This window comes from Adiantum capillus-veneris, chromosome 19 (assembly GCF_014529385.1).
Source record: "Adiantum capillus-veneris isolate H3 chromosome 19, ASM1452938v2, whole genome shotgun sequence".
NCBI lineage: Eukaryota > Viridiplantae > Streptophyta > Polypodiopsida > Polypodiales > Pteridaceae > Adiantum > Adiantum capillus-veneris.
This window is the reverse complement of record NC_140949.1, coordinates 57,438,052-57,510,140: the sequence shown is the minus strand read 5'-3', so window position 1 is coordinate 57,510,140 and position 72,089 is coordinate 57,438,052. Positions and strand designations below refer to the sequence as shown.

The window sequence follows — 72,089 nt, the reverse complement described above, 5'->3', positions numbered from 1 at the left end:
TGCCAAGGGTGAAGTGTGGCGCTCCATCGATGTGCTATTTCAGATGTGTGACAAAGATGAGTGGACACAAAATGATCTATACAAGTTTAAGGAGAACCTTCAGCTACAAAATGATCTATACAAGTTTAAGGAGAACCTTCAGCTACTAAAAAAAGCATTTAGGACAACATGGACTGAAACTCAGATTACTCATTACATGGTATTGTTAATGCACCCTTTTAAATGATAAGGGCTAAAAGGTTGTTTAAAACTCCTAACAACTTGTTTTATTTGCAGCACATCATTTTCAATTACTTACTCAAAAAGTATGGAAACCCAGGCATATGGAACACCCAAGGCTTGGAAAAGTCTTATTACATGGCCAGGAATGCATATTTTAAACACACACAACATGGTGGCTCTTGAGATAAGACAAACAATTTCAAAGAGTTGTTTCAATGATTTTATCACAAAATCCTTTATCGACTGCAGCAAAAACATGTATTGTTCTGTTTGGCAACAGAACAAGAAATTAGGCATTTGCAACAAAGGAAACAGAAACGAGTATAGGCATTCAACAACTCCAGTGCTCGTGAAGGCCAGAGAAAGTGGGGAGAGACAATGCAATATGTTAACCATAGGTGGATCAAGAGATTTTGATTTTAGGTCACAACATGTACAAGAGATGCCTAATGATATAATAGATACAGTACAAGTCACAAGTTACTCAACTTGATGACAGATAGTGGATATCTTTTGGCACATTATCCTTGTATCGGATCATTAAATGTTTTCCATAATCTAATAGTTCATTTGGGTTTTTTTTCCCCAAAGTGAGTGCCATTGCTGTGTATTTGTAATAATAAGCTACACGACCACCAATGTACCCAGGACAATATCCAAAACATTCTGTAGCACTGAAGACTTTGTAGATGAGGATAACTTTTTTTGCATTTTGTGGTAGCATCGGTCCACTTAGGAAGTGTGAGAGCGTCTTGAGGACGAATGTTGCAGTACTTCCCTCTTGGGACATTCCATTGTAAAAGACTAGTATGGGTGCCTCACTGAGTCTGGCAAGGTATTGTCCTAGTGCTGCATCCCTTCCAAGACACTCTCTTGTCCGACGGCGAAGGAAGTCATCTTTTCAGCAATCCATGACTGTACACAAAAGGATGAGTTAGAGAAAGACAGTGACAACTAGAGTTTATTATTAATTTTTTTGTTGGGGGGGGGGGGGGGCTTACCATGTAGCTCTCATCTTGCATATCTAAGTCATCCTTCCATAGGTCCACTCACCTCGTGGACCCTTGTGTGGGATGCATAAACCAATCCACTACTTCCTAAGTACTGATTGATGGCCTAAGGTTGTTTCTGATAGCTTGGAAGGTGGCCTCATTTGGGAGTGACTCTCTATACTTTTCTGCCTTGTGAAAGCAGAGTTTGATGCACTCCATTGGGTTACTACTAGAGGTTTCCATCGCCTCGTCGTCACTGCTGTCATCAGATAGAAATCCACTCCTCCCCTCTTGAAATTTCGAGAGCGTGGCAAGTGCAAAGCCCTCTATTAAAGAAAATATACTTTGAATGTCATGGAGGAAAATGTATGATTTCTCACCCAATTTGAAGTCTGGCAGTCCAAGAAGCATCAATGTGGCTTGCTTCTCATTAAAGCCAGAGACATCTAAAGGTAGTTTGATGTCGGATGTTTTAATTGTAAGTATTTTGCTTCATTGCACCTCTTTAGCGTCTGCCTCAAGATTAGTATCCTCCTCAATCTCAGGAACCTCATTGGACTCCATGTCCTCATCATCTTGTTCATTGGGTGGTATATCCTCCTCATCCATTACCTATGAAGGATCTTTCAATAGACTAGAAAATAGAGAATTTAAGAATAGAAGGAACCCAAAGGATCCTTTAATTAGCTTGCAATCTTGTTTGTGCATAGAATGCTATGAGGGTCTATAGATGATAGGCAGCTGATGGTACTTCTTGTATGACCATCTTGTGGAATCACAATCTTCTGAGTGCACCACCACCATGTCAGCAAGAAACACATTGCCCCTGTGAACCTCAAGCTCAAACTTGTCTCTTTCAAACTTGAGGAAATCGTTGTGCTGAGCTATAAGGTCATCCAGAATGATTGAGGCATTGAAGATAGAAGAGATCTTGTCAAACATTTCAGCAACTCCTGCAGATACTACAAAATCAAACAGTCTTTTATACACACATGCAAGATTTTCAACCCCATCCACCCCTTTCTTACATTTTGTAGATGGCTCACTGGCAGAAGAAAGATCAATGTTTCTCTTTTTGGTGCTAGTCACTTGAAGCTTTTGGCTTACAGGCACTTCTTCTTGTTCTGAAGCGTCTGAGTCCTTGGGGGGTTCCTCTGTCCCCATAGCATCGTCTCCAAGAAATGTATCTTTGGCCTGAGCAAAGTTCACATCTCTCTTTAAAGAGCCTCTCAGCAACTTAGGTAGTCTCTCTTCTGCTTCCTGTTCACCTAAGCCAATTTTTTGGATCGACCCTTTGCCTCTTCATTCTGTGGGATCTTAATCCTAAGAAAAACTTAATACAGGCAAAAATAGGTAAGTATTGGGACATACCAGTATTTAAGTTTTTTATTAAATATTATAACACATTTCTCCTAAACTTCAAGGTGTTGGTCTCTCTCTCTCTCTCTCACTCTCTCACTCTCTCTCTAAATTATACGGTGCAATAAATGACCACTAGTTATTTTTAGCCGTTTGACACGTGTAAAGCATGTAGTTATTTTTTGTGAATGCCGATAACGGTACTATGAAAAATTAGATTATGAGAGAGAGAGAGAGAGAGAGAGAGAGAGAGAGAGAGAGAGAGAGAGAGGTCTGCAGAAACAACATCTCTTGAAGGTTGCCATGCCAAGCCCAGGAAAAGGTAACCCCTACTCTTGTTCATTTTTTATAGGTGCAATTTATGTACATTTTGAGAGAGAGAGAGAGAGAGAGAGATACACACAACATATTTACTTGTCTTACGGCGCGCGGATGCGTGTTGTTGGTCATCCGATTGTCTTCCACACACCTTAGAGCACTAAATGGGTGTGTAGGGACTCAAATAAGACCGACACGGAGTGAAAGAGAAAAGAAACCTCTATTTGAAGTCCTATGGCGCGCATATACATAGTATCGATCTACCGATCATTCTTCGCGCATCGTGGAGCATATAAGGGGTAGCAAAACAAGGAGAGAGAGGAGTTGGAACTCAAATAAAATGAGCTGCTCTAAGTAACCTCTCTAAAATGCAAACATGACCTACGAGACCAATCATGCCACCCCACTCTTCTGCCCTTGCTTGCCTCCATGGCTATCATGCGGACTATGTATTGTCTTTAACACTTTTAACTTTTGCCTTTTGAGTCGAACCAAGCACAAACCAAGCACCTTCCAAGATTCGTATTAAAGAAATACCGTATAGTTTTTTGATATTTTAGTATGTAAATGGAATCTGTGTCAGCGTCATTCTATTTTAGAATGCCACTGTGATCGTTCACCTTGTTTCATACTCACATCCTATGAGTATGTTTATTGTAGGTCAACTATTTTTCTATCTAGAAATGCATGCGAAACGGAAATCAATACTAAATCTTTTCATGATAGTTACAAATAAGTTATGAATGGCCTTTTTCTATAAAATAGCATAGGCGACATGTGGTCACTGGTTATAGTTCTTGACCACCGACTCCCGAATTGTGAGTGACTAGTAGTCATGCTCCACTAATTTAAAGGTACCAATCAACACCTTTTCTTCTTCCAATCCAAAAAGTCAACCTATCTTGAAGAGAGTTGCACAATGCATACCGTATGGTCCATTTTTACAACTCTCCTACTTAGCCTTCATATTCATGTGTTGTGTGTGGTTAGGTTAGAAGGGTCATTTAACTAGTCAGACCTTGGGTTCCTACAAACGGATCCAAACATTGTAATTTTCATTTTGAGATAATTTGACTTAATGCAGTAGTAGCCAACTTCTTTCTCTAGATTGCTTACTGGTGCATTACCAGCATGATGATCGGTAGAACCATAATACCATGCCACAAACTGTCAAGACTTCTTTGCTGCAAAGAAAGTGGGTGTTGAAAAGTGTTTGGGTGAAGCTCTTAGCGATGGCTGACGATTGATGGTGGAGGTTCTTAGGTGCTTGCATATGAGTAGGGGGATAATTGGCTTGTGAGCTCTTTTCCTGCCACTCGCAACTGTGGGCACCAAGGCGATCTTCTATTTCCAGAGTTTCTTCAACAACACTTCCAGCTGTGTCGGGCTCCACTTGCGTGCTTCGCTCGGCCCTCACCACCAAGGTTTGCCTAGGGTACGTTAGCGTGTGTACCTTCAACAGTGATAGTGCATGCTATGCTACCTACTTGCCCCCTTGGGGTGGTCACTACGATAAAAAATGCCAATCACGTGGGTTCAACAATAGGGTTTACGTTTTCCTAGATTCTTTCACATTTTCACATACATAAGGGTGTCAAACAAATAATCTTGGAAAAAAATTTACACATTGAATAGAAATGGGATCCCTTTTATTAGTGAAAATTTAAGAGGTAAGGGGTTCTATAAATAGTCCTTGAATGCACTCGATATATAGGTTTTAGACATAGCGATCCCCTCAAGCTTGCTTGCTTTAGCTATCTGAAGCACGCTTGTTTTCTCCTCATAAGCTGCAATTATTACTAGTCCCATAGCATTACATTTTTCACAGTTATTATCCTACTTTTTAAGTGCACTTACTGCTTAAACCTAAAGCACTCTTTTTGTTGGCCTTAGGAGCCATTCCCACCGGGCATTTCAATCGAGGGTCTCCGGCCCCTTGAAGCTTTTTGATTGGGGTATCTAGGATTGATGGAGAATTCACCCAAACCTTCCTACGCAGAGGTGGTGATGGGGGGTCAATGGTCGACCAAGGACCCATAGTCTGTTCAAAGTGGAGAAGATCTAGTTTTAGGCAGAGAACAATTAAGCAATACGGTCGAAAAGGGGTGCGATCAAAATGGCTTGGTCGGGTTGAGCAAAGGCGAACTAAGATGACATAAAGCATAGGTTGAGAGGGAACTCACTTAGATCTTAAGTGCTCTCTTGTTGAACAAAAGATCGTTGAAGGATTTAGAAACGTGTGCCGATCTCCAAGACGCTACCAAGGGGGACAAGGCCTATCAAGCTCTCAAGAAAACGCTCTTGCAAAGGGTGGAAATTGAGGATGCCCTCAACGTTTCTATCCCTCCTACTCTGACCAAGAAATAACTTGCCAAGCGTACTAAATTAGCACTAGTCTTTGAGTTCATGAGTAGGGTTCCTTCCAAAGTCGAATTAATGAACTGGCTCTGGAGGTCCAACACCTGAAGAGGGTTCTACTTGGGAGAACATTAGTGTGATCAAGAAGTGTTTTCCCGCGTTTTCCTTCCAATGATAAGAACGCTTCTCCAAGGGGGAGTAGTGTCTGGACAAGAGTCATCAGAAAAGGGCAGGCCGTAAGTGTAGCCACATGGGTAGAGGCATTAAGGCAAGGCCTTTCCATGTGGATGACACACATGCTACGAGGGCGCGCTATAAAGGTGCATGCTTGGAAGGCAAGAGGTATGCCACTCTCCCCTTAGTCTCATAGTTTGGTAGCATTTTGTTTATATTTTGATCAAATTTTTCAAAACTCCATCTTCTACCATCTCTTTTGAAACCCTCGCAAGAGGATTAGAACAATCAAAAATCTATAATGTAAATGTATAAAAATTGAAACACAATTTCGTATACCTCTAAGATGGTTAGCAAATCTCTATTTGGTGTATATGTAATATTACTACATACCAAGACAATTTGATGGTCTTTTATTAGTAATATACTTTTCTTGGAAATTTTCAAATCGTGATCATATTGCAAGAATTTATCATGAGCAATACGGTAATGAAGTCAATTTTTTTTTTTAATAGTATTGCATATGCTCAATTTTTTATATCTATTGTTAGTATCTTACTAATATTTCATGTATATCCAGGAGTTGTACTAGGATCATACATCTATCTATATATCTACCCATGTAGTAGTATCTATGTTCTATCCAAAGAGTAGATATAAATTATTATTGTATGGTTCTTTTTTGAGAGGATAATATTTTTTGCTTTTTTTAATAGATTAATTAGACACAATAGAACACCATGTTCAAAAGACATTTGGCTCTAAACAATAAGAAAGCATATAAATTATTATTATATGGTTCTTTTTTGAGGGGATAAGATTTTTTGCTTTTTTAATAATTTAAATAGACACAATAGAACACCGTGTTCAAAAGACAACTGGCTCTAAACAATAAGAAAGTCCATGCACAAAAACATTTCTACATTTGAAGCATTTTAGTACATTCTAATTAGAATGAATACTCATTTTGATTATGATATACATTAAGACAAGAAGTATGTTTATGGTTAAAAAAACAATAGATTTTGCTAGCGTTGGATATGTTTTATAGGTCTGAAAGAGCCTATCAGTTGTTATTGATGCCAAAACTTAAGAATTTGTACTCCAGTAGGAGTTTCAAGGCTTTGTGAGTCAGTATTAGACAGAGTGTTTGTGATTATTATACTGAGTAGGCTACCTATTTAAATGCAGTCTCTCCTTAAAAGAAGTCATCAAGTTTAGAAAACTAGAAATAAAGAGAAAGAGTGAATTTGGTAGTTCCCATCTTGTGAAACCTATCAAATCAAAGGAAGAGTGAAATTGATAGTTCATATCTTGTGAAACCAATCAAGTCAAAAGACTATAATAATCGTGAATAGGAACTCCGTTTAGGGTCTTTGTCCAAGTCACCTAATTGAAATAGGAATTATTGATAGTGGGTTTGTCCAAAGACCATAGACATATTGTACTCAAGAGCTAATATCCTGACCCACCTAGTTTCCTAGGAGGACCTTTGTGTTTAGACTGTGAGTATTTTCGTTTTAAATAGATTAATTAGACACAAACTACGTTGCCTGACATGTTATTTGCAAAACATTTTAGACATGAATAATTTTCATATAATATGTTTAGCCATACTATTTGAACATATTATAAGGTGACTTGTCACTGCTTTTTAAAGTAACTTATATGTTCTTATTTATCGATCCATAGTCTTTAGTGTGGCATGGAAAATTCCTTGCCTACTAATAATTAAAGCATTAGGGTCATGTATTAAGAATAGAGGTTATCACATTATGTTGATTTAGCATGTTATATACTAGGATAGTAAATTTTAGTTACCTTTATGGATTAGGGTAGAAAGTTAGTTAGCCCCTTGAGAATTAGTTATGGACAAAAATGTAGTAATTTCTCTCTTGGTTGTTTGAGCACGTGCTTTTACCCCTAAGTTTGGCTTGGTGTGAGGAGTTTTCTTGGTTGTCAGAATCCTCCTTCTTTCTTCCAAGTGGACAAGAGCAACACCATAAACAAACCTCTTGATTGTTATGAGATGATACTCTTACGTCCAAGTAGTGTCTATTTGTAGTTAGGGTATATGATAGGGTTTTCTTAATTGCTTTGAAGTAAACACTCCTACTTCTAAGTGAGCATAGATGGTCTCTTTTTTTTGCAAGTAAATTATCCTTCCATTAGTTAATAAATCTACCCAATGGGCTACAAACTACCCCTACTAGAGAGGGTTACATCAAAATGTGGGAAAGTCGCCAAATAAAAAAACAAGACATGTACAATGATGGGTAAATAAAGATATGGGGGAATAAAACAAGCATATTGGTGTGGTGGATGGTACTACCATCTAGGCACCCCATGAACCATGATGAAGAAGGGGCTTGGTTGCCAAAGTTGCAACAAGGCCTTGTGATGCTCTTGCATGTGGTAGGAGCTTCCATGAAGCCTATTGAGTTGTCTCCTGAGTGTGTGGATCATCTCTAGCCAGATTTCACATACACTCTCCATTGGGTGTTGGGATGGATCAAGCCTCAAAATGTGGAAGCACTGCGCTCTGCAGATGAGCCAAAGTGTTAAGATGCAGATTAGATCCTAAAAACTCTCTTTGTCATTGCTCCACTCCTGAGGTGCAACCATTGTGGTAGGTTGGAGTCTTGCCCCCCCGACCCTCTTGTATCCAAATCATCCTGATAATTGAAGCCATCTTAGTGTAAAGTGATAGGTTCATGACTGTGGACCAAGCCGCAACAACCAAGTGTTCTGGTTAGCTATCAAAAGTGCAACAAAAATCTAAATCTTGACGTGCTGATCCATGGAATATTCAGTGCCGATGTGTCTCAAGTGGATGGTCATAGGTGGAGGGGATGGGAATTGAGAGATATTTTTTAGGAATCTTTTTAGGGAGCTTTTCCCCCGATTTTTACTTGCAAAAGAAGAAATATAAAAAAGCTTCCTAGAAAGCTCCCTCGTGGAGAGAGCTTCAAGAGAAAGCTCTCTCTCTCTCTCTCTCTCTCTCTCTATATATATATATATATATATATATATATATATATATATACATACACACACACATATATATACATATATTGTTGTGACTGCGGCTAGGGCGGGTGATGCCGGAGGCAATCCATGGCGTGGTGCAGCAGAAAAGAACGAGAGAGAGAGAGAGAGAGAGGGTAGGCGTCGACACAGTAGAAAAATAACGCTATATTGTTTAATTTATTACATCTTGTGTAAGAGCCTTACATTGTATATATAGAAAAAGTGTGTCATGCAAACTGGGCTTATAACTAAACTTTACTGCATGCCTATAAGAGGCCTTTCCCACGGCTGACCGAAAAGGGCTTGGACCCAACAATCCCCCCTCAAGCCTGAACTAGACAGGCCGTCTCATGATACCTCGAGTTTTTGGTGTACTCGTCAACCGTGAGTTTTAGGTTTTCTCACAACCAAGGATTTCTGGTGTATCCATAACCTGGTGCTAGATCAGTAACCCCCCCTTGAACAAATAGGGTGTAGGTTAGAAAAAGTTAGCTACCAAAAATGGAGTTTTTGGTTCACTGCCAAACCTTGGGTTTATGGTGTACCCAGTAACCTCATGAGAAGTGCAACAATGGGTTGAGAACTGACAAAACATTGGGAGGTCTTACCACTTATCTTTGTGGCAGTGTCTATAACCCGTACAAAATTTGGCATGACAATGAAATAGCATGACAATAACCGACTACGAGGTTTTTGACTGGAAATATATGATTCTTTTTTACAATAGACTGTAGAAAAACTGACATAAAATAGGACAAAACAAATAATGATGATGATAATCGGTTTCGAAAAACCAAACAAGTCGATGTAAATTCATCTCGAAGGAAATCCGTCTTGGTTGTTGTGAGCATCGATGTCTCGTAATTCTTGAACAATGAAAATTTGCATATATACCAATATGTGTAAGCATAATACCAACATAGCTCCAAAATCTCTGCTTCTTCATGATCTCTTGCTTCAATGCAGGTCGACAAGCTTGCTTTCTTCTCTGCAGGCAGCGGTTCCCGCCAAGCTTCTCGAGCACAAGCCTAAAGGCTCTGATACCAGTTGTTGTGACTACGGCTAGGGCAGGTGATGACAGAGGCAATCCATGGCGTGGTGCAACAGAAAAGAACGAGAGTGAGAGAGAGGGCAGGCGTCAACACAGTAGAAAAATAACGCTATATTGTTTATTACATCTTGTGTAAGAGCCTTACATTGTATATATAGAAAAAGTGTGTCATGCAAACTGAGCTTATAACTGAACTTTATTGCATGCCTATAAGAGGCCTTTCCCACGGCTGACCGAAAAGGGCTTGGACCCAACATATTATATATATATATATATATATATAATCCTTAAAAGGGGTTGTAGTCCGACGGCGCACGGAGCCACTGTAACTTCTTGTATAATTTCCTTTACGCACTGTTCGACTACAACCCCCTTTAAGGGATATATATATATATAATCCTTAAAAAGGGTTGTAGTCCAACGGCGCGCGGAGGCACTGTAACTTCTTGTATAATTTCCTTTACGCACTGTTCGGCTACAACTCCCTTTAAGGGATATATATATACATATATATAAGCAACATATATATATATATATATATATATATATATATATATATATATACACACACACACATATATATATTCTAGCTCTCTCTCTCTCTCTCTCTCTCTCTCTCTCTCTCATGCTGTTCAAGATCATGCTCACTTGATCATGATCTTGAGCAGCATGAGCATGAGAGAGAGAGAGAGAGAGAGAGAGAGACAAAGTAGAGATTTATATATATATATATATACCTTTGTGTATATATATATATATATTTATATACATAGGTTAAAATAGCACATGAGACTTCATCATAAACTCAAGAGCCATAGACCACAACATCCATTTCAAGTAGATATATCTATTTAGTTATTCACACTAAAAGATACATCTCTACTATGTAGGTCATATCTTAGTTATTATGGGGTCCTGTTGGAGAAAAAGTGTGTGTGTGTGTGTGTGTGTGTGTGTGTGTGTGTGTGAGAGAGAGAGAGAGAGAGAGAGAGAGAGAGAGAGAGAGAGAGAGAGAGACTCAAGAATAGTAGCATTATTGTCAATTGTCCTAATGGCACACGAAAATGTCTTAGAAAAACTCAAAAATATGCCAATGCGCCATACAGCCACATCCTTAAAAATTTTGAAATTTATGTAGAAAGAAAGAGAGAGAGAGAGAGAGAGAGAGAGAGAGAGAGAAGTGTAGTTGCATCATTGCCGATTGTCCAAATGGCATGCAGGAGAGTCTTACAAAAAATCAAAGATACACCATTGTGCCATATAGACACATCTTGAAAATTACTTATATACATAGTCGAAAGTAGCACATGAGTTCCCATCAATAATTCAAGAACCCTAGACCACAACAACTATTTCAAGTAGACATATCTATTTAGTCATTCATTCTAAAAGATAAATCTATCAAATTTGCAGGCCAGATCTTAGTTACTCTAGGGTCCTGCTAGAGAAAAGGAAAAAGTGACAACACATCCTTCCTTTAGAAAAGCTAGAGAGAGCACCCTTACCTACATCCACAATAAGAAAAAAATCACTAGATTAGTTTCCAAACAACATTACAGGTAACTAGGGTGACTCTAGTGCATCCATGTCACTCTAACCTATACTAAAAGAGAAGAATAAAAAGGTGGAAGAATCTAACAAGGATGAGTCTATTAATCCTTCTAAGACAGGTTAATCTTTGCCAAATTTCCTTGATAACTACATTCATCCTAGCTAAACTATGCATCTAACATGGTGTTCTTGTACTAATAGTTACCATGTATGCCCATTTTCTGCGTTTAGTCATCACTCCATACCTTAGAGAAGAAGTTAAGCATAAACTAATTGTTCTGGTAACTCAAATGGTCCAATCACTTTGTTCAATGCCATGGTAGAGTGGTTTGAAACTTCAAACTTCCATGTTTAGTGCAGGTATATCCTACTTACCAACTCACTCAGAGAAGAAGTAGGTGTGAAGCTAATGTTTTACTCTTACTTCATATCTTACTTAGCAATGCTTTAACACAAAGGCAACCCTTGCTATGCTCACATACTATGCATTTGTTGTTAGGAAATATTGAAATTGAAACTAAGTGAGCTCCAAATGATGAGCTCACTATCAATGCGTCCAGAACGCCCAAATATCCTAGAAATGAATATCCAATTGCCTCACTCCGACATCCAAAGAGGCAAAAAATGTCAAAAACCCCTAAAAGAACATTTTACTAATGGCGCGCGAGGGGGCATTCCAAAATTTTAGAATGCCTCCTCGCGCGTCGGTAGTAAAAAGCCCTTTTTTTCCTCTTTTTAGGGAGCTTTTTGAGAGGAAAATGTCAAAAAACCTCTAAAAAGGGGCTTTCTTGAAAGATAAGTGTCCAAAAACCACTAAAAGGAGCTTTGTACTAACGGTGCGCAGAGGGGGCATTCTAGAATTTTAGAATGCCTCCTCACGTGCCTTAAGTAAAAAGCCCATTTTTTGGGATTTTTTGACATTTTTTGCCTCTCCGGATGTCGGAATGAGACAATTAGACATTCGTTTTTAGGGTATTTTGGCGTTTCGGGCGTATTGGTGGTGTCAAAAGCCTCAAAATCTATCACTATTTCACAGTTTGTGACTTTTCAAGTTCCAGTGATGACGTAAGCTGCATTGAATGCGCCACACCTGCCTCCTGAAAAAGACGCTCGCATTAAATAAAAAAGTGACCGTTTTCAAGGACGATTGGGAATATAAATCTACTTTTCAGAGTGTCTGGTTGTCCTTTTGGACGTACTCACAAGGTGCAAGTGCATTTTAAAAAAAGTTTCTAAAGAGAGAAATACAATTTCTTACAAGGCCCTCCAAATGACCTCCGAAATTTTCTAATGCATGCTAAGATGGTGGAATGCTTTTCAAACCTCAGAAAATTTGAGGCGTCTGTCATTGATTTTAGCCATATTAAAGATGTTATAACTATGCCGTTGGGCCTATCTTTAACTGCTTAGGTCTTCATGCCTGCAAAAGGATTCTTCCTTCAAGTCGGTTTAGGGTATAGGCCCTTAGGTTTATTACATCCCAAGTCCCCAAGTCAAAAGACATTAAGGCTTAGTTCATTCCATGTTTAGGGTATAGGCATATCCTAACCTAGTTAGGTTTCCTTTGTGATCTATTTAAGCTATGAGTTAATTAGGTCTCATCCAGGTAGTGGTAATAAGCCCACTAGCTTAATCAATTATTCAAGTTAGCCTAACTAGCATAACAAACTTGACTAACAATCAATTCTAATTTCACTGTAAGGGTCATGTGCCCATACCATAGTGTATTTTTTCAAGAAAAACTGGATTCAAGCATTTATAGGCATGGAGTGTCTATCTCAATGAATGTGGAGAGAGAGAGAGAGAGAGAGAGAGAGAGAGAGAGAGAGAGAGAGAGAGAGAGAGAGAGAGAGAAGTATAGTTACATTATTTCCATTTGTCCGAATGACGTGCGGAGAGTTTTTGAAGAAACTTAGAAATACATCATCGTACCATACAGCCACATCTTGATAATTTGTGACAGTTGAGAGAGAGAGAGAGAGAGAGAGAGATAGAGGGACAGAGAGATAAATAAATGGAGAGGGTAGAAGTAATGAGTGTCTTCATTGTGATGGTATAGATAGAAGCAAAATTTCTTCTTTACCAATTGCCCAAATGGTGCACGGGGAAGTCTCAAAGACACTAAAAAATACATCATCGTGCCATATAGCCACATCCTAAAAGCTATGAAAGTTATGAAAGAAAGAGGGAGGAGAGAGAGAGAGAGAGAGAGAGAGAGAGAGAGACCCACCTTGTCCCAGGGAGGGTCAACCACTTGGTGGGGTGGGGGGGGGCGGGAGGCACCACCAAGTGGTGACCCACCCCTACACCAAGTTGCTAGAGGTTTAATAGTTGATAGTGTCAGTGTTTGCCATAGCTCCATGCCAATCCTTCTTCCCAAGAAAGTGTGTAATTGTAGCCACAAGCTCATTTTACAAGAATCCATTAGACCTGTATTTATTCATTAAGTGACAGATCGCCTTGAAGGCAGTAAATGAGTAAGATGAAGAGTACATGATGAGGTACACCATCCCCAAACAAGACTTCAAAGCACATTTGTGAGGTCTATTGCTTTTTTCCTTTAGAAATTCTCTACGGACGAGGTTGAGTTTATCTTGTTTCCACAACAATTCGGCCTGAAAGAGCCCTGTGAAAGGAATGAAGAGAGAAAGTTGTCTTTGCTACTTTCAAATATCGTAAGAATGCCATACTTTCCAACATGGTAGGCTCAATTCTGAGTTTTGAAGGATAGACCTGTGGGAGACAATCAACAAAGTGAGGGTTATTCATACTTAAGACATCATGCATGGACTTGTGGGTGTTTTTGAGTAATGATAGATCAACCGCCGTATCATCAGATTCCAATTTCTTCACGATCCAAGTGTATTCAAGAAAAGCGAGGTAAAGGTTACACATCACAGGAGAACATGAAAATCCCATTGGAATTCCATAAACCTGCCTATAGCAATTCTTTCCCAATTGGACAAAACAGTTCCAAAGGAGCCATTCAATCAAATCCATAACCTCCGACAATCCATAATGTGTAGGAGGTCCTTTCAAGGAACCTCTAACCCATCTTGGATTCCTGACTAGAGATATTTGTTGAAATCCTAGTCCGTGGCGATGTTTGAAGACCATTTTCCCTATCCTTTAGAGTATAAAACACAGACCAGAGGGGTCAAACAGTGAGATGTTCTCATAACACTGTGTAATGTCGGCTGAGAACATGGAAAAGTGTTCTTAGGCAGGTTCAAAAAGACTCTAGTTGCATTTTGAACCAACCAAAAAGTATTAACTTAATGGTTTGTAAAGGTTTTGACTGTTAAGAATTTTTCTTCATAGATAGTACAAAAATCCTCAAGAGAGAAATTCAAGCAAATTGTGATGATAGATGTAGCTTGCATCATGATATAGTTAGATGCATCAAAATTCCATCTAAACTTGTGCTTGTGACTTTTGTAAGTTGGAAAGAGGATAGGAATTGTGTTACCATATGCCTCTAGTCCAAAGCTCTGTATTGCTCCTTGAAGAAATTCAATTACTTCATTGGTAGTCCTGTCTATCTCAATAAATTTTGGTCCATCAAGTCATCCCAGAGCATCAATTTTTGCAATGTGCTTGCAAATGATAGTAGGGATGTGTGGTGCTCTGTCTGATTCGACAATGAACCAGTCTTGTTTTAAGTTAAAAATCCTTTGTGAAATAGAGGGTGAGAGCCATGAAGTCTCATTACTCAACCAAGCTGGTGGAATCGTTCCAATGCACGTCTGAAAATGTGAAAACAAGACCATCAGACAATTTGTTAAAGGTTAGAATGTTCAAAGTTAGGACATTGGATTCAATGGTTGGATGAGGATATGGTTCAACCCACAACTGAACAATTCTTTCACCTCCTTATCAAAGAGAATATTCAAATCATTAGTGCATACATGCCATCCAAAATGATCAAATTCCTTACAAACTTGCTTGAACTTAAAGAACTTACATTTAGGGGTAAGCTCAAAAGTGAGGAATTCAGTAGAGTAGACAAAGTTCTTCAGTGGTGGATCATGCTTTCATCCAATCGTGATGTACTACAACATACTGTCACTTCCAAAGATGTAAAAACATGTTTGAAGATTGATTTGGGAGGAAAGAAATCCAAAATTTTGTTAACAAAAAGGCAGTGAACAAGCCTTGATACATTCTTGTCCACTTTTAGCAAAACACGCTTTCCAGTAGGTGTAGCACTCGTTTGAAAATTACAAAGGATCAAAAGTTAAACATTTGGCAAAATGGGAGGATTTTTCCTCTCCCTATTACGAAGCTTCTAGATTTCTCTAAGAAGTCCAGAAGAGGAGAGGGAATCAAAAAGGAAGTGACAAATTAAGATCCTACACTAGACAATAGTGGTCTCTTCAGAGAGGGGGAGTCTTCAAGGTCTAAGGAGGGCTTGAGAAGTGAAAGTATTTGTTTTATCCCTTTAGGTGTGCTGAGATTTGAGAGAAAGAGCCGAGGCTCATCATTTTTTAGCTCATTCAAAGCGTTATACATACAAGTCCTGAAGTTTAAATATGTTATCTGTGCCCTGACAGTCTCTTGGGCCTGCGCACCTAGCCAAGAGCAGATCAAAGGGAGGTAGTATTCCTCTGCCTAAGTTGGAAAGAGGTCAGAGAGGTGGTTCAAGATGTACCACATTGAGTGGTCAAATCAAAGAATGTTTCTTTCACAGTTTGCCTTGGGATCCAGTGCCTTTTGCAAGCGCACTTGATGTATGGCCTGTAAATGTTCCAAATTGCTCCACAATAGAAAATTCACTATTCTGTTTGTCAAAGGTCATGGTACCTTTTGTACGAACATAAATGACCGTCATTATTGCACATTTTTTAGAGTTCAAAAAATTCATACTGAAAGAGGACAAGGTTCAAGAAACAAACCACTCGATTATAGTGCTTGGGCAATCGGACCAATGTGGATGGCGCACCACTTATCTTTAAGGTCTAGGAATGAGGGGGCACTCCTCATTATCTCAATGATTAGGTGGAGGTCTAATGACCTATCCTTGGTAGGTACGCCCAAAGTGGTGTTATCATATTCTCACATTGGTGTTAGAGCTTGGTTTCATATGGGGATAGCTCGAGCATGTGAAGCGGCCCCTGAAGTAGGCCCGACATACCTTAGAACCACATTCTTGAATTATCATGTTGGTTTTTTGAGGATAAGGTTGTGGATAAGCTTGTAGTACATATAAAAATCACTATAAAAGATCACCTAAATACCAACGTCAATTACCGACGTCAGTGGCGGGCATCGGTATATGTGCAGCTAATTCTGGAGGGAGAACCAATTTAAAAAAGTGAAAATTTTGAATTTTTTACGGCTATTTCAACACAAATTTTGACGACTATTTGGGCGCATATTTTGACAACTATTGAACACGCATTCTGATAGTTCTATCAGGACCTTTACAAATGGATTCTACAAAAACAAAACCTGCGGGTTCTTCCTGCACATTTTTCTCTCATTTTTAATTTCCTCCCTTGCTCTCCTCCTCCTCACTTGTTGCTGCAGATCTGGTGCTATAGGGCTTGCTGGACTCGAGATCTCCACTCACACGCTCCCCCCATCAACAAGGTAAGGTTCTTTTCAAGCTTTGAATAGGTTTCTTCACTTGTGTGTGTGTGTGTGTGTGTGTGTGTGTGTGTGTGTGTGTGTGTGTGTGTGTGTGTGTGTGTGTGTGTGTGTGTGTTTGCAGGTTTGGCAACATTTCTTCAAGTTCTTCTTGCTCAAATGGGCCGCATGTGAGTGCTCTATCATTCTCTTCTCTTGCATACACACACACACACACATGCACATAAACATGTATGAAAATAAATAAAAATGCACATTAGTTTGGCAACAATCTGAACACACTATGTGCGGCACACACACACACACACACACACACACACACACACACATTTTTCAAACAAAGAAACAATTGAAAAAAATTTAATATTTTCTCATTTTATAAATTTTACTAATTAAAAATTATCATTAACAAATAAAGATAATGACATTTAATTATAGAAAAATGGGAAGTACGGTGTGCTATCCCTGGAGATGAAGGCCATGTACTTGCTTGGTAGGTTGAGTATGTGTCCCGGTTTGTGTCTCCCTAGGGGACAAGCCTTTGAAAGATGACCCATCTATATGCATATGAAGCACTAGTTTGGGGGTCTTAGATACTACACACCCTGGCAAAACCATCCACCACTGACCCTAGGGATAAATTTGGGAGAGTGTGGGTGTCTCGAACCACAACATGTACTATAGGTATACTTGTTTCCTTGGCAATGACTGAAGCTGTCGTGTGCAGTGGCTCCAAGATGGTCCCAATGTTAGAACCTATCCTAGGTAGAAGCAAGAAATACTCTTTTATCAAGCCAAGGAAGCAGACCAAGATGGTTAGATCTGTTTGATCTACACAAGAACATCAAAATTTGGATTGAAGCCATGGTGCAATTGTAAAAATGAGCCCTCGCATAGATGATATCTTCCTTAGAGTTCACTACTTATGTTTAAGCCAATGGCTCTTACCTTTTACTTCAGGAAAGGTCATTGGTGAATTTAAGCATATGACTTGGCTGTGTTTGAGATTTGGTTCTTACCTTTATGCTTATTTAGAATTATGTTTTTATAGTCTCTAGGTGTTCTAAACTTCCACTCTTACTTCCAACAGATGTAGATAGTGGATTGTTGACTACTTTTACTTAATTGTTCATGAGTTAGCTCTTTTTACCTCCAAGTAGGCTAGAAGCCTCATATGTCAATGTCCAATTGTGAACATTTTTTAGACTCTAAATTCCAATATCCCATTGTAGTTTTACTGTATCAACATGTCCTTGGTTACTTATAGCACTTTTATGGATGGAAAAACTAACTCTCTATAGTCCATGAACATTGTAGGAAGCAGTAGAAAAGCTCAAAGCAGTAGTAAAGCTTAAAAAATATGGTGTGAGGAAAGGAATGGGGAAAAATGTATCCAAGATCCAATGCAACGCCTATGGCCATGTTTTGAATTGCAATGCAAATCAAGGAGCACTTGTTTGGTGTTGACACAAATGAGTCGGATTGTGGAGCACCACCTATCGCTAGGCCTCACTTTGTAAGCTACATAAAGCAGTGTTGAGAGAGAAGGATTACTTCCTAAACGGCACAAGGTTGGGTCAAATATACAGCTAGACCCTCTAACCAATCTTCATTAAAACATGTGAGGATGTTGAAGAAGACATCATAACTATGCCACGAAAAAGAGGGCAGTGTTCGAAGGTTCATTTGTCAAGTGTCATAGGATCAACACAAGTGAGTCAGTACAGGGAGTAGGCCCACCACCCCGAAAACATCGCAGTCAGCGTTCCAAAAGGACGACTTGTACACATTGCACCTAAAGTGGATGAAGTTTTTCATCGTGTGTGAGATTTCATTCAACGTCATTAGAAATCCCCTTTTTTAGGGATGCTACCATGTCCACAAAAAAAGGTTTATCTTACCCAACTATAACAAAATACATACTAAATATGTTGATAAGGTTAAGGGCGCCAGAGGACATAGTCAAGGGACTAGTGCTTGATTTTGTGCCAATGTTTGGTTGCACCATTATGTCCAATTCTTGGAAGATTGAACTTATCAAATTGTTTCCCAAGGTCCTTGGTCCATGCAACTTTAAATAGTGGTGGCTTATTTCTTTGATGGGAGTCATTAATAAGATCTTCAAAAACGTCATCATTGCTAATCACTTGTATTGAATGCTTTCGCAAGTCATTCACCCTATGCAATAGAAATTTATAAAAGGGTGCAATATGTTGCATAAATTCTTAATTTTAGCTAGGTACTGATTATGGAAAATCCACCAATAAACGTCCTAATGATTCTGTTAGATTTGGAGAGATCCTTTGATAAACTTTGCTGGTCTTTCATTGTAGAATTGATGAATGTAATGGGTTTTGGCCCTCATTTGTTCAAAGTTATACACACAATCAGTGCAAATGCTACCACTTGCACTGAATGTAATGGGTTTTGGCCCTCATATGTCTTATATTATACACACAATCAGTGCAAGTGCTACACTTTTGTCATGATAGTGTTGCTTCCTTTTGTTTGGTAATATGTTCTTTGATGCCAAATTATTACAAAAACAAATCTTCAAAGCATTAAAAATGTGCTTCAGCATATTATTGATAGGTGATGTGAATATTCAGCAAACACATTGAGGGTAGTGTTTCAGAGAGGTTCTCCAAAGCACATGGAGAGACAATTCAAAACTAACCATGTGTATTAGTACAATCAAAAAAGTATGGTCACCAAGTACTAGTCTACTTTGAGCTTTTGTTCTAGTGTAATTAGTACAATGAGCAGTGACAATGTTTTCTAAGATAAATCATATGTCAAAAAAAAATTCTTTCCTTTGACGTATAATTAGGATAATGACCAATGTATGCTCGAAGGGACTAGTCCAACATAATGGAGCCATTCATTATTGGGGGCATATATACTGGGTCTATCTTGCATTCTATTAATTAATTACATTGGAAGATTCTCTCTCCCACTCATGACAATGCAAATTCTGCCGTCTTCGCTCCAGTTCCCACGTCTACCAAACCCCACATCCTCCTTCTGCACCCTGCTCTGCATTAGCCCATGCTGATCTCTTGCCATTGTCTATACACCGTCGTAGGCAGTTGCACGTGCCTCCTCATGGTAAATATGTGCAACCGTACCTGGACGAGACAGTGCTGCCCACACCGGAGACAAAAAAGAGAGGGACATGGCGGCCTATATCTGCTCAGCTCTGAGACGAAGAGAATACGAAAGAGAGAGAGAGACCTGCCCGACGAAGACGGCCTCTCTGTTGTGCACTCTGCACCTTGCCCACCTGCCTATGCTTGACCATAGTCTGGGCCCTAGCCTTGCTTTGCCCCCGCCATTGTTGAAAAAAAGGGAACGCCTTGGCCTGCAAAAGTGCCAATAAATCCATGCTTGAGATTCCGCACGACTCTCTCTCCTGAACGCCATCACACAAACCCCCATCCCTCTGCTCTACTCCCTACACCTTCACCATCCGTGTGCTTTGTGCGCGTCTATCGCACGTGTCAATGCAAGGAACTTGCCAATACACTGTGTGTGAGCCACAAATGGCTCCAAGCACACAACAAGCCTAAACTAGTAAGTTCAAAGATGGCGATGGTGTGTCACTCACCGCTCCACGCTTGCTATCGTGGAGGATTCCTCGCCGAGAAGAAGAAGGAGCCGCCGCTACGCCGCGCTCAACCGCTTCACCGTCGCCGTGCCATCGTCGCAATGCTCGATCGCACTCTCTCTCTCTCTCTCTCTCTCTCTCTCTCTCTCTCTCACGCATACACACACACACAAGGAGATGAAGAAGAAGAAGATGGAGATGGAGCAAGAGCACTCTTCTATTGCACAAATGAGAGAATGAATGAATTTTAGGTTTAATTGACTTTTATATGAGCTCGTCCCATTTACACTTGGGCGCCCATGCTTAGCCAACTAACCCTTGAATGTTCCTGTTAGAGTGCGCCTCTCATCGGCGATCACCCTACCCTTTTCCTATTGGACCGACAAACCCGGTACCTGACTCTACTAAATAAATAATACGACGTTTGTCGTAGGCGATAGGGTGTCCATGAGCCGCGAGGGTTAACATGCCCTCCTTCCTGATGTAGATTCCGTCCTCGGAAGCTAATTGAGTTGAAGCTCGTTCGTCGAGGTGGAAGAGCATTTGAGATGAATGTCCTTAGCCTTCTTCAGTCACTGCAAGATCAAACAACATTGGCACAGTAATGGCATTCTCATATACAGTTAAAAAGAATATGCAGTTATAGATAGAGAAATTAATTGGTAACAAAATTTAAACCATTTGTTAGCAATAAACATTAAATTGTAATATAATCAAATGCATAAACAATTGTAAAGGTCAAAAACTAAACCAGTCTAGGGTCGCTAATTTAACGGTCGAAAGACACTAGAGGTAACTATTAATACCATGGGCAAGCTTCTCAATTTTCTCTGGTCAATTAGGTTGTTTAATCGCGAGAGCTAAGTATTTCATGTCCGAGGGTTGACTAGAGGCTATACCTAGAAGACCTTGTAGTTAAGCTACGATAAAAGGAATTGCTCATGAAATCATCGCCTGACTTATTTTCTTTTCTTTGACCCCCCAAAATCTTTTCATATTGTTTCAATTTTGATGTGTGTGTTTATTTTGTATGCCTTGGGTTTTTTGCTTTTTAAGGAAAAGCGTCCACACTGGGAACCTCTAGGGCTCTAGTACCATAGGCGATACATGTGAGTGGAGTACCAAATCAAACTAAGGTTCTCTTCCAACTTAAGATTTTACATTGTGACACTTTGATTTTTTTGTTTGTTCGTTTTCAACATTTTAATTTTGTAACTTTGGGGGATCATATAACATTGTTACCCTCCCCAAGCTCATCACACTAGTAAACTCCTTTTATAATACTTAAGCTAAAGGTTAATAGGGACTAATCCCACTAGAAATCCCTAGTACATTGCACACAATGCTGCCTAAATCGGATTAAAAACCTAAGTAACCATTGATTATTAGGAAGGCATTCCCCATGGTATTAAGAGAAGATCTCTAACACTTAGCTTGGTCAAACTAGCTTAGTCACACTGCTTGATTTTTAAACCTAGACAAGTGATTATGACAAAAAATTACATTGAATTTAATGTTTGGTACTAAGCAAATGCGTTGAATATTATGCTACTAATCACAATTAAAGCAGACAAACATGGATGCAAAAAGATAAGGGACATGCTAATGGACAAGAAATACCTGTTTGTGTTGATAATCGTGCTTGATTTGAAAAGTGGATGAGAAAAAGATTCCATGAAGGTACAAATCCTAACCACAGCAACACGTTCCTGTACACACGAGGAAACACAAAGAATACCTCTAAGAGACATATCAGTGGGAAGAAAGAACTTTGCTAATCACTAAACTCTAAAACAGAAACACTCCTATCCTACTAATCCTACCTACCCTCCATCACTCGAGTGATGAGGATCAAAGGTGTTTTATGACATAGGTTTCTGTTTCAGTGTACCGGATGTGAATGTGTAGGTCTGGTCAATGTTTTGACTTTTTTTATGCACACTCGTTTGTTAATTGCTCTTGCTCTTTATTATTTATTTTTTTTGTGAGTATAAGTCTTTATATGTACATTACCTAAGATTGGGAGATTGAGAGGTTAGGGAGGAAGGTTGAGAGGGAAGCAAGTGAATGATGGATGTCAGCAAACACTCCCCCCTTCCTTGGGTAGATCATACCGTTTGAAATGTGCTCGTCACCCTTTGAAACCAATTGTTCCAGTTGGTAATAGGTGAGGATTTTTGCCAGTAGTTTTCTATTATCTTAGGTGCCTCGTCGAGTTGCAAGGGTGGTAAGGTACTCTCCCAGGATCAAACTTGAAGTGGTTCATCAGGTGATTGTTGAACACTAGTAGATGTGGATTCCTTTGTAGCTTTATCGAGGTCCACTATTGTAGGTGGAGGCTGTGGAGCAGCTTTTACCTCTATGGATGCATTACATGAGGAGCTAGAAGCTTCATGGGACTCCCACCTTCGTGAGCTAGGTGGAACAAATCGTTCTTTCTTTGGTACCCAAACTAGCTCTGGAGCAGGTGTGTAGCATTCCGTGATTTTTTTCTTTCCGCGATCTTTAATTTGTTTTGGAACTACAGGATTGAGCTCACATGGGCCCGGTGACAAGTAAGAGCACAATTTATGTTTTGACACCCAGATTTGATCATTTCCTTCATAGTAGCCTTGGGCTTCCAATAGTTTTTTTAAGAATCCAACGCAACGTTTCGTTACATTTCTTGGGGCGAATGGGACATCTCTTACCAGGCTTCTGTCTTTTAGCACTGGCTATGGTCGCTAAAGAAGTTTTAAGGACCCACTTGTATGTTTTCTTTGTTATATTGAGATGGGTCTTGTGTGTCTTTAGCTTTATTTCAAGTACATCAATTGAAGCTCTAGAGAGTTGGGCTATGGGGACATATGGTTCAACCTCTTGGACATGCAATGTTTTGGGTTTTATTTCCTTAAGAGGCAATATCTCAGGGACTATGGCTTGAGTGGCACGGCTAAGTGTTGGTTTCTGTGTTGTGACACCCCCTGTCCCCCAATCAATAGTGCATTTGGTGGCTATCATCCACGTGCGTCCTAGGTTTATATTACCCTCCATAGTTCCAACAGGCATGACCAAAAAGTCTTGAGCTACAACCCCATTGTCATAATTGACAAAAGTGTGCCAGATTCCAAAAACCGAAGTTTTTTTCTCGTTGACACCCAGGGTGACTTGGATAATACTCTCAGATAGAGGTGGCTTCCCTAACTGACACCACACCCCATATGATAGCAGATTATATTTAGCACCCGTGTCCAATAAGGCATTATATAGCACTTTTTCATAGGTGTTGTTTAGCTTAATAGGGTATCGTAGAGGTGTGTCAGAGTCCAACGAATCCTCGTCGGTTTCAATGTGGAATTCATGTGTGACTCCAAGGTTAACCTCTCATTTCCGTCTTACGCGTTGTTGTCGCTCCTTAGCCTCAGCTTAAGCTTGTATCTTCTTCAATTCTATTTGGGCCTTGGCTGCCTTTTTTGTATGGATGGCACGTAGCTCCTCTTAGCTTAAAGGATCATAGTATCTTTTAAATTTGCTCCCATTGAGGAATCCAATGGTTTTAACTTCATCAAGAGTATCCACATGAATGGTTCCTTGTGGGGTGATCTCATATACTCTATATGGTCCTTTTCCCGCATATTTCAACTTTTTCTTTTCGTTACGCACTCCATACATAAGGACTTTATCACCAACATTGATATTTTTATTCTTTAGATGACGGTCAAACCATTTCTTCCTCCTATCTTTCTTCACAAGTGTATTCTGCACAGCTAATTGTCTCTCTTCATCTAGCCTTTCAAGAATATATAATCGCTCAACTAAGGGGTTACCATCCCAACCTTCTTGAGAAGCTACTCGAAGACTAGGAACGACAAAATCCCATGGCATAACCGTTTCTTGGCCATACACCATCTTAAATGGTGTGCAGTTAATGACAACTTTGTACGCAGTGCCCATAGAGCTGATGTAAGCTTTAAATCCCAATCTGTGCGATGAGCTTCCACCGTTTTGGTTAAGATAAAGATTAAGGTCTTGTTGATGCTTTCAGCTTGGCCATTTGCTTGTGGATAATAAGGTGTGGACTTATGGTGAGCTATCATAAAGTTGGTAGTGAATTCTTTTATTACTACATTTATAAAATGAGTACCATTGTCACTCACAATCTCAAAGGGACAACCAAATCTTGTAATATGTTCTCAAAGATAAACTTGGCAGTTGACCTCGCATCAGCCTTACGTGTCGCCCTGGCTTCCGCTCACTTTGTCACATAGTCAATGGCAACGATAATATATCGAGATTGAGTGCTACGAGCTGCCGGACTAATTGGGCCTACAAAGTCCAAACCCCATTTTTCAAATGGTTGAGTCACTTTAACAGGATGTAAGGGTATCCTATCCTTTCATTGTGTGATCTTGTAACGTTGGCATTTTTGGCTTATAAAAGGAGGCCTCTTCTGCACACAAAAACGTATTGTCAGTGAAGCATTGTGGTGCATTGTGAATCTGATGTGAGATGGTGAGAGTGAAGCAAAGCGAGAGCTCCAAAAGGTTATACTCCCTTTGTAACTTACTTCTTGTTTGAAGTACTCAAGCCATTGAGTGACTACTTTTCCGTGGACGTAGTCCACATTGGATGAACCACATATATCGTGTGTGATCTCTCTCTCTCTCTCTCTCTCTCTCTCTCTCTCTCTCTCTCTCTCTCGTGTGTAAAAATTATCTCTCTCCATTAAGTAATCTACTCAATTATCTACTTAACTACGTCTTATTTTCCAATACTTATCCCTTTCAAATATTAGCCATGTTACATGATCGGACAAGGGCCACGTACCATTGGGCAAGAGCCACGCGTAGGCAACACCATGGCCACCTAATTGATGCACCACGTGTTGGGAACGATGGAGAGAACTCGTAGCAACAAGCTAGGAACCTCCACCTTGGGTGACCCACCCCAGGAGCAAGATGCCCTTATATGTCCAATATTATACAACACATTTTTCCCGACCCATGTTACGAGGTAGATCCATAAAGCATGAACCTAATTTCAATATTAGTTTTGAGCGAGGTTTGGAGTGTGTTTTGTACAATATGTATGTGACCAAGATTATGTGCTCACAGTCTAGAGACAAGCTCTGTAAAGTCTTGTTAAACTACTCCTAAAGTTGATGATTATGATCGATTTAAAAGAGTTCTATCTCACAACGATATAATTATTCGCTTCTCTCTCTCTCTCTCTCTCTCTCTCTCTCTCTCTCTCACACACACACACACACACACACACACATTCATGCATGTTTTCCACACAAAAAAATGGGTATCCATTTAGTGTTTAGAGGCGAGCAAACAACTTTAGCATGTGGATGAAGAAGATGCAATGTTACATTGCAGTTATGCATGCATGTGGGTTATTCAATGTTGTCATTTTGGGGGGGAGATGGGAAAGGTAACAAGCTCAAAAGGCGGAGACATGTGAGGTCTCTGAGCGGGGGGTACCTGTGTGTGGGTACATGTATGCGCGTGTGTGTGTGTGTGTGTGTGTGAGAGAGAGAGAGAGAGAGGGAGGGGTACCTGTATGTGTATACTTTGGCGAGTACTGCCTTTTAACGTACAAAGGTGGCAGCTACCAACTCATCATAGAGGCATGGCGCTCTCGAGCAGCTGCACGTCTCTCTCCCCCCCCCCCCCCCCCCCCCCCTTCCCCCCCCCTTTCTCTCTCTCTCTCTCTCTCTCTCTCTCTCAAACACGAGTTGGGTTTTCTCGCCACACACACAAATACAACTATTCCCGAATCAACAATACGCATACTCTCTCTCTCTCTCTCTCTCTCTCTCTCTCTGCGCAGCGTACCCTCCAGGCTCATCTGCCCCACACGGTAGTTGTTAGCATCCTTAGACTTCCTTTCCTTTTTGCTTCTGTCTGGGAATCTATTACAAGCTTCATTTTTGGCAGTAAGCTAATGAATCGAGGCCCCTTTTCACTCTCTGATCATCTCTCTCTCTCTCTCTCTCTCTCTCTCTCTCTCACACACACACACACGCACACAAGGTAATGCACTGTCCACCCAGTAGTTAGCACATGTCTGCATGTGCTCTCTCTCTCTCTCTCTCTCTCTCTCTCTCTCAACAAAGCAGGGAGGCCACATAAAAGATCAAACGCTGCATGCGAGAATCGATCTCCTGACCTCTTCTCTCAACCCCGCCTGCGTTGTTTATAAATATTGGTGAATCATAACCCATTTTTACACAATTAACTTAGCCGCTTTTCCAATTTCCACGACTTTCGGGTTGCTATTTTACGCAAAAATAACATTAAATTAACCTAAGAAACATAAAGCATATGGTGTCTTCTAAGGGTAAAGTTTGAGTTGGTGAACAGAGACTGTAGTATTTAAAAAGGGAAAAATATCAAAATATTTTTGAAATTTTGTGGAAATTCCCACAATACTGCTCAAATTTCAAAATTTCCCAAAATACCCTTTCACCAATTCTAGATGGATTGCCCCAATTTTTGCATGGTTTATTCCTTTTAAAAATAGCATCTATCTTTATGCACCTTAAACTAGATTCAACACCGACGAGCTCACAAATAGAGGCATTGGTGTCTACAAATACTGAACTATTTCGTCTAGAGAGCCCATAATACCTACTAGTATGGCCGGCCACCTTCGGCGGCCTCTCTCTCTCTCTCTCTCTCTCTCTCTCTCTCTCTCTCTCTCTCTTTGCATGCGCTATCCGCTTGTCGCCTAGGCTATAGGGAACACAACTGGATCAAACTATTTGAGGCATTTGACCAAATTAAGTTGTTTCCGGTACGTGGTCGAGGGAGGGACTGGAATTCCTCCCCACTTTATATATAGTATAGATAGTGTGTTATTTTTAAGCAATCCACTATCGTAAATATCAACATGTATCATATTGCCTTGGTACAAATCCTTCTTCTTAGCACAGTCTTGGAGCATATGTCTGCCTCGTATCGTCATGGCGTGCCTTGGAGCCTAAGCTACGGAGGTCTTGTCCAAGATCTCCCCCTTCGCTTTTCCATGTTTGCTTTCAAGATGCCACAGACTGTTATTGCATTTGGATAGACACCCTCTCTTTGCATCTGCCAAAAACAACACAGAGCTTATTGGCCATGCCCAAGCTGGACATATCCCGTAATTAGTGCATTCCAAGAGACGACCTCGCAGGTAGGAAGCTCCTCGTGCACTTTTTGTGCTTTATAAAGTGCTCCACATTTGGGATACATGTCGACCAACGTAGTGCTAAGCACGATGTTTTCTTTTAACAACCCCAGTCTTACATATCATCATGAATTCTTTTGCCCATATCAGCATCTTGTGTGATGCCACATACCTTCAAGATTCATGCATTTGGAGATATGTCCTCTCTTTGCATTTGTTGAAAACAACCCGAGAGCTTTGTGACCCTGACCCTTGCCCTCAAGATACAAGCGTATGTGATTGCATCTGAAGAGACACCCTCGCTTCGCATCTGCCGAAAACAACCCAAAGCTTCTTTGCATCTGTGAGTTCAACACTTGTTAAAACCTGTCTTCTTATTCTCTCTTCTCTCTATAGGTCTACAGCATCTATGACGTAGCACTCGTACATGTACCATGGCCATCTGTGCGAGAGTAGCACCCAACATCGAGATGGAGTTATGTCTGATGAACCTTTGATGATGTTTTGAAGAGGGGCATGAGGAGGCGACCAAGGCAAACTCGACCGGCAACTCGACGACACCGAAGCTCCGAAGGCTTCCGTTGACACCGTTGGTTGCGCGCGTAGGAAGGCCCGTTTAACCTTTGCATGAAGGAGGGTTGAACCCACCCCATGAGGGTAAGAGGCCAACACATTACCATCGAGCTATTGACCCTTGTTGTGTATACCAAGGAAAGATAGCATACTTGTGTTGAAAAGAAAATTAGAAGGAAAGGTAAAGTTTCAAACTTCAAGGAAGTAGCTTCACCCTTACTTTTCAATTATTGGAGGAAGCTAAGTTTTCCTCCAAAAATTCTTTTTTCCTCAAGGAGGTAGCTTCAAAGTGAACAAAAGCCTTCAAAAAAACGACGAGTTTTTGTGAAGAATCAACAAAGGTGTTCTTACAACGAGCGACACGTGAAGCGCTCCATACCTCGCCTTGAGGAGGGTTGAACCCACCCCATGAGGGTAAGAGGCCAATACTTTACAATTTATGTTTTTTTCTCTCTCTTTGCATTAGTGTGTGTTTACCATGGTCACTGAGGATATCTCACCTACACACACGTTTGATTTTGAGCACGTAGATCAAAATCAAGGCACCACGAGTGCGGCTGACACTAATTGCAGGAAAGGCCTATAAGTGGTGGATGACATTTCCAATAGATGCTCGTCCTCCGTCTTGGGCTGCATTTCAAGCTTCTTTCTCCAAAGAGTTTTTGGACTCTAATGAAGAAGAGAAGAATTGGTTAACATGGGATGCATGCCGCATATCTGGCCTCTCTCTCACATAGTACCTTTCGAAGTATCGGGAACTCATATTAAAACTTGAAGGTATAGATGAATTCCAAAAGATACGAGGTTTTAATAGGGGACTTGACAAAGACTATCGTCTTCATGTCAAGACCCAACATCCAAAAACTTTGGAAGAAGCCATCAGTCATGCCCAAAGATATGATGATGACCAAGAGAGGAAAGGAAATGTTCCCTACTGTAAGAATACTTTTGCTAAGAGCAATGTGGCTAAGAGCCAATGGCGAGGTAGATCTCCCACACGTTCCAAGAGGAATAAGAGACAATCTACCTCTCCACGCCCACAAGAGGCTAAGAAGCCTAAGCAATCACAAGATACTCCACGTGGGTCTCTCAACACTGCCAATTTTGAGTGTGCAAAGAAACAAAATTTGTGTTTTAGATGTCTTCCGGAACAACATAACAAGAAAGATTGTCCTCTTTTGCAAGGCAAAGACAAGGCCATGCACACGGTGCAACGCCTCACATTAGATTCATCTCCTAAATATTGTGTTGTAGAGGTTCTTCATATGGAAGAAAAACACAAGTGTTGTGTGCCTGCTTCAATATGGCAGCCCACCTTTGGCCCCCATGATTTGATTCGCATGCATGGCACTATTAACGGACAACGTGTTCGTATTTTAGTGGATGATGGTGCAACTCATAACTTCTTGAACTCTAAGCTAGTCAAGAAATTGAAGCTTACACAGACTCCTTACTCACACAAGTATGTGGTGGAGCAGATGTCTAGGAATGATAAAGAAGTATGGGACACGGTAGTTTAAGGGGTTGAGCTTATTGTTCAAGATCATACGATGACCCGTGACTTCCAAGTTATGAACATGGACCATGCTGATGTAGTTTAGGACGGGAGTGGCTGCATGGTTTAGGAAACACATTGCACACTAGTTATGAACACAACTCCTTATCCTTCATGGCCAATGGTAAACATGTGCTTTTTCTTGGTGAGAAAAATATACCATCTACACCTCTTATATGTACATCCGAGCTTTCTATTTTATAGAAAACAGATCTAATAGATGAAGCCTTTTTGTGTTACTGCTTGTCTCCAAGTCTTGGGAATTCTCAAGAGCAAAGTGCGGTGAATTCTAGTGATGGTATGCAAAGTGCAAAGAATTCTAATGATAAGCAAAGTGTTAGCAAATCTAACGAGCAAAGTGCTCTCAATTTTAATTCTATAGAGCAACGTGCAACTATTGTAAAACAAACATTACAGGAATTACAAGATTCTCCATCCCATCATAGCTCTAGTTTACTTTCTCCTTTTGCACTGCAAAATTTGACTCACTTACTCACGGAGTATAGTGACGTGTTCTCAAGTGATTTACCACCCGGTTTACCCCCTACACGTGATGTGCAACATGGCATAGATGTCTTGCCAGACACTAAACCGGTGAGTAAACCACCTTATCGTATGAGTGCTAAAGAAGCCAAGGAGGTTGAGAGTCAGTTGGCTGACTACCTCGCCCGTGGTTTCATTAGACCTAGCACTTCGCCTTGGGCATCACCAATTCTATTGGTAAAGAGGAAAGATGGTACTATGCGCATGTGCATAGATTATCGCGGATTAAACGCCATAACCATCAAGAAAAAGTATCCTCTGCCAAGATTAGATGAGTTGTTTGATCAACTCCATGGGGCAAGATACTATACAAAGATAGATCGTTGTTCAAGATACCACTAGGTGTGTATCCTTTTACAAGATATCTCCAAAACTACCTTTAGAACACGGTTCGGACATTTTGAAATTTTGGTTATGCTTTTTGGTCTAACCAATGCTCCAGCTACATTTATGACACTCATGGATAGTTTCTTACATCCCTATCTTGGAAAATTTGTTGTGGTTTTCCTTGATGACATTCTCATTTATAGTAAGACTGAAGATGAACACATAGAACACTTACAATTAGTGTTTGAACAGCTACGAGCTCACGCGCTGCAAGCTAAGCAAGTGCAATTTCTTTAAAACAGAGATACATTACCTCGGTCATGTGATCTCTTATTCTGGCATCAAGATGGACACGAACAAGGTCGCTGCCATTCTTCGATGGCCACATCCCAACACGGTTGAGGAGCTTCAAATATTTTTAGGCATGGATGGATTTTATCGAGAGTATATCCGTGACTATGCCAAAATAATTATTCCTATGATGGATCAACTTAAAGAAAAAGGTAAGACCTTTGCTTGGAAAGAAGCCCAAAAACGTAGTTTCGAACAGCTCAAGGTAGCTATAGCCACTGCTCCCATCCTAGCAATCGTCGACCCACTTAAGCCACTTGTGGTAGAGACTAATGCTAGTGATAAAGCAATTGGTGCAGTACTTCTCCAGGAGGGAAGACCTATAGCCTTTGAAAGTAAAAAGTTAGATAGAACTCAACAAAATTATTTGGTTTATGAGAGAGAGCTCTATGCCATAATTCACGCTTTACGAAAGTGGCGACACTATTTATATGGTGCCAAGTTTGAAGTAGTTTTTGACCATGAGAGTATCAAATGGTTTACTACTCAAACAGACTTGAAGGGCCGTAAAGCTAGATGGGCCGAAATCCTTCAAGATTATGATTGTAAGGTACGATATCGCAAGGAGCGGTATAATGTAGTAGCGGATGCACTAAGTCGGATGACTCGGATTAATTCACTTGCTTTCACGGAAATAAAGAGTGGATTTTTAGAGTCATTATGTGGCAAGTGTGCACAAGATCAATCATATGCTAAAGTGTGGAGTGTAGTTTTAAAAAGGGGTCCTCACACTCACATGTCTCTTTACAGCCAGATCAACATGTATCTGCATGTGCAAATAAAATTTCCAACACATAGAGATCCACCCCTACTCAGGAAGAGCTTAAGCGATGGAGGAATTTTTCTATTGATGATGGCTACTTACTCCACAAGGTAGAGTATGTGTGCCAAACGACTCAGACACCAGGTGCCAAATCTGATTTGAGTGTCATGATAGTCCAAGTGCTAGTCATCCAGGTATTCGTAAGACGTATGCCCTAGATAGACGGCAATTTTATTGGTCGGGCTTACATCATGATGTTCAAGCATACGTACTAAACTACCAACAGTGCCAAGTTAATAAGACAGAGCGCCTCAAGGTAGGTGGCCTTTTACATCCATTAGAGATTTCACAAGGTAAGTGGGAGAGTATCTCTATGGATTTTGTAGTAGGACTACCTACTACAAATCGTGGCCATCATGCCATATGGGTAATTGTAGACCGTCTCACCAAGATGGGTCGATTCATTCCCACTAAGACTACGGTTAAGACACTGAAATTAGCACGGCTATTTGTAGAGCATATATATAAACTCTACGGTCTTCCAGCTAGTATCATTAGTGACAGAGATCGAAAGTTCGATAATCACTTCTGGAGAGTTGTGTTCCAAAAGTTGGAAACTAAACTTAATCTAAGTACAACTGATCATCCGGAAACGGATGGTCAAACAGAAAGAGTTAATCAAGTGCTAGAGGATATGCTATGAGCGTACCTTAGATAGAAGTAAACCAATTGGGAAGACTACTTACCTATATTGGAATTTGCTTATAATAGTTCAAAGCATGTGACTACAGGGTTTAGTCCATTTATGCTTTTATATGGATTTCAACCTATATCACCCGTTACAGTGGGGTTGGCTAAGGAGAAGATACAGCAAGCGAAGGATTTTCTCCAAGACCATTTTGGCATGCTTCTAGTTGCTCGACAAAATGTTAAGCAAGCTCAAGATCGATATAAGAAGTACGTAGATGAGCATTGTCCTCTTGCTACTTTCGAAGAAGGAGACAAGGTTTTCCTCAAAGTTCCGAAGCATTCAGAAAGTCTGAAGATGGGAAAAGTTGCTAAACTTTCACCACGCTATTGTGAACCGTTTACCATTCTCAAACGTATAGGTCAAGTGGCAGATAAGTTAGCTCTTCCAGAGCACTCACGAGTTCATCCTATTTTTTATGTTAGCCGTTTACGAAAACAGCTATGACAAAATGCTAATGTCATTGACACAGGTGTGTTAGTTGACCTTATTGAACCGCCAAGCATCCCTCATGAGCCCGAAAAGATTTTGGATTCTCATGAGCTTTGCATCAAACATCATGTCAGATGACAGGTGTTGGTAAAATGGCTAGATAGACCCGAAGAAGGTTCTACATGGGAGAATGTCTCCGCACTTAAGAAACGTTTTCCTACCTTCGTTTTTGAGGACGAAAACGATTCTCCAAGGGGGGGGGGGGGGGGGTAATGTAAGGACATGGGTCCTAACGGCAAGGCCACCGGCATGACCAGACAATGTGTATGCTAGGGGGAGGCTATAAGATAGCACGATTGGGTGGAGACTAGCACACACATTACCACCGCCCTTTCATGAGGATTGTGAGTAGCCAAGGATGCCACCAGGGTAGTTTGGGAATTTTGAGAAATTTGAAGGGAATTTTGGGAATTTATGACAAAATATTGGGGGTACTTTGGGAATTTTTGAAATTTGAGGAGTATTTTGGGAATTTTCTCTATTACCTTTTATTTATATTCTATTACTTCTATATTATTGCTCTAGCTGCCATGTTTGTCGAGGGCGCCATATTGTGGACAAACATGGGAGGAGGTGTAGACAACAGCCGGGCCGCTGTCATCGGGTGGAAGCTACCATGGAAGTTGCATGCGAGGAGGAGGTGCTGACAATGGGCTACCGTGAGTTGAAAGCTGCCATTAATGAAGGTCGCGAGCTCGAGGAACATGGTTGCTCTTGCAAGATGTATCGTGGGTGAGGGTCGCGCAAGGCTCTCTAGACCTAGGTTGCGCCATAGCTGCCTGTGTGTGTGTGTGTGTGTGTGTGTGTGTGTGTGTGTGTGTGTGTGTGAGAGAGAGAGAGAGAGAGAGAGAGAGAGAGAGAGAGAGAGAGAGAGAGTTAGGGTTGTTGAGCTGAAGGCCGCCAGCATGGAAGGTCGGCAGATCAAGACACACACACACACACACACATACACACACTCGTGCGATGACGCCCTCAAGTTTCCATGCAAAGTCAAATCTCAGAATGCGACTACGTCATGGCTCTCTCTCTCTCTCACACACACACACACTTGTGCGACGACATCTATGACTCACACACACACAAACTCAAATTTTGGAGGCTGGAACAGTGGGAAGCAACAGTGGCCAACGAGTTGGAACAGTGCACAGGTCAAGTGCCGGAAGCAGCCGGATGCAGGAAATGAGGACGTGTCCGGGGGGGAGGGGCCGGAATCCCTTCCCCCATTATAATAGTATAGATATAGATGCTCTAGCTGCCATGTTCGTCGAGGGCTCCATATTGTGGACGGAAATGGGAGAAGGTGTAGACAACGGCCGGGCCGCCGTCATCAGTGGAAGCTTCCATGGAAGTTTGCATGCGAGGAGGAGGCGCTGACAATGGGCTGCCATGAGGTGAAAGCTGCCATTAATGAAGGTCACGAGCTTGAGGAACGTGGTTGCTCTTGCAAGATTGCATCATGGGTGAGGGTCGTGCAAGGCTCTCCAGGCCTAGGTTGCACCATAGCTGCCTATGTGTGTGTGTGTGTGTGTGTGTGTGTGTGTGTGTGAGAGAGAGAGAGAGAGAGAGAGAGAGAGAGATCACTCAGGGTTGCTGAGCTGAAGGCCGCCACATGAAAGGTCGGCAGATCAAGACACACACACACATATACACTCGTACGACAGCGCCCTCAAGTTCCCATGCAAAGTCAAATCTCAGAAGGCGACTGCGTCATGGCTCACACACACACACACACACACACACACACACACACACTCGTGCGACGGCGTTTATGGCTCTCTCTCTCTCACACACACACAATCATGCAAACTCAAATTTCAAAGGCTGGAACATTGGGCAACAACAGTGGCCAACGGGTTGGAACAGTGCGCACGCCGAGTGCCGGAAGCAACCGGATGCAGGAGGTGATGCCACGTGTCTGGGGGGGAGGGGCCGAAATCCCTTCCGCCATATTATGTTAGTTTAGATTACCATCTACATTCCTAGCTCTATCATCTTCTATTGAGAGAGAATCAATCTTGCTATGAAGAGCTGCACCCAAAGGAGATGTTTGGGTTGGGAGATTTAAGTACATTGCAGGAACTTTTGGCAAAGTACGAGGGAATTTGAGGGGTATTCTGGAAGTTTCCTCAAGGTTGAGGGGCATGATAATTTTCCCATTTATAGATTATGTAAAACCTAGCGAATTCTCTCTTTTTCACAAATGATTGTGCATACACGAATTATGCTCTTCGTGCTCCAAATGCCAAATACCCTAGCTTTTTAGTCTACTCATTTGTAACAAAAAGAAGATATCTTGTCTATTCAATAATGTGTCATGAGATTCTAGCGATCCATACCATGTGGTAGTTGTCTAATGCAACATTTTATTTGGTCGCAAGATAGGCGTATGAGTAGCTTGCCGAAGTTTGTTTGACATGCTTGGACCTTTAAGAGCACAAGTATGTGCCAACGATTTTTAAAAAATCGTTGATAGTTGGAATCTGGACAGATGCCAGGTGGAGTCCAGCGAGATTAACGTAGGCGGAGTCCAACGAATCTTCAACGGGTGCCGATTGTGGAGCTGTAAAAAAGGGGAAGGGCCTTTGTTGAATGTGCAATTGCATGGCAGCGATGCCACCGACATGATTGAGCGCCAGGCAAGGTTTTCGACAGGGCAGGGCTGTACTGAGTAGCGCACGCTAGGACATGATTTTTTTTCTAAAAAAAAGAGGTGCCGATCGTCGCAGGCAAAAAGCCAGTCGAGCTGGGTTGGTTAGCTCAACAACTTGAGGCTGCTATTTGAGATGGGCGAAGGTTGAAGCCCGCTCATGGTTGGTTATTTTGCTCACTACTACAGACGAGGCTCAATGGTTGGGAGGAATCTACAGGAATGTGAATAAAATAAGGGAGTAGTAGATATGTTCCTGCAATATTTTTTTCATTTGTTTTAAGAGGAATCAAAAGAGATACTGTTTGAGTTCGAAGCAAGAAAAATTTGAATAGCTTTTACTTTTGCTTATCTCTTGAATTATGTCTTAAGTTATCATTCGAAGAAACTAATGCATCTCATCTCATTTTGTAGTATCTTAGGGTGGGTTCAGACGGGGCGGCGGTAGTACAATGCATTTTCTTGTTCCGCCACCCATAGTATTCACACAAAACGGAGGGAGGGTGAGCAGTTTGAGTGGTCAACACCAAATCAATGGTTGGAATTGCACCAATCTCCTACGTGGCTGAAGATGTGCAGCTTTCGGGTGGAAGTACCTCATTTCCGAGGGTGGGAGGGTCGCTCATGAAATGGTGGGTCCGGAAATACCTTTGCTTTTTGCCAGCCAATGAGATGTTGCCATGGAGGAGGCACGCCCCTTTCTCTCTCTCTCTCTTCCATGAATGTGAATAAAATAAGGGAGTAGTAGATATGTTCCTGCAATATTTTTTTCATTTGTTTTAAGAGGAATCAAAAGAGATACTGTTTGAGTTCGAAGCAAGAAAAATTTGGATAGCTTTTACTTTTGCTTATCTCTTGAATTATGTCTTAAGTTATCATTCGAAGAAACTAATGCATCTCATCTCATTTTGTAGTATCTTAGGGTGGGTTCAGACGGGGCGGCGGTAGTACAATGCATTTTCCTGTTCCGCCACCCATAGAATTCACACAAAGCGGAGGGAGGGTGAGCAGTTTGAGTGGTCAACACCAAATCAATGGCTGGAATTGCACCAATCTCCTACGTGGCTGAAGATGTGCAGTTTTCGAGTGGAAGTACCTCATTTCCGAGGGTGGGAGGGTCGCTCATGAAATGGTGGGTCCGGAAATACCTTTGCTTTTTGCCAGCCAATGAGATGTTGCCATGGAGGAGGCACGCCCCTTTCTCTCTCTCTTCCACCGCCCCGTCTGAACCCAGCCTTAGGGAAGTTGGCTCTGTTGAAAACGCCAAATGGGAATAGGGCACTTGGAGGAGGGAGAGAGAGAGAGAGAGAGGGAGATTTTTATGGATTTAGAGCCAACTCCTCTAAAATCTTAAAAATTTCCAAGATTTTCTGATCTTTATTCTTATTCTCTTTTGACAATTGAGATCCGTTATTTTGGTGCTTGATTGCCTCGCAAAAAAGGCAATTATGTCTAAAATTAATGAAGCAATCCGTCTCCAAAGCCTACATAACCAACTCAAATTCTACTTTTATCATGTTGTATTGATAGACAATCAGTCTTCTTATGGAAAGCAACAAGTTTTCCTATCTTCGAAGAAATTTCATCTCCCAACCGGGGGTGTTTTCAAAATTTCAAAAAAAATTGAAGGTCGTTTTGGGAATTTATGACAAAATATTGGGGGAGCTCTGGGAAGTTTTGAAATTTGAGGGGTGTTTTGGGAATAGAGGCGAAACAAACTCAACATCTTAAAGTTTTGCTCGGGGGTTTATTAAGGCTTTAGGCTTAAGGAAAGGTGGCATGTGTAGAGGAGGTGAGGAGAGAGAGAGAGAGAGAGAGAGAGAGAGAGAGAGAGAGAGAGAGAGAGAAGCTATCATGTGTCAACGCAATGGTGAAGCGACAAAAGGGGATTTTTTTCGATGCCAACGTGAGTCGATGGGGAGAGGCAGAGGGAGCATCGCACAACAAGCACCTCTCTCTCTCTCTCTCTCTCTCTCTCTCTCTCTCTTGCAGGTTCTCGCGATAAGGATGCGAGACGGGTAGCTGATCGGCTTTGCCAGACGCAGTTGCAACAGAAACCAAAATGACGGGCAGGGGGGAGAGGGAGGGCATGAGTTTCTTTTGCTGTCAATCTTTGAGCGCAAGAGCAGCATATTCAAAGCTCATGTGCGTGCGCTGAGAGCCATGGACACATAGAGAGAGAGAGAGAGAGAGAGAGAGAGAGAGAGAGAGAGAGAGAGAGAGAGAGTTGTTGCCATGGCAAAGGAGAGCGAGGATTGGCAACGACGATGGTGGCTCACACACGATGATGGCGACATACTAGGGAGAGGGTGGGTCATATTTTACCTTCGAACTCAGAGATTCCTTAGGAATCTAACGAACTAATTAATCCATTCTTGTGGAATAGACCCAAATATGTAGAAATGCAATGCGAATTCTTTTATGTATACTTGTATACTATATATAAAGGGGGAAGGGATTTTGTTCCCTCCCCTTGACCGTGTGTCAAACCTCCTCCATTCGACGATGTGCTCTACGAAAAAAGGTCTCTCTCACACACACACACACATACAAAGAGAGAGAGAGAGAGAGAGAGAGAGAGAGAGAGAGAGAGAGAGAGAGAAGGTGCCGCCGCTAGAGGTGGCACCTACATACTATTTTGATTTAAAAAGGGCTCAATCCTCCACGAAAAGAGAGAAGGGGGGGGCCGGGGGGGGGGGGGGGGGGGGTGGGGGGGGGGGGGGGGGGGGGGGGGGTTTCGCTAGTAATACCAAGGAGATGTCACCTATGTGGGCAAAATGCCCTTAGCCTCATATACGAAATCATGCTTTGTAAAATACACATTCCTTGCCTTTTCTGAATCCCCTCCCCTACACTCACAGGGCACCATACAATAGCCTAACCCTTAGCTAGTCTTGTTAAAAATTATCACTTTTGTGGCTTTTAAAAACTTTTATAACAAAATAATTTAACAGCTATTCAGTTGTCTGAACAAAAAGACCTCTCTAGGAAATATGCCCAAACCATAGTATGAGTTGACCCAAAAAAAAAAAAAAAAAAAACAAAGGTTGAAGTTGTCTTTGGATGGCCATATCTAAGGACTAATTTAGTGAAATGCGTATAATTTTACTAAATTGACTCGATGGTAGATTTTTTTTTTTTTTAACAGACTTAAACTTCTTTGAAAATCCTTGCAATAGGTATGTAATGTTATCCACGATACTATTTGGGTCTAATGTTCTCTCATTAATTAATTTCTGTGCCAGATTCTCGTCGACCTTAACTTTCAAATCAAGTGCCTAAGTTGCATCCGGTGCACGCGCGAGGTCTGCTCCTTGCGACCTGTCTCCCCCTCCTGCATGCGCCCCTATCCGCCGCACCCCCTACGCGTCTTTCTCCTCCTCTGCCGCCCGTGATCGCAATAAGCTGCAGCAAGTCCCTGAATGTTCTCTGCCTTGCAAGCGCGCAAAGCCCTGCTGCGCACATAACACGCCCCTTTCCCACCCACCGGGCTGTTCTGCATCCACCCCCTTCACACCTTGCCTTGCAGACTAGCCCCCTCGTCATCGTCACCTGCTTTGCTGCATTGCGCATGACAGCTCCCCGTTCACAAAAGGCCTGCAGACTCGCCCGCCTAGATCCATGCAACCACACTCGACTGGCATCTCCCTCTCTCTCTCTCTCTCTCTCTCTCTCTCTCTCTCTCTCTCTCTCTCTCTCTCTCTCTCTCTCTCCACCTTCGCGCTGACACCACAGCCCTACAATGCGGCGACGCCTGCTATCTCACAGGTCTACCAGGCCTACAACGCGGCCACCCCCGCTATCTGACAGGTCTGCCACCTCAAAAATCTTCTTCTTCTCATTCTCTCTCGCCCACCAGATGGCGACCGCTGCCTTTTCGTCTTTGATTAAGCAGTGCGTATCTTTGAAGATTCCCACTAAATTGACCTGGTGCCAAAATCGCGGCAACATACTGAGCCTATCACACTTTTATGTTGCTTATATAAAGACTTGCAACATTTACTACTCGCTCAATTTAAGCAATTTAAGTAGTGAAGAAGGCTCTTATTAAAAAAGTAAATTTTTTTTAGCATTTTTAACTCAAATATGATTCTCAAAGTCTTTTGTTTTTTTTGCAAAACTCACAATTGTGAGTGAATTATATTGAGCACCCGAAAAAATTACAAGGTTTTGTCATGCTCATGTTAAACCATGACAACATCCAGGAATCATAATTACAACGTCTATTAGGGCAGCCACTCCTACCGATGGCCAAGGTTTGCCCCCGTCCCAAGGTATTCCGTCTGCTGACAACAAGGCACAAGTAATCCTATACCAATCCTCAGAGTGATGCTTGCGTCCGAGTGTCCATATTAGCACTTTGCTTTCCTGTATAATTTCTGCGAAGCTTGCCACCTCAAATCCTCCTTCAAAAACCTGACGGTTTCTTGTTTGCCATACATTATGAAAGAAGAAGTATCTGACAATTTGAGTGCTGACAAGGAGTGCAGGACTACCTGAGTTTTTACCTCCAAAGCATAGGTCAGTCTTGAAAAAACTAATTTTCCATGTTCTCTGGACCCACTTGCATACTTTCCCTGTGAGGCCTTTTATAGTTGGGCAGTCCATGAACAGGTGGGCCAGATCTTCACTAGTCAACCTGCACTAGTCAACCAGATATTCACTAGTCAACCTGCACCCCGAGCATCGATCTGACCCAATCCCTCTCTCCTGAATCTTCACCCCCGTCGGTAGAGCACCCCAAATAACCTTCCATGAGAAAGCCTTCATGTACTATGGAACCTTTGGCTTCCATATGTTCTCCATTACATGCTCCCACCTTTCCTCCGGCCATTGCTTTTTCCATAGCTTATTAAGGAGGCTAGACCAATTCTTCTTTTGCATCATTGTCTGATAAATGATTTTAGTATGGGGTTTCCACAAGAGACTGCTTCCGGGCCATTTCCAGGATTTCGAGTCCAACTCCGAGTGACAGATTGGCATCACTAGATTGTCAAGTTCTTTCATCACTTTGTGGACAAGCAAGACCTCCAAGCTATTGAGTTGGTATTGGGCAATCATAAGGTCAATGGTTTTCCAGCTCTTGTTGACACTGTCCCAGTAGTGCTCAAGTCGGATCAGACCCTTATTATTCAGCTTCCTTGCTGTCTCAATCCAATAGGGAGTCTGTGGCGGATCTACAACTTTGGAGAGCCAGGGGGACCAATGTAGGATGGAGTTCTTGAAGTATTTGGCTTCTTCCCCCCACTTCTTCTTCTCTCAAAGTCTTAGACACATCTAACAAGATGCTCAAGAAGTTTCATGCTTTTATTTTTTTTAATGTTCATTTGAGCTAGAATTGCATTATAATCAACATGTTACAACCTTCCCTGGCATATCCGTTGCACAAGGTTCTCTAGAAAATAATGCATCAAAGGGGAGTCATGTGAGCTCGACTACATTCACATTCGAAGCTTACATTTTAAGTTTTTTTTTTTTTGAAATTACACAATAGCTTCTACTGACACAAATCCATAAGAACATTGGGGTCCAGAGGATTCCCCTTCTTTTGAAAAAGTTCATTTTTGGAATTCCAAAATGCACTCAACACAATTGCTCCTACAATGCAGATGTCCGTCATAGAATCCATATTGTTGATGTGTCTAGACCCCATAAAGTTTCATGCAATGTTTATGTCATATGCAAAAGTTATGCTTAAAATACTAGCTCCAACCATTTTTGTGGCCCATTACAAGACTAGTGCTAAATTAGTGAGTCCCGTATGTCAATTCTTGTAGCCACTTTTGGCAAAGATACAAGGATATATTAGGCTAGATTCAGACGAAGGCGGAGGCAGATTTGCGCATGTGCAAGCTTTCCAATTATCAGGTCCACAGTGGACGGAGGCATGTGCTCAAGAGGGTTTCATCTAATGTTGCGTAACGGTTCCATGCATCCCGCTGAAAACCAGGGTGGAAGATCAGGGTTTCCAAGGAGAGGAGGGTTGCCTAATTCCTGGTGGGTCCGATAGCCAAGTGCAACCTGCTTTGCCAATCGGAGTAAGCCATGCAGCTGAAACGGCCCTGCACCTTATTCTGCCTCTACTTCATCTAAACCCAGCCTTAAATCATGTGTTTTTTTTTTCTTTGGTAGACGATAACCACATTACCTCCATGTCCAAAACCATGTACGGCCCTTCTAACAATTGTGTTTTATGTGTTTTACCTCATTGTGCGTCTATGATATTATAAAAGGGGGAGTCTCAATCTCATCAGGAGAATCTGAAAAATGTTCATAACTTCTTCACCAGGGTTTTTTCAGCTCCTCCTAAAAGGGGGGTTGACATCACTAAGGCAAGGGCTAAAATTGCAAGAATAAGGAAACATATGGTTCCTCAAGCCCTGTCCAAGATGATGGATCAACCCCTCAAAGAAGAGGAGCTTAAAGAAACCATTTGTGCTATGAGAAAAGGTAAATCTCCAGGCATTGATGGCCTGCCTAATGAGTTTTATCAGGAGTATTAGGACTTCCTAGTACCTCACTTGATGAAAGTCTGGCAGGAGGCTTTACAATTAGGAGCCCTCCCCTCCTCAATGAATATAGGGGTCATTAAGCTTATACACAAAAAAGGGGATAAGGGGGACCTAAACAATTGGAGACCTATCACTTGTCTGACTTCTGCTTATAAGGTCTTTGCCTTAGCTCTTGCTAGAAGACTCAGCCCCATCATGAAGACCATCATACTTCTAGAACAAAAGGGGTTCATCAAAGACAGGTTCATATTGGATGCGATTGTTACTCTTTGGGAAACTTTTGAATATGCTGAGGAGTCTGAGCAACATTTCATGTTCTTCAAAATTGACTTTGACAAGGCCTATGACAGGATTGAGTGGGATTTTGTGTTTTAGTCTTTGCATGATATTGGCTTTGGTAAACAATTTATAAAGTTCATTTTAGTTCTTTTTGGCAATGCTCTTGCTAAAGTAGCAGTGAATGGTGAACTGACTGATTGCATCTCCCTGAAGAGGTCCTTAAGGCAGGGCTGCCCAGTAGCCCCACTTTTGTTTGCTATAAGTTCAGATGCTCTGGGATGGCTTGTGAAAGATGCTCTGGACAAAGGGCACATTAAAGGCATCAACATACCTGGGGATGCTAATCCTCTCTGTCTCCAACAGTTTGCTGACGACACGAATGCTATCATGTCAAATGATGAACAAAGCACCAATAGTTTTTGGGATTGTCTAACTGTTTTCTGTCTAGCCAGTGGCTCCTCCATCAACCATACCAAAACAGGGTTCAGACTCTCAGATGGAGACATTCCTAATGTTGTGACTGCTGATGGTTGCTCTCAAATACAGGACAAGCAAATTTTTAGGCTCCTAGGAATCCCAATGGGATTCATGATAACCTTCAACCAAAGGTGGGAGTGGGTCCTAAACAAAGTCAGACAAAAAGTTTACAAATAAAGGGACAAGCAAGCTTCCTTTTCAAAGAGGATCTTCATCCTGAACCATTACTTGCTACCTTCAGTAATATATTTTTTGTCCTGTTGGATGCCATCCAAATACCAGTTTAAAAGACTTCTATCCATATTCAGGTCCTTTCTCTGGGGTTATGCTGAACAAACCAGCTCAGTTCCGAAAGTTGCTTGGTCTACATGCTGCTTGTTCAAGGAAGTAGGAGGACTGGGATTGCTTGATCTGGACACTATATCAATTAAGATGGCAGCTAAATGGATCTTGAGGAGTCTGCACTCATCGGACTATTGGGCAGTACTAATTAAAAGAACCATTCACAAATTCAAGCTAAAAGACTACAAATCCTGGTCAAATTTGTCACTCAGGGACATCATCCTCTCCTCCAAGGACTTTGTTCCTTATGGTTCCAAGCTCATATGCAGATTTTGGTCCTCCTGGCAAATCATGAAATCAAAATGGCATTTTACGAACACTCTTCTCTCTAACAAGCATTTCTTTCTCCAAGATTCTTCGTGGACTGGTCCTTGTGCAGGTAATCTAAAGCTGGGATGTTGTAGAAGAGCCCACAAATGCTTTAAGGCTGGAATTCTGAATTGGGGTGACCTTTTCAGGGAAGAGTCTATCAAAGAAGTAGGGGAAATTCAAAGGCAGTTTCATCTCTCTCAACCTGATGCAATATGGTGCTTGGACAGACTTCATGCGGTAATAAGGCAGCTTCGTCTTCTTGCTAGGGCCTCTGAAAAGTCTGCCCAACTTCCTCAAATAGCCAGTCAAATCTATTCTGACTTCAAGAAGCAAAAAGGGGTAGGAGAGCAGCTAAAGAGAAAGCTATACTCTAGATGGAAGCTCCAATGGAGTTGCAGGCAGTGGTCCTACAGGTTCATCTGCATATGGGCATTTGCTAACACCATTAAGGAGGGTACTCTACTTTGGCTATTAATACACCATGCTTGCTGGACAGGGCAGAAAGCTAGAAGGTGTGGAAAAGGGGATGGAATCTGCAAAAGATGTCACCTGCATACTGAAGACCACTGTCACCTCTTCTTCAATTGTCCTCTCAACAGGTATTTTATGGATGCTGTCAAGTCCTGCTGCTACAAGATCTCCTCTCACTTAATCACCTACAAGGAATTGCTCTTGGGGAACTGTAAAGGTCTTGATATTCCCCTTTGGAATAAATGGAGAGGTTGTATTATCTGGTTCATCTGGAATTGTAGGAATGCTGTAACCTTTGATTCCCCAACACCCCACCCTGGTCAGCTTGTATATGAACTTGGCAGATGTGCCAAAACCCTATGTTCAAGGATTAAAGACACTCTTCCCCAGTCTACCTCTATCTCATCCCTCCAAAGAGAGCTGAATTGGCAGAAATGGGATAAAATTATCCCTCAGTTCTTCTCCCCCACTAGACTACTCATGATGGAGTACATCTTGAAGTAACCTTTTGTTCTCAGGGCTGCCCTCCCCTAACCTGTGGGCCTTGATGTACTTATCTCTGTTTTTGTGTTAATCAAATATTTCTACTCTTTTCAAAAAAGGGGGAGTGATCCCCCCCCCCCCCCCAATGGATATCATACAATCTTTTTGCCAACTTTCTCCGTCCTAGTCTTGCCTCATGGACCATGGCATGAGTACAATATTTACTTTTTGTCTTTGTAAAAATTACAATGTCCTCTAAAATCCGAATTGACGATTTAGAATAGCCATTTTGGCCTTTCCTTGACCCATGCAGACGTATTTGAAAGGACTTACAATTTTGATGTCATCTTTCTTGGTCCTAGTCTTGCCTTATGGACCATGGCTTGAGTGCAACAACTTCCAACATGACCATAGAGAGGTGACTCATGCTTGTAAAAGGTGTACATCTTGTGGTCCTTCAAAGTGGATCTTTGCATGAGAGGATGCAATAGAAAAGACCTCTTGAACTAAGCTACACAAATTTCAATCTGATAAATATCCCTAAAGAAAAAACATCTCTCTCTCTCTCTCTCTCTCTCTCTCTCTCTCTCACATTCATGTCGGTCGCATTGATGCTAATGCACTATCCGCAGCTTCTTACCGAAGTCAGACCGAAGTGAATGTCTCAAGTAATGCCCATAAACTTGGTTTATGTCATGCAAAAGGTAGGAATCAAACTCGTAACCTTTTGGTTGCCTGTCGATCACTAAAGTGTGGTAGATTGGTTATCCTATTTCTCTGTGGAGTAATACGTATTGAGTTCAACTCTCGACGCTAGTTCTATGAGGTCTCTTAGGAAAGTTGCAAACATTAAAAATTTTTGTTTTCTTCTCTCTCTCTCTCTCTCTCTCTCTCTTATGTGCACATACATGCACACATTGTGGGTGAACAAGGTCCTTGAACAAGAATAATTACATGTAAGTAGACTCCTAAAATAAGAGGGTTAGTTTAGATATAAGTACAATAGGAATATCTTTTGCAAGGATGAGATTTCTCTGTTGGAAAGAATAGGACCATCTCTTTTCTATTTAAAACTTTAGGGGTAGTTAAGATGTCAAGGGCAAAGCGCATATGCATGGACATTGGTATAGGAGCTCATGTCCATGTCCATGTCCATTTTCATGCGAAGAGGGGATGGGGTAAAGGCCAAGGATTTCTTTGAAATGTATTAAGAACCATTTGACCTTTTGTGCATATCCCTCTTCCTGCACTTTAGTCCGTTAGACAATAATATGCGTGTGTGTGTGTGAGAGAGAGAGAGAGAGAGAGAGAGAGAGAGAAAGAAGAAGAAGAGAAATTTTAATGAATACTAGTGTAGCCGGAGCCGCCTCTCTCTCTCTCTCTCTCTCTCTCTCTGCGTCACTGTGTTGCTCGGGCCTGCAGGCGACACTGCCAGATGGATCTCCATTTGACGCGTGTCAGGGGGGGGAGCCGGAATCTCCTCCCCCTTTATCTATTAGTATAGATTCCCAAGAGACCCCTTCTATCATCACATGCGTTTAAGGGGTATTTAAAACATGGAAAAATTACCAAACTACCACTCTAATTTGTGGAAACTCCCAAAATACCCCTCAAATAAAATTCCCAACATACCCCTCATATTTTGTCAAAAATTCCCAAAATGCCCTTCAAATTTTCCAAAATTCCCAAAATACCCCTGGTTGTGAGAGTAAATTTATCAAAAAATTTAAAAAACTGTAGCTTTTCATGAGAAGACTGATTGTCTATGAATACAAGATACTAAAACTAGAATTTGAGCTTGTTATGTAGGCTTTGGAGACGAATTGCTTCATTATTTTTAGACATAATTGTCTTTTTTTGGGAGGTAATTTGTGACAAATTACATGCTAAGCACTAAAAAACGGATATACATTGTCAGAAAAGAATAAAGATTAGGAAATCGTGAACAATCCAGCTAAAATAGATACAAGGGTATTTTGGGAATTTTTGAAATTTGAGGGGTATTTTGGGAATTTCCACAAATTAGAGGGGTTTTTTGGTAATTTTCCCTTAAAACATCTACTCTTTTGTTCTTAAAACCCTTCTTATATAACACTTTTTATGATAAAAGTATCATTTATGTATTAGGATTTGTAGGAGTTCAAATAAAAATTCTCTTATATATGTAATTTTTTTGCACCTTTACATGAAACAATTAACCCTTATGTGGAGCTTTAGTAAATTTTAGATTGTAAATCATAATGAAGCCACACCTCACACTAAGGATAATCACTTTGGCAAGTCGAGAGAGAGAGAGAGAGAGAGAGAGAGAGAGAGAGGGGCCAGTGTTAGAAAAAAAACCGGGGTCTAGAGTATGTTAACCGGCTGAAATTAGAAAATCCCGGTTAGATTTTGAGCTTGCCTATAAGAAAACCGGCAAATTTACACAAGTTTTAGTGTAATTACTGGCAAAAGCTTCAAATTTTGGCCTAAAAATCTGGAGAATTTCAAGTTTCCCCTTATTTTGATAGGTTAGGAAAAATGTAATTTTCTAGCCCTGAGGGCTCAAGACTTGAGAGGCTTGTGCCCTCAAGACTTGAGAGTCGTGTGGCATGACTTATGAGTCTCCCACAAAGACTACTTTCTATCTGTGGTGGCTTCAATTCAAAAGGGCACAAATACTTTTTGGCTTCTCATTGTCTTGAGCATTTGTCAAGACTCTCTCTCTCTCTCTCTCTCTCTCTCTCTCTCTCTGTCTGTCTGTCTGGACAATGACCCATAGGGAAAACCTTTTCCCTCAAGAAAGAAACCATTTTGCCTATTTGTAATCATCTTCATGGCTTGAAAGGATTTCCACTTTTCCTTTGTTATGTACTCTCTCTCTCTCCCTCTCTCTCTCTCTCTGTGTGTGTGTGTGTGTGTGTGTGTGCAGGAGATTGCCCATGCCCATCAAGTAGTTTACAATTGAGAACTTTCTGTGCTTACAAATTACAATATCTAATGCAAACACACACACACACACACACACACACACACACACACATGAGGCTACACCTCCACCTAGTTAGTTCTGATGGGCTCCAGCTTTCTGCATCTCCCCACCTTGTCTCTATAGCAACTAAGTGCAGTTGGAACTCCTTTGCTAGGCTCAGTTCAGAAACCTTTTTCATGTCTATGTCACACACACACACACACACACACACACACACAGAGAGAGAGAGAGAGAGAGAGAGAGAGAGAGAGATTATTTGTAATGATTGATTTAGACCACATTTTATGTAAGCATTAGCATTATGCCCTTAGGCTTTAGCCTATATGAAGGTGTGCTTGCTTAGATATATTCTCTCTCTCTCTCTCTCTCTCTCTCTCTCCCCTTTGCTTTGTATCATCCACCTTACTTGATCTCAAGGTAAGTCCACCATCCATCCATCCATCAATGTCTTGACCTCAGAGACTGCATTCAATGCTTTTGCTTTCTGGGCTTTAATGAGGGGGTTTTCAGTGGCACCATGCTGCATTCATTCATTTTCACCCCAGATTGAATGACTCCACAAAGGCATTTTTCTTCAGCACTCTGGTTATTTGAAGACAGTTACAGCCATGAATGAATGGTCTGCTCTCTTTCATTCTCTCATAATTTAATGGTGCCCACATCTGGTTTTTGTCTCTTGATATTGATGCTTCGGGTGCTCGAACTGGCGTTTTCGCACAGTTAAGCCAAAATTGTGCATATGGATCTTGTGCAAATGGGTCTGTTGATCTCTGTGGTTGTTCATGTAGCATCAATTGAGCACATTAAGTAGTCGCCGCTTGCTTGTGCTTGGTTTTCTCATGACCAATAGACATGATTTTGCTTTGTTTTTCAACTACTTCTGTATATGTCAAAAGCTTCACTCATGCTCAAACATGTTTGCAGAGCTGAAGATCATCAAGACCTTTCTACTACTGAAGCACCAGTTCGACAGAAATCTCAATGGAAGAGTCTCCGCGCTCAATGAGGCGAATGCTGGAAGACGGTTTGGATTGTAAAGCACAGTTTATCAGCATGGAGCTTGTTATGCAGAAAATTTCCAATGGCTGGGAAGACAGCCCAAAGATGAGAAGAGGTATGCAAATCTCACTTGAATCACATGAGGAGTTTGAGTTCACCATGTCCAACTTAGCTGCACGGGCTGACTTGTATGAGCCAACTATGGAGGTAGCCCCTGCAGATGAGCTCTTCTTTAGAGGCCAACTTCTCCCTCTAGAACTTGACCCACGATTACAACTAGTGCATACATTATCAGGCCTGCAGAGAGGACAACATTTTGAGGATTCATTGGAGTACAAATCTGCTGTTGAAGAGGAGCTCTCTATGAAGCTTGCGTATGCGGAGGCGTTCCCTTTTGCGGCTGCCGATGAAGATGGATTCCCTCTTCACCCTGGATTTCAAGAGGGGCTTTCTTTAAAGAGTGTCAATGAAGAGGGATCATGTGTGCAAGAGTTGGCTGCAAGCAATACTAGATCTTCCAGATCAAATGGAGGTGCGGATGCACTCAAGAACGACTCGCGCTCGTCGAGCTTTCGGTCGCAGCAGAGTAGCTACTGGGGATCCGGGGAAAAGGACTCGAGAGATAGCAGCTCCTCTTCAAGGTGCTCTAATGGAAGCTCCCAAGATGGGTGTCTCCATGCTGCAGAGAGGAGGGCACAACAACAAAACAAGGCTATGGCATCAAGTAGTCGACTCAATAACATGGCCAATGCCAATGACAAAGTGGAGCTCCATGCTGATCAACATGGCAAGCCTCCACTGCCATGCCCAAAAGTGAAAAAGTGGAGCTGGAAGGCCCTCTTCACTGGGCTGAGGAGAGCAGCAAAGATACGAGTGGACGATGAGCGTAGTCAAAACATATCGCAAAGAGACGCAGCCAACAGGCAGAGAAAGTCATCGCTATTTGGATTTGGATCAACAATGGAGGCAAGCAGGGGTGTGGAAAGAGATGAGTATCAAGGACAGAGTTGCTATGTGGGCAGTGCAGAGATGAGGAAGGCAAGGTACCCACAAGCAAGCAGGGGAAAGAGCCTTGCAAATGACGATTATGGAGGGCATAGATACTATATGGGCACTGGGGGCTATAAGGGGTATAGCTACTATGAAGGAAGCCATGGGGGGAGGCCAGGGAAAGAGAAGGCCAGACTCGGAATCATCGCATGGAACGCACGCGAAAGCTGGCAAAGATGGGTCAAAAGGCCCCTCTCTGGGAAGCTCTCCAACACACACAAGCAGAGCATGCTTATACATGAAGACATACACCCTAGCTTCACTATGAAAGCCAAAAGCCTGAGCTCAACCCCTCTTACCAAGTCTCCAGTAAGAAGGGCAGATAATGTAGCCAACACTCTGGAGTTCTACAGCGCCCCTTCTTCGAAGTATGTCGATGTCGGCTTCGCAGCAAGCTGCCCAGCCTCCATGAGATCTTCCCCCCATCATAGTGGAGTGCTCGCTGTTGTCAACAAGCCTCCCCCTTCCTCTTCACTACATGACCTCCATACTGCCATTCAAGGGGCCATAGCCCATTGCAAGCAATCTCAAAGTGCCGATCCGCCTTGACTGCAAAATCATGTCGAAACTGAAGGCAATCCCTGAGCCAATAATCACTCATCTGAGAGCACCAACAAGATCATGATTGCTATCTATTTAATACTAGCTATAATACACCAAATTCCCTATTGCTCGATGCTCTGACCATGCTCGAATTCAGGATGGAAGTGAACTTGTATTTTGCAATGTCGTTCCCAAAGTAAAGCAGTGCAGTGTAGTGCCTCCTCTCATGGCATTAACATTCAGTTAAAGTTGAGCTCATCTTTGCATAGCTTTACTCACTCTTTCATCATGGTCTTTGTAGTCTAGCCAAGGGAATGTGGTTCTACTCTCTACACCTACATTAGGTATAGTCTTCTGCCCATTGGACGGTATCTAATCTTACGACTAGACCTCCTGGGGATCTTCACTCTCGGTTATGTGGATATGTATTGGGTGCTCAGCTAGGTGTCTATACATGCAGATACACTGAGTTCTTTATGTAATGGACAACTTTATGGGTGAGTAAACTTCCATGTTGGAGCCTGGCTGTAAATATGCAACCAGTGAAGGACATCTCAACTCAATTGCACATAGTTGGCCCATTGAATAAGCCTTGAGAATTTCCCTGCTACCAATCTTCTAATAATACCATCCTTTCTTTAACTTGATGATCATGTCAACTGTTTAGAAGCCTATTACTTAGGCTTCTTATGCTCTCACAATTTGAGCTTAATATATGTGGGGAAATGGCTACATTTCTTGTAATATGTCTTATAAGGTTCAATTCCACAAATGGGTTAAGAACTATATAATGAATTCTATTGCAATGGAGAGTGCCTTCACAAAATTAACATGATGCACATATGCAAGGTATCTCCCATTCCTCTCTTTAGAGGCATGGGAAGGACTCTCAAGGAGTTCACAAGAAGATTTTCTCATGTAGGAAAACGGAGTCTTTCTCAATGTTTTTCATACAATGCATAACATCGTGAGCTTCTGCTCGAGAGGCACCGCATACCTAGCTAGGTACGATTGGGGGCAGGGGACCGCCGCCCCCCCCCCCCCCCCCCCCCCCCCCCCCCCCCACCAACCGGTCCCCTGCCCCCAATTGTACCTAGCTAGGTATGCGACGCCTCCCTCACAGAAGCTCATGATCTTGAGGTAAGTCACAATGTGGGAAATATTGTGAGAATTTGTCCAAAACTTCTTGTGGCTTAAGAACCACTCTTCTAACTTGACTTGATTTGTCTATTCTTCTGAGCACATTGATTCCTTTTTAAAGATTGATGTAAAACTTTTGTATGAATATGCTTTTGTTAATTCTTCTCAAAGTTTTAAATAATACCTCTCCTGCTAGCATCATGAGGTGTGTTAACATGATTGGACGATGCACCTCTAGACAAGAAATTTTCTTAACTCTCATCTCATGGATGCACCTCCAAAAATGTAAGTGCACTATGTGAGTTCAAAATAAGCGGTATTTTGTCTGGAAAAATCTTGAAAATTTTGCACGATTATTTACAAGAGGGATTTCTCACTCCTGTTTAAGAAAAACTTGTAATTTCTTAAGAAACAGGAGTCAACTTATAACCTCATAACATATACAAGTATGTGACCCGCGAAAAAAAAACATGGCCTTTAATTCTATAAAACTAACTTTCGCTTGAAAGCACACGCTGGTTGCAACTCTCCCCCCCCCCCCCCCCCCCTTCTCTCTCTCTCTCCATCCAATAATAGGAGCCATGAAAGCTGATGCCCACAACCCTCTCTCTCTCTCTCTCACACACACACACACACACACACACACACACACATGCACACACAAACGCACACGCCAACAACAACAACAACAACAACGACGACGACGACGACGACGACAACAACAACAACAACAACAACAACAACAACAACAACGATGAAGTCGGGCTACATGCAAAGCTGGCATGTGGAACACGATACACAAGGGTTGTATTGTCCTAGGTTGTAGGTCATGTTCATAGTTGGACACAAAGCAAATCCACCAAATTTTCATCGGGTAGGTTACATGGTTATATGCAGCATCCTATTTTTGTAGTCTACCATGGACGACGAACAAAGGAGGGTTGTCGGACTTGAAAGTTTTAGTTTCTTTGATAAAACTTAGCTTCATACCGAGTTTCCGAAGGAACGAGAGCTTGGTGTGGATCTCTCTCTCTCTCTCTCTCTCAACAATGGTCCAGACATTATAGTAGATCCACCATTATTGTATCACTTTGGTCTCATAGGTCATTTTGGCCTTTTAAAGATGTTTAATATAACATTTCATTTCGTTATTATCTCTCTCTCTCTCTCTCTCTCTCTCTCTCTCTCTCTCTCACACACACACACACACACACACACACACACACACACCGTACACACACACACCAGGTTCACACCTCTCTCTCACGCATCAACAGATGTGTGAAGAGGCTCTCTCTCTCTCTCTCTCTCTCTCTCTCTCTCTCTCTCTCTCTCTCTCTCTCTCCAGCCAAAGAAAATAAAGGCACACCTAAAACTCTTTTAGATTTTAGGTCATAATTTGAAGGATGGTGGTATTTATTCTAAAACTTGTAATATTTTGTCGGTTTTCTTCACAGTAGATTCCAAATCTAGCCAAGATTTTGCACACACTGCATGATTCTCTCTCTCTCTCTCTCTCTCTCTCTCTCTCTCTCTCTCTCTCTCCAAAGAAAATAAGGGCATACTTAAAACTCTTCTAGTTTTTAGGTCATAATTTGAAGTATGGTGGTATTTACTCTAAAAGTTGAAATATTTTGTCCGTTTTCTTCACGGTAGATTTGAGATCTAGCCAAGATTTTGCACACATTGCATGGAACTCTCTCTCTCTCTCTCTCTCTCTCACACACACACACACACACACACACACACACACACACACACACACACACACACACACACACACACACACACACACACATTGATGAAGGTGGGCTCCATGTGAAGCTGGCATGTGGAACACGATATGTGGGGGTGTACTGTCCTAGGTTGTAGGTCATGTTTATAGCTGAACATTGAGCAAATCCATGAAATTTTTATCGGACGGGCTACATGATCACTGGTAGCATTCCATTTTTGTAGTCTACTCCACGGACTACGAACAAAGGACGAGTCTATCGCCCTTGAAAGTTTTAGTTTCTTTGATAAAACTACATCTACTCAATCCTAAAAGACCCTCTTCATCGGCATCACCTTCTCCAACTCAAAACTCCATTTAGGTTCTTTGATGGTATTTTTTGGCTTAACAATGAGCAGCCCAGGTATTTCACTATCACCAACCCCATTTATCCTCCCTACCTCTCCATAGATGACAACAACACCATTTTTAAAGAAGGCAAAGGTATTAGCACACCGCCCATTGTCTAAAATTTTATCCACAGAGGCAGTAATAGACCTTCTAACCGGTCTCACAAAGTCATATTATCCCAAATCAAACCCATTATCTTTTGTAACCACTCTGTAGAACAAGCCTGATTTGATATAAAAGCCCTTGTAGAAGCCTTTTGTCATAATGGCTTTGAGAGAATAAGATTATGGAGAATCATCTACAAATACTTGGAAGCCACAAAAAACCTTCAATCATGTACAAACTTAAAAAAAGTCAACTTATGCCTCAAGAGGTGGGCACTAGGTCCCTAATGGGGGCCTAGTGCCCCCATTAGTGGACTCTCCTACAAACATAATTGACCTAGTGAAAAGAGGAGGGTGTTTCCTACACATACCTAATTGCATTGTATTTGTTTTCCTATGGAATCTAAGGCTAAAGTAAGTGGTTTTGACATCATAAGTGTGATACTTGCTAGCTAGGTGGGAAGTACCACAAATCACCTCCACACACTTCCACTAGCCCACTACGCTGGCAGACATCCTTGCATGGGGGGTACCGATTCAGGGCTATATCAAAGAAGGAGAACCTACCACCTCTCCCACGTCGCCCCATACTCCCACCACATCACTCTGTGTGAGCAGACCACTCCCGCCTGCTTTTTCAAAATGGAAAATTTGCAGATCTATATGAAGGTAGCAATGTAGGATATTGAGAGCTTGAGTTTGCAAGACTTTTTGATTGGACCATACTTCACTAACCAATTCTATATGGAGCTCCCCAACTAGGTATGGGCCTTCATCATAGGATTACCTCTTGTTTAAATTTCTTGCCTCAAGCTATGGTGGACATCGATAACAAGTGTCCTTCATTGATGACACCTGCCAACCACTTCTAACTCTCTTTTTGTTGTTGGCTGTAATGGTGGCAGATAACATTTGGAGGACTTACCATATCTTGCATGCAAATGGTTTAATGGGAGTTTTTTCTTCCTTGATTGTACATTGCCCAAGTTATACATGATGAATATACATTTTTTGGACTTTTTTTAACCTATGGATGATTGGCTTTTTTCATGCTCTGATAGTTGAATTCATCCTACACACACACATACACTCAAAAGACTCGCACCTCTCTCTCGCACAACAATATGGAGAGGCTTCTCTGTGTGTGTGTGTGTGCCTGCCTGCTTCACACGATGTCTTTGGTATCTCTCTCTGTCTCTCTCTCTCTCTCTCACACACACACACAATAGAGCAGCAACAATGCTTTCACTCTGTGTGTGTGTGTGTGTGTGTGTGTGTGACACACATGCAGAGCAGAAGCATATATCTCTCTCTCTCTCTACGTTCAACTCTTGAGCGAGCGGCTGCTAAGCTCCACGTGGCATGCCTCCCTGTTCGCCTTTTTTTAAGCTACATAAAGAAAAGAGATAGAAGTATAGGGTTTTTTGGCATGTGGAAGGCCATAGGGTTCATTGTGCAAGGTTGTTGCAACACCGAAGCCGTTGGATTCTTTGGTCGGATGAGCGCCACATGGCAAGGGCCTTTGTAAAATAACTTTGTTGTCCCTTCAATTGTTTCCTTACATCACATTTTCATGGACATTATGCAAGTTTATTGTTTTCTTATAGTGATTGGATCTACCTTTTCGTACAAAAAATCATAAAATTCTCTTGTCATTCATTTCATAACATTAGTGTGGCTTGACTTTCCATTCCTAATTCTTTTAGAATGCCGATGTGAAGTTTCATATTGTTTCTTACAATTCACATATAATTTTTTCTAAATCTTAGCAAAGATAAGTCTTGTTATGGTATTTAATTGGTGTTCTTGAGAGGTCTAACAAGAATCCCACATACAAAATCTTGAACTTTTTAAGAGAAAAACTATGCTAAGTGAGGCTCTTATTTATAGAGTCGTGGCCTATTAGCTTAACACTAGTTTAGTACCAAAACAAGACACTTAAGTGTCTTTTTTTTACAAATTTAGATTAAATGCTACTTGCATAAGAGGGTGTATTTAAGAAAATCCTCTTGATATGCTTAAATATGTTAGCTAAAGAGTCTTTGAAAAATATAACCTTGTATTTTAGAAGTAATCATGATCAAGAAATATACTCATAAGCTCAATAAAAAATGAAGCAACCTTGTAGAAAATTGCACACAACTTTTAGAAAATTGCACACAACTTTGCTATAATTTCCCTATAGATGATTGCAAGTTTCATGTGAAAAAAATTTACTTGAGAGTATATTAAATAATGGAAAGTTCTGCGTGTATGATGTTGCCATTTCAAGCATATCGTTGTATGCAAAGAAAAAAAATGTTTTTTGAGTTTTAGAAAGTGATGCATTGCTTACCCTCTCCAATGAGGACTCAAGGTGGCAAGTAGAAGTGCTTTGGTAAGAAACAATTTTTGGATTATTTCAAATATTCAAAATTGCGCATGCAAAAATTTTGATATTTTAATTCTTGAGACATAATTATTCAAAACCTCAAATAACTTCAAACTTTCTACACATATCAACTAAATGTATCAAAGTGCATGATATGAATACAAATGGGATACCTAAAACCTTGGTTTCAATGTTATTGTGGAGGACTCAAGATTTTCAAGAGTTTTTGCACATTCAAAATTTCAAGATAGGGTGTGAGCTACAAGATTTAAGTAAGTTAAGGAGCCGAAAAAATACGTAGCTTCTTGGTTTTAATATATAAAGTCATTTGATGTTGTCAAATTGCACTAGAAAAGCCCCGATTCCATGAGAGGACCTTTGAAAGGCCAAATTATGCTCTTAGTCAGCACGTGCTCAAGTATGAAATTATGTTTATAACTTACAATTAAATTTGAAACTATTCCTTGAAGGTCATTCCATTGTTTTCTAGCACTAAGTACTAGCACTTGACTTTTAAAAACATAAAAAAGCTCACCTCTACAAAAAGATATAAGAATTTTATTATTTTTTGGCAAAAGCTTGAAATTTTACTAAAAATTACGATTTAGAAATTACCTCAATTCTCTCCATAGTGCTTGTACTTTGAAATGGAGAAAAATCCAATGTTTTTTTTCCCTTATAACCAACCTATGGTAGAAGAAAGGTTTAAAAAAATTCTTTCTAGCTTGACAAATAAATTGCCAAAACTTCATAGGAAAACAGGACACTTTAGTGTCCAATTATAGAACTAGTGTTAAAGACCTCCAATAAAGTAAGTGTCTCTTCATGTATGAATGTATATAAACTATCTCTCCTTAATTCACTTAGGCTATTTAAGAATTACTTGGGATAATAATAGGGATATTTATGAAAACTATAAATATATATTTTTTACATTGCAAAACTGCACACTAAAAATTCTTGTTTAACACGCAATATAAGCTATTAAGATGAGCATGACTTCAAAAAGTTACATCGATCAATAAATCATAGCAAACTCCATAAGAGAAATCTTACTAAAGCATTTATATTCTCATTTCCATACTTAGATAGTCACAATTAAATTAATGTTTTGATAAATTTTATTGAACCAAATCTCAAGATGCATAACGTGTATACAATTTATGTAAAATTGAAATTCAAAAGAATTTGTATTTGATTGGTTTTAATCTATAGAATCACTTTAAATCATACGTTTTAACTAAAATTACCACATTGATTTTTGTCTTTCTAAAAGAAGCCTTAAACAAGAGTTGAGTTAGGTATACTCAGTTAGGTATACTTTCAATGTTTTCAGTGATGATTGAGACTTACATTAAATGTTATTTAAAATTTTAAATATTGAATGGATCTTTTTGTTTCACCTTTCATTTCCCATCCTCACATCTCTTGCATTCTATTCTTTTAGAATGCTAAAGTGAAGCTTCACCTTACATTATTCTAGTAAATTCTACACACACACACACACACACACACACACACACACACACACACACACACACACACACACACACACACATATTTATGTACTTATGTTGATTAAACTTACCTTTTTTTTAAAGCATTAAAAAAGAAGTCCTTAAATAACAAGATATTAGGTAGGACGTTTATAGCATAATGCGTCGTTGAAGACAATGGTGGGGCTCAAATCGACCAGTAAGCTGTTCTAGAATCGCTAGTTTGGAATTGTGTGTGTACATGGACAATACAATCTTATACTAAAACAATATAACTGCAACACTGATCAAAACCTACTTTCGATAAATCTTTCCTCCACCCTTACCTTCAACAGGCCATCGTGAGTCCTCACCTTGTTTCATAGGCTTTGAAAGGATGTGATTTCATTCATGTGAAACCCTCACGACTCTCATCCTCATGCGGGACATACTGAGATCATGATCTTTAGGCTGGGGAACGCCCAAGCCTTTTTTTTTCCTCCCATGAGAGGAAACTTGAGATTTGCTTCACCATTTTTTTTTTTGTTGAGCCTAAAACATCCATTTATCTTTTGACAAGCCTTTTCTAGAGGACAATTGCAACAACATCCAAATTGTGGGTGTACAATAAAAAGTAGAGTATAAAGGGGCTCAAAATCTTGATTTGTTGGTGTCACTTATGCAACACATGAATACGTATCACATATACAATGCTCATACCATTACTTGCACACTATTTTGGTGTCATGTACACAACACATTTTAAACGCATCGCAAAAGCGAGGTCCACTACTTTTCAAAAAATCCCTCGATGCCCACAACATTTGCTACAAGCACACATGCCCATCACACGCAGTTATACTCATTAGGACTATAGTAAAGCTAACAATTTTGACACGGATAACAATTGATAGGCTCTTTGACACCTATAAAACGTATCCAAGGCAAACAAAATATATAGTCTTGTTGTACGGATGTAGGTGAGAGTCCTATTTGTAATTTAAGATGCCTAGGTTTGTTGCAATCTGACCTTGAAGATGAGGACTTAGTTCATGAGTAAACTTACTTCTTGTCTTGATGTATAGGATAGTTGGAATCAACATTCATTTTGACTGAAATGTACATTATTATTGATAAATTCTTTTTGTGCATATACTTTCTTGTTATCTAGAACCACTTGTCTTTTGAACATGCAACATTTCATAACTTTCAAAAAATAAGGCTTTGTTGAGTTATGTCGTGTTGTTAACCCATGGGTCAACACTCCCCCCCTCCAAATTCATGTCGTCCTTGACATGACTTGGTTGTTGATGTCAGTGCGGTCTTTGTTCGCGTTTGCTGATGTAAAGAAAGTATAGGTTGTAACCTTTGCATGAGCTCATCCTGTTTGTCCAATCCCATGTACATAGTCTTCACATGATTTAGGAATTTCATAATTGATGACGAATATCTACCAAAGATCTATAAAATTGAATGATTGGCTTTTAGATCTTGTGAGCCAATGAAAACTTTGTAAGGATTATGTAGAAATTGTCTGGCTAAACCTTCAACTTCTTTAAGACAAGTTGCACTTCAATACAAAGTCTGTCTGTCAGGCCGAATCTGGGAGATGATTTTTGATTTGAGGTTCACAGCCCATGTCCAACATTCAATCCGCCTCTTCAAGGACAATCTTTTGAGATCATCTGATTACTGCTTTGTCCGCTCTTCTTTGTTGGTAAATCCTTTGTTCTTACATCAAGGTGATCAAAGTTGCATTTACCATTGTTAGCTTTGATGTGTAAATTGTTATACTGCTTCAACTTGATACATGACTTAATCAAAGCCTGACAAACCCCAATTAATTCCCCAATCGAGTAAATTGAATACAAAGGACTTTATCTGACATCATTCATGATAGATGCCTATCTATGAGCTATCATTGTCCATTTGTCTCCAGAACTCATAGACATGATGTACATGGTATCTAGATGTCTACCATGGCTTCAGATTTGAAAAAATGGCTAGCGGTTATACTTTAAAAATAAAATAAAATTTTCCCTTAGCTTGTGTTCTCTATTCATAGCCTCCTGACAAAGTTTGGCTTGATTTGGACTTGTATTTGACACTTTTTGGATTCCAATCTCGAGAATGACTGATGGGCATCTCTAGCACCTTCTCGCTACTAAACACATGTAGAATCAGTGATGATGACCAGAATATGGCTTGATCCTTGGTAGCTCCTGCAGACATTCATTGCAAAAAATGACAAAACTGTCATCTCTACCCCTTTTGTTCTTGTTAGTATTGTTAGTCTTTGGTTCACCCGTCTTTGGACTCGCGTCAGTTTCCGTTTTCTCCGTCTCTATGTTCATAGTTTCTTTTTGAGCTTGCGCTCTCGTAACTACTTGAACTAGTACTATGTTTTCATTTTTTGAGCTACTGGGTAGCTGAATGATTCCTAAGACATTCGTTGTGATCTTTATGACTCGGTTTGGGTTTTTTGGACAATTGGGGATCAAGTGAGTGACACCACAGTCAAGACAATAGGCATTTACTTGTGTGATCTCCATCTGAGGACATTGTTTGACCAAGTGGTTGCCACAGCTTTTGTGACAATCAGGTTGAGGAGCTTCTTCTTGCATTTCCTCTTGGCTATAAACAGGCTTTGACCTTGCTAAGCCTTTATTCACAATGAACCGCAATGTCCTTTCGTCCATCTCGTACCTTCTTTCTTCAAGTTGAAACACAGGAGGTGGAGGTTGTATCGGCCTCAGCACTCCATTTGTTTCTCTCATCTTCTATCGCTTCGAAGGCTTTGGTTGTTATAATACATTGCAGTTGGTACTATCGCTTGTTTGTTAGATGCTTCCATGAATAGCGTGTATCTCATGTTTATAGGCAATCTAATTGTTGTCCTAAGACAGAGGTTGTGGCCTTGCAACTCTTACTAGATCTGGTGCATTCCCCATAGTGTATCTAGGTGGTCGAGTAGGTGCTACTGGAATCGATTGTACATACCTCTAGGCTAGCATATTCCATGCTATAGTAACACTCTTCCCTCGTATGGTTTGTCCATGTTCTCTCAATTTTACACCACTTAGGCTCCCTCGCATCAGAATTTACAAGAGGAGCTAACCTTTTGACCATTTATTTGATAAAATTTTCTTGATCGATAGGTACTCCTGGTTTTGCAATAGACTCACTCATTCGTGAATCACTGTGCTGAGACAATGTGTCATCCTCTTAACTCTTACAATTGTTTTCTTGAAATTTGTCACAGTTATCCACTAGATAAAGAGCTTCTTTGATCAATTCATTTAGTGTCTTGCTCTTTACCATGTGCAAATCCTTCTGAAGACCCGCGTGTCTCATTCCCCGGATAAAGATCAGCATCAACCGTGAGTGTGTAGGTAGTTCAACTCTTGGATAGAACTTGACATATCTCTTGAGCCGTAATGCCGCTTTGCGTACTGATTCACCCTCTTTCTGTTTGAATCTGTGAATTTGCGACCATATTGTGAGCTATGCCTTTCTGTGAGAATTCTTCGATGAAGTCCTCAAATAGCTCATCTAGAGTCTTAAAATCACGTCTTTCCGCTGAGTCAAACCATGTAGCCGCATCATCTTTCAGAGTCAGTCCAAATCCCACAAACTGTGTTACAAAATCCAAAACTTTCTCTGCTTTAATTACTCTTCTGAAAGCCACTATGTGATCTCTTGGATCTTTATGTCCGGACTATTTCATATTTGCCCATTTTTGAACTTGGGATGGTCTAACTCACCAATTGTCTACAAGTCTAACCATAGACTCTCCCAATCCTTCTCTCGCTTTAGGCCTTCTACTATGCCTAGGTTCGTCTTCAAAGGGATTAGTTGCTCTATTGGAGATTGGTCCGTTAGGAAGATTCCCTTGAGGAGGCATGTTTGTCATCTCTTTGATCATTTTGCCTCTCCTTATTTGTCTAGAAGGGAATCCAGGTGGCTCCCTCTTTGGAATTCTCATAGGAGTTCTCGTGTTTGATCAAGATATCTGTGGCCCTTCATTGATCAAATGTCCACCTATTTCTAATGTGGTCCGTGGTTTTGTGCTTTCTACAGGTCTGTATTCACGTCCATACTTGTCAGCAACTATAGACTTCCATTGATAGTCGACTCCGTATGTATACACATATAAGAGCTTCTAATCTTTCAGCTCTTCTGGGTATGGCTCTGAGCACCTATAAAGGTTGACCTCACTGTCATCAACGTATTTGTATAGTCCTTCACTCTTATGATATGTTATCCAAACTCTCTAAAAAAAATTGGTCTTTATCATTTGCAAGTTTGGAAGATCCATTATGGGCGGATGCTCCTCTATCGTTGGGATTCGGAAGCTTGTATAAGCTAAGTTTGACTCTAAAGAGAACATGATCTCTGGGCTTAACAACTCTAGCTTGATGTAAGCAGACTTGGACCAATGTGTTTAAGTGTTTTGGTTAAGGGAAAGTTGAAACTATGTCCAAAACCGCGATCGTTTTCTCATCGTTTTCTCACAATTCTCTCAAATTGTCAATTTTAGACCACCCTAACTTCTGGATGAATTTTGAGGCCTTAAATGACGTTTTTTCGGATGCTGACCAACAACGAATGATTCATAGGGTCTTTGATTGGTGTTCATGGTTGACACTGAAACTTGTAGAGCTACTATGGAGCTTCATTTTAATAATATTTTTTTTTCAATCCGATATCGATAGCTCAGGTTATGGCCAAAACAGTCAATCTGTGCCCGAAGACTTCATACGTGTATGATGTCTACTGGCTCAAAATTGCTCCAAAATTTAACTGTAGACTCCCCTTGATGTACTCTAACCACTCCAAGTCTCAGTTTGTGAATCTGACACTTTTAGTTAGGTCTATCAGTCCTTTTTCTTTTTGTTGTTTGCAACTTCTTGGGAAGGTTTACTAAGCCAAAAGTGTTCCGAATTGAATGAGACTTGGTCTCTAGGCTTATTTTATATTGGTGAACACTTTCTGTGAGCTCATATGCAAGTTTTGACTTCAAATTTGGCACTTGAGACATCATACACGTATGATGTTTTTTTTGGCAAAATGAAGTGAGTTTTGTCCCACTGGCTCTTTATCACTCAAGCAACTCTCAACAACTTTCAAATTTCAATTTGAACACTTTTTATGCAAGCTATGGTCGATACAAGCAGAACCTTGTCCAATTTCTATCTTTTGGCCTTTGCAAGCTCCAATGTGCTCCAAATACAATGAAATTTTGGCTACGGACTTCTTTTATGCTCTAGGACACTAGGGTATACTCAGCTGTTTGATTTGACCTAGATCTAGCCTTTAAGACATCATACACATATGATGTCTTTTGGCTCAGATTTCACTTATGTTTCTATCCAAGGTACTCCTTGATGCATACAACAAGAATATGTGATCACATTTTGGATGCCAAAATTGCTCAAAATCACTACTACTTTTTTACCTTTACCTTCTTGTATCTGCTGCAAAAATCTCTTTAATTGCAAAAGAATGTGTCCAAATGAGTTGAAATATTGCAAGCAAGCTTAACTCATCATTCCCCAACCCCCTGTGTGGTAAAAAAATGCAATTGGATCTTTAGACCTTGCCTTGAGACATCATATGCGTATGATGTCTATGTGCTCAGAATTTGTCCAAACTTGGTCTGTAAGCTTGTTTTGTTGTGCTTAACACCTTGTATGCTCAGATTTCAATTTTGGTCTCTAAAAGTGCCCTTTAGACATCATACACGTATGATGTCTAATTGGTCAGTTTGAAGTGAATTTCACTCCAGAGGTTCCTCATTACACTGGCAACTCACAACAAGTTTCTGAATTGAGTTTAACCATTTTTTGTGCAAGTTATGATCAATTCAAGCCTCTACTTTGCCTAGATGCATCTTTGGTCTTTGCAAGCCCATAAATGCTTCAAATTTGATGAAATTTGGTCCATATGCTTCCTTGATGCTGTAGATCACAAGGATGCACTCGGTTGTAACTTTTGACTTCAAATCTGGCCTCTAAGACATTATACACGTATAATGTCTATGTGCTCAAAATGGACTTTTGCTTCTACCACAGGTGTCCCTTGGTGTGTACAACAAGAATATGTACTCACAACAAAATTTGGTGTCAAAATTGGAAAAAATCACCACTATTTACAAGGAAATCCCTTGAAAGAGTAAAATCCCCTTAACTCTCAATCTATAAGCCTAAATGATATGAGATTTAGTGTGTGCGCTCAACACAACATGCAGAAGATGGGTATATTGTCAAAAGTTCATTTTTGCTGCCAGAATCATCCCTCAAACATCATATGCGTATGATGTCTGCTGATGAATTTTTGAACATAATTCGTTCACAAGCATCCCCAAGTCTCAAGCACTTGTTTTCAAGCACTTCTACCAATTTTCATGCAAAAATGTGCTCAGAATCACAAGTTTTTCTATTTCCCATTTTTGACACTCCATCTTTTGTCTTTTGGGTGTCAAGAGTTGGTCAAAACTCTAGTCTCAATGTGTACTTAGGGTAAAATCCCCCTTTTAAACACTTTGGCGCAGTTTCAAATTTGGTCTCTGGATGCCCCTTGAGACATCATACACGTATGATGTCCAAGTTTACAAAATTTCAGTTTTTGTACACACACTACAACACTACGGGTTAATTTTATTTGCGAGTTAATCAATTCGTGTTTTTTTGCTACAGGTGACGCTTTTTCGAGTTTATAGAAGCATGGATTCCACTCATATGTATACTCTCTAAGGTGGCGTTGTGGTATGTTAAATAAGTACCGAGGGAAGGAGAGAGAAGAAGGATTAGACGGAGAGAGAAAAACATACTTGTGAAATAGAGATAGGATCGGGGTGTGAGAGTACCGACAACGAGAGAGAGAAAGAGAGAGAGAGAGAGAGAGAGAGAGAGAGAGAGAGAGAGAGAGAGAGAGAGAGCCTGAGAGTGGGAGATGAGGGGGAGAGAGGAAAGATAGGTTCAAAATGAAAAAAGTCCGGCTAAAGTTTGGGCAAGAAGGTTCTCAAGCCGGTTCAAATTATTTCATTTAGTAACTTGGTATAGAATTGTTTATGTGTTGGTTTAATGTATATATTTTATAAATATCCTACATTTTAATTGAGATGAAAGTGGAGTTTTGTTGTGAAGAAGGAGGTTGTGTGCACGTTTTCTACTCACATGTGTGTGTGTGTGTGTGTGTGTGTGAGAGAGAGAGAGAGAGAGAGAGAGAGAGAGAGTGGGAGATGAGGGGGAGAGAGGAAAGATAGGTTCAAAATGAAAAAAGTCCGGCTCAAGTTTGGACAAGAAGGTTCTCAAGCCGGTTCAAATTATTTCATTTAGTATCTTGGTATAGAATTGTTTATGTGTTGGTTTAATTTATATATTTTATAAATATCCCACATTTTAATTGAGATGAAAGTGGAGTTTTGTTGTGAAGAAGGAGGTTGTGTGCACGTTTTCTACTCACGTGTGTGTGTGTGTGTGTGTGTGTGTGTGTGTGTGTGTGTGTGTGTGTGTGTGAGAGAGAGAGAGAGAGAGAGAGAGAGAGAGAGAGAGAGAGAGTTTTCCTGTTCATATGCGTGTGAAAAGGTTCCAAAGTCGGGTCCACAAATAATGTTTTCCGAACCCTTAGAGAGGCAATTTGTGGTGGTTACTCATTGCACTATTATATGCCTATAGTATTCATAGAAGAATAATAATCATAGTGTTTCCCGAGCCCTTAGAGAGGCAGTTAGTGTTGTCTACTCATTGCACTTTTAGATGCTTATAAATCTTATAGGGGAATAATAATCGTAGTGACAAATCATGCATATTTTATTGCACACCCCACTTTAAAAGTTAGTGGTGGAGTAGCAGACGATTATAATATTCATATTGACAAATCATGCATATATTATTGCACGCTCCAATTTAGTAGTTAGCATATGCTGCGTGGGACCCCTCATGTCACTAACACATGCCACTCTTCCATCACTATCAATGCTTTTTGAGAGCATGGTGCTTTAGCCTATATAAATGTTACAAGGCAAGCACCATATGCTACACAAGTGAATCGGAGGTGCTAATCAAGAGAGATTTTTTCATTTTCCCTGTACTTATACAATGCCTATAGGATATGATAGTACTGGTAATGAGGTAGTTGCAAAAATCCATGAAGAGCTTCACAAACTCCCCCCCAACGCACCCCTTGAAGAAAAGAAGACGTTTACACAAAGAGAGCATGACACAAACAAGGCGATCCGGATGTTCAACCACCTTAATCGCGCTCGCAACACCGGAGACCAGGAACTCAATGATGGCTTTGAGACAATGCGAGAAGCTCTGGGCAAGTGGGAGACATGGGGGTACATAGATAGCTCTCGAAGGGCCGCTTTACAGGCGGAGATTGACCATTTTCTTTTCTGCAAATGCACAATCAACCTGGTCGACATCTCTGGCTCTAATGTGGTAGAAGATTGAGGCAAGATTTAAATAATTATGCACTAAATAATATAGTTAAATAAATATGCACTAGCACATGATAAATTGTACTAGTGTGATGCAAGTTGTACTGTGTGTGTGTGTGTGTGTGTGCAGGTTTGATTCCCTACGTAATCATGTAAACAACTTATTTTAATTATATGATGCTTATTTTAACTATATGATGGTGTTCCACTCTTCAGTGCCTTGGCAAGAATAATTCATATGTCTCTGTCTGACTTATTATTATTGAAGTAGCTGTGATACTTTTAATCGGCCTGGTCTACTAACACATCTTCAAGATCTGTCATAATTTAGGGTATTGTTGATATCTTGTAGCTAAACTGAACTGTCAAATGTAACTACAAGCTGTTTGAAAGCCAAAAATGTAAAGAAAATCTATGTGAGTTTTTTATATAATGCAAGAAAAAGATGAGCATGTCTTTAGTATTTACCCTACTTTTAGTAGAATATACTTTCCTGTCCATGTAGGTGTTGTTGCAAACAAGGATGAATGCCTAATAAGCCAATTTGAAACTAGGAATCTAAAACATATTGATGGTTGTACTTGTTTGGGCGAAGACCTCAAAGTAATGAAACACGCATAGACTCTTGCATATAAAATAGTAATTAAGAACACTTTACTGAGTTGAAGAACTGCATACGTACATAAACACACACGTATAAATAACTATATATATTGTATAACAAGTACTTAAAAACACTTTACCGAGTTGAAGATCTCCTTACGTACATAAACACACACATATAAATAAATGAATAAAAAGATATTATATATATAATATAAATGTTATATATAAAACTATATATATTCTTAGACCGACAGTGTAAAGAAATACTGACAAGCAAATGAAATTTTGACAGCATAACAACGTGAAAAATAAAAATAAAACCATTCCATACTTGCTTCTGTGAAAGCTTGCCTAACTTTTGTTAAGCTTTCCTATTCTATACTTGCTTCCGTGAAGCTTGCCTAACTTTTGTGTATACATGAAACCATGATTATGTTTCTAAACATGAACAAAAATCATGATTATATTCACAAGCAATCAAAATTTCGACAGCATAACGGCGCGAAAATACAAACAAATTTTTTTTCCATTCCATACTTGCTTCCGTGAAGCTTGACTAACTTTTCTGTATACGTGAAATCATGATTATGTTTTCAAACATGAACAAAAAGCATGATGATATTGATAAGCAATCAAAATTTCGGTAGCATAACGGTATGAAAATTCAAACTAAAAAAATTCCCATTCCATACTTGCTTCCGTGCAGCAACGAATGCTCACGGGAAGAAGAAATAACATAAGCAAAAAAGCATATGTTGGTATAGTACTTTGGTAAATCCAAAGCTCTCAACAAACTTCTATCTAGTATAATAAATATGAAATCATGGCTGAATTGATAAGGACGATCAACACCAACAACATGTCTTCAGTAATACCAAAAAAGTGGCACCCAAACACCATGGTCACACGTCGTTCCATAAAAATCACAAACTAGAAAAAATGATAGATAATACCAATGTTGATGTCAATCAAGGGCAATGTGATCTGGGCTCATATTGTTGCCAATCAGTCTCCTCATCGCTATCTGCATCAACTGCTGAAATAGCACGTACACATGGAGCCTTGAAGCGTGAAAGATGTTGATGGAAGACCTCTGGATCACTATCTATGCAGAGACAGTGTCTAGACAACTCAACGCAAACATTGCCCAAGCCACCACATCCAGAAAACATATCAACAATGTAGGTGTGCTCCGCAGTAAATGTCCGCACAAGCCAGCTAAAAAAAGCAAAAAATATGCGTATTTTTACTTTATGTAACATAGTCCAATAACGCATAGTAGGAAGCATATATTCTTACCGAAAGAAGTCAAGGCTACGCTCGGCGGCACCTCTAAGAGCGTGTCCTCCAATGTACTCTCCGTCGATGCGCTCCACCAGTATTCCGGACTTGGCATCGAAAGAGTTGTTGTCCACGCTCTCTCCATCTCGTCGATCGTAGATAGGACGTTGACCCTTACGATAAAACAATCCTAGCAATAGTGTTTCCACCTACAAATTACAACTAGAATGTGATCTAATTGAAGAAAACTACAAGCATGCTTTTCAATCAACAAATAAATTTACTTACTCTCTCAATCTCAATGGTCTTTCGCACATAACCATCGGGGATCAAAATAAGGATGGTGTGCATCATTTTGAATCCCATCTCGATGGCATGGCTAGACACAATGCCAAAGTGATCAGTGGAGCTTAGGGTGATGTACCACCCATTGTCTACCACATACTTTGAAGCTATTATGTCCACTTTCTTACTTAATTTTCGAGAGAATTGATTCCATGGAGGGACCTGCATAATATGCATTGTTAATTTAATTAAAGTTCCAAAACTATCATAGACTGTCCATTGTGGTTTTGAAGGATGCATATCTCGTTCTCTGAAAAATTTTCAACTTTAAAGTTTGTTGGAAAATCCGCAAACAAAAGAGAGGCCACTTCATTGCTCTTTTCCCCATCAACATGGGCTGAATGAAGAAAATCCAAGATCCTGCATACGATCAAATAAATGTATTTCAAACATTCACAACACACACCACACATAGTTAGTCTTTCTTTTCACATGTGTTTACCATTTCTCATCATCGAGAGAAATTTTGTAAACATCTAGCATGTTCCCAATAACGTTCACATCACAATCTATGGAAGGCACTGCATAATCAGAAAATAAAATATTTCATCAAGAATTGTTGAGTAGAAAGAAAGTGACAGCTAGATATCTATACAAGCAAGTTTACCTGTGGAGCCTTGAGCACCTTTTTGGTTCTTTTTGGGAGACTTCTTGGGCTTCTTGGATCTAACAAAATCCAATCGTTTCTTTATAGAGGAGATTGTACTATTGTTTACTCTTTTCGAAGAGGTGGCTTTCTTGGAAGCTGACCCAATCTCCTCAATACCATTTTCATTTCTTTCAAGAACGTGCTCTAAAGCAAACAAAAATATATTTCTCACAAACATAATCTAAATAGTATGAGCACTTTAACAATTTTGTAGTTTTTATAAATGCCAAAAATAACCTTTATATAAGTTCCCTTCATCACGTGGGTAGGTGCCTCAAGTGTAATCTAGCCACCAAGGGCAATACTCAATTTCCCAAGCAATCAAACCATAATCTCTCATCCATAGTGGATACATACACTCCTCACAAGAGAGGTCCCTCCAACTTTCAACAGCAATTGGCAACTTCTCCAACAAAGTTTGATCGTAAAGCTGAATTAGCAATCAACATAAAATGCAGTTAACTTTATTTGAGCTCCTTTCCTAAGTGACTTATTTATTATACAAACTCTAAGTAAAAAATAGAACAACAACCATAAAGATATCAATTGTATTACCTGAATAATACTCTCCTTGAAGATTCCATAAGCTCTGGAATTTTTTCATCCGACTCTTATGTGTTGAGCTTACTCCAAAGCTCCACAAAAGCTTTATCAATGTGGTCCCTCAATTGGTGATGAAACCATGCTTCAAAGCCCTCCGTCATTTCTTCAATCATTTTCCCTTTGATCCTCAAGCATTGCTTCAAGATACTTCCCCAATACCACTCTTTACGCAAGTACATTCTAAATTTCATTGCACTAATATAACGCTCAGAAGTAACATCCTCTACACGGCAATGCATCAAAGAGTGCAATATTTCCTTTTTCCTATAGAGCAAACAATAAACAAACCATAAATGCATTGATTCATTTGATGATTTCATGTGTATTTTTTATCCAAAAATTATTACCTCTCTGGTGATATTTTAGAAGTTGCCAAAGAGTGGACTTTGTCTCTTGTAAGGCCCACTTGATCCTTTTCTCTTATCCAATTGAAGTTAAATAATAAAGAGAAGAACCCTTGGCCATTGGCGGGGTTGGCAATGGCCAACATCTATGTTACATTAGCACGAGATCAAATCAAATCAATTTTTCAATCAAATATATCAAATTCAAATGACATGTCAACTTACAATTTTGTAGAAATTCAAACATAAACGGGGAGAAGAGAAAGTGTTTACCTTATAAGCTCTTTCTTTGAATATTTTTTCTACTCTTCCTCGAGCAACCATTTCCTTTTCTGGCAGTGAAATCGAGGGATCATTGATCTCTTGCATCTCTTTGATAAGAGACAAGTCAAAGTCTTCCTTTTGCAGAGCAAATGAAAAAAAAAAGTAAGATTTTACAAAATAATGTCAAGCTTTAGAAATTACATAAAAAGTGTACTTTAAGGCAAAAAAATATACCTTCCATATGAGCATTGCTAATAAAAGAGCAGGAGCGTTGTACCAACTTCCTTTAGATGCCTTCTTCTCACAAGCAAGCTCTACCTCTATCCATCGAATCCAATCTTGGGGAAAGTCTTTCATTAAAGAATCTTTGCTTGCCACAGCCAGTTTTTGGAACAAGAAGATCTCCTGCCCAAAATTTGTGCTCACAGTGGTTCTACCAATCCTAAACCGCAATATCTTAAATTAAATGGCAGTAGAATGACATCGATAAAGTAATAGCAATAACGTTCAAAACAACAAATGTGCTTACTCATTTTGAGAGCGCAAAGCTAGCATAAGCTCCCCCTCTGCACTTCTATCAACAAAGACAAATTGACATTTCACAGAACAATGTCTCCACTTTATCATTGAAAATTCTACAACAACAAAAAAGAAAATTAGAAAGCATAGAGTAATACAAGTCAACTTTACATTAAACAAAAAAAGAAATCACTTACGTGTTTTTATTAAGCGCATCCAAGTTTTCAAACGGTGATTACCATCCCAAACGATAAATTTTTTTCCCCTTAAGTCTTCCCACTCAAAGGGAAGGGAATTATCAAAATCATCGCTTATTTCTCGCCAAATAGGCTTCCATTCATCTTTGTCTAAGTCGGAAACATAATGTTGATCATGGCCTGGCTTCTTAAATGACACAAGAAATGGAGCTCCAAGCACACTGTATCCAGACATCTCAAACCTTTTCACCAAGCCCTCAGTGCCTGGACCCACCGCTCTAAGGGCTTCATTTTCCATCAATCTACAAAGAGGAATTCGAGGAGGTTCCCCACCTCTCTTTACAATAAAACCCTCTACAATCTCCTCTAATATTCGACCACGAACATCCTTTCCAAATACTGCTGGATGATCGGGAGGTTTAGCAACAATTGTTGTTGCTTCAGACACGCTATGAGCCACCAATTCACCTTGTGTAGCATGAATATCTATGAACACCTCTTCTTCATGCACATCACTCAATATATCCTCTTCTTCATGCACATCACCCAAAATATCCTCCTTTCGATGGACATTGGAAGAAGCAATGGAAGATCGTGCATTGGCCCTATGCCCTGTAGTGCCAGACCTTAATGTGTATCCTACTCCTACAAGCAAAAAACAATAAGAACACAAATAGTTTAGTGAGTATGATGAGACAAAAGAAAAGGAAACAAATAGCTTAATGTATTTGAACTTACTTTGAGAGATACCTGTCCTGCCACGTTTAGATGGTGTACGAGCCATAATCTATTAACCACAAACAACAAAAATCTTCTTAGCAATGACAATACAAATATAAAATTCTAAATTTCGGCAGCATAACGGCGTAAAATGCAAACTAAAAAAAAAAACCATTCTCAACTTGCTCATGGCAAGGAAAAATACAAATCCACTTTGACATTTGTATACCTCTTCTCTACAACGACCTGTTCTTACATCATTGTAATTGTTACTGTAAGTGTGTATGCAAGTGTGTTAAAGTGTATGAATGCAAGTGTTTATATGTGTGTGTGTGTGGATGTATGCATGATTGTGTGTGTGAATGTAAGTGTAATATGTGTGTGTCTTTATGCATGATTGTGTATGTGTTTGTGCTATGTATGCAAGTGTGTTGATGTTGTGAATGCAAGTGTTTATATATGTGTATGTGTGTATGTATGCAAGTGTGTTGATGTTGTGAATGGAAGTGTTTATATATGTGGGTGTATGTATGTATGTATGTGTGTGTATGCAAGTGGATGTGTGCATGATTATGTGTGTGTGTATGCAAGTGTGTTGATGTTGTGAATAAAAGTGTTTATATATGTGTATGTGTGTATATGTTTGACAATACAAATATAAAATTCTAAATTTCGGCAGTATAACGGCGTAAAATGCAAATTACAAAAAAAACCATTCTCAACTTGCTCATGGCAAGAAAAAATACAAATCCACTTTGACATTTGTATACCTCTTCTCTACAACGACCTGTTCTTACATCATTGTAATTGTTACTCTAAGTGTGTTTAATATGTGTGTATGCAAGTGTGTTGATGTGTGTGAATGCAAGTGTTTATATGTGTGTGTGTGTGGATGTATGCATGATTGTGTGTGTGTGTGTGTGAATGTAAGTGTAATATGTGTGTGTCTGTATGCATGATTGTGTGTGTGTTTGTGCTATGTATGTAAGTGTGTTGATGTTGTGAATGCAAGTGTTTATATGTGTATGTGTGTATGTATGCAAGTGTGTTGATGTT

General features: G+C 40.4%; 1 protein-coding gene and 1 long non-coding RNA gene across 6 annotated transcripts; one reads left to right on the top strand and one right to left on the bottom strand.

Annotated features, from left to right (window-relative positions):
• Positions 1-20,460: 20,460 nt before the first annotated feature.
• On the bottom strand, positions 20,461-25,898 carry LOC147434070 (uncharacterized). The gene is made up of 3 exons (XR_015185236.1): positions 25,795-25,898; positions 21,872-21,960; positions 20,461-20,826 (listed from the first exon to the last, which is right to left on the bottom strand). It is a non-coding gene; the product is annotated as an uncharacterized LOC147434070 (long non-coding RNA).
• Positions 25,899-47,252: 21,354 nt separating this feature from the next.
• LOC147434069 (uncharacterized) lies at positions 47,253-50,491 on the top strand. Of its 5 annotated transcripts, XM_086490690.1 has the most exons (3): positions 47,677-47,871; positions 48,177-48,366; positions 48,463-50,491. In XM_086490690.1, exons 2-3 carry the CDS (start codon positions 48,234-48,236, stop codon positions 49,848-49,850), a joined length of 1,521 nt encoding a protein of 506 aa, XP_086346816.1. In that variant the 5' UTR covers positions 47,677-47,871; positions 48,177-48,233; the 3' UTR covers positions 49,851-50,491. The 5 variants fall into 5 exon arrangements, with proteins under 5 accessions (XP_086346813.1, XP_086346816.1, XP_086346811.1 ...); XM_086490687.1 differs by lacking the exon at positions 47,677-47,871 and adding an exon at positions 47,253-47,669 and having other exon boundaries at positions 48,177-50,491; XM_086490685.1 differs by having other exon boundaries at positions 47,678-47,871; positions 48,177-50,491.
• Positions 50,492-72,089: the final 21,598 nt, after the last annotated feature.

Excerpts from the sequence above, each read along its gene's own strand:
- LOC147434069 (XM_086490687.1), top strand. The coding sequence starts at position 48,234 with ATGGAAGAGTCTCCGCGCTCAATGAGGCGAATGCTGGAAGACGGTTTG.